This window comes from Vombatus ursinus, unplaced genomic scaffold, assembly GCF_900497805.2.
Source record: "Vombatus ursinus unplaced genomic scaffold, bare-nosed wombat genome assembly UNPS02014825.1, whole genome shotgun sequence".
Lineage (NCBI taxonomy): Eukaryota > Metazoa > Chordata > Mammalia > Diprotodontia > Vombatidae > Vombatus > Vombatus ursinus.
In genome coordinates this window covers 7950069-8020479 of record NW_020954603.1, presented here as the reverse complement: position 1 = coordinate 8020479, position 70411 = coordinate 7950069, and the positions used below count along the sequence as shown (strand labels likewise).

The window sequence follows — 70411 nt, the reverse complement described above, 5'->3', positions numbered from 1 at the left end:
GAAGGGCAGCACTAAAATCGGTTGGATTGGGGGAGGAGAGGGGCTGCCTTGGGCCATGGTGAGCTCCCCCTTGCTGGGGGGCCGGCTCCTGGCGGGGGGAGTCTGCCTGCCTCAGGGGACTGAGGCCTCCTGTGACCGTTCCTCGTCTCCTTTCTTCCGCGCCTCCAGGACCAGTACCAACTGTGTTACCGAGCGGCGCTAGAGTACCTGGGCAGCTTCGATCACTATGCAACGTAACCTCCGCTCGCTCACTCAGTCGTCCTCGTCCTCACCCTCATCCCCATCCTGTCCTGGGGCCCGCAGGGGCATCGGGAACCGCTCTCTGAGCCATAGAGACCATTGCCCTGCCCTCCCGCGTGGCGGCAGCGGCCAGGGCTCAGACCACAGTGTCCCAGGACCTTCCCCCCAAACCCCAGAGCCAAATGTGTCTGGGGGGGGCGGCTGCTGCCCCCACGTTCCTCATGCTGCTTCTCCCTGGGCGGGCGGGCGGAGCCACCTTTTTGTACTCAGTTCAGTAGGGGTAGCTGGGTGGGTTTTGTAACCTCTTTTGACTTCCCTTCTTCGTGGACGGTGAAAGGGTCCACACTCTGTTCTTGGCTGGGGACTTTCTCACTCTCTGATCCTTTTCTTTGTGTTTACTCTTATTGATACAAATAAACAGAAGATGCCTTTCCTCCTGGGGAGTCACCCGCTCCGGGGAGCAACCCCATACCCAGGGCCCGCTGGGGGCGGGCAGGCAGGGGCTGCTACCACTCCGGGAGAACCACCACTAATTCTATTCTGTTTTCTCTTTGGTTTTCCTTAAAGGCCTTTTTTTAGGTGCCACAGCTGTTGGGGGGAGGGGGGGGCAGGAGGGGGACCTGGGGGAGAAGGGAAATAGCTCCAATCATCTATTCCAATGCGTGTTTAAAAATTACAGCCTGGTACTGATGAAGCATCTGGGGAGACCCCGAGAGGGCGTTTCCCATCACCCCCGTGTTTGCAGAGATTAAAAATACCATTCCTCCCTCACAGCAGCCAGAGGCGGCTAGGGCAGGAGCTGGGGCACCTCCTCCTCTCGCTGCCTTCTGCTGCCCTGTGCTCGGCGGGCAGTGGGGCGGGGCCTGGGCAGGGCACTCAGAGAGTGTCCCAAACATACAGGGAAGAGCACAATCCGGAGCCCAGCCCCCACGCTGGGCAGCGCCCCAGGGTTGCCTGGGGAAGCACACTTTCGCCACACAGGACAAGGCAGCGTCTCAGAGACCCCGGCGTCCTGCACCCACCTGTAGCTGTTCTGTAGGAATTCATCATCACAGCCAATGTTCAATTTCAGGGTGTCCTCATGAACCAATGTGGCCAGACTACTGGACTCGGTGTACCTAGTCGCATCCCCCTTCCCCTCCTCCTCCTCACTCAGGGGAGCACCCTGGGCCTGCCCGGCCAGTGGAGGGGGTGGGCAGAGCCCCACCCTCGACCCCGGCACTCAGGGTCACTCTGTCGGAGGAGACCAATGTTCATTTCTGCCTTGTGGGTGTCGTGCTGTTGGGTGGGTGCGCGCTGTACGCCACGCGTCTGTTTTCTACTTGTTATGAGACTGCAGCGTCATTACATAATTCTGGATGTTAATAAATTTGAATAATCGGGTTTCATACACACGAGGCTCCCGACTCTTCTTTCCTGTAGCTATCCTCTAGTTAGCCATGCCCATGTAACAGGACAGAGCAAGACTCACCCCACCGGCTGCCCACCTCAGTGACCCACTAGTGTCTCCACGTCCTCCACACGGACGAGGGGAGTTAGCCCAGTACGTGGTCCACCCCCAGCCCTGAAAATCCTGGGGGGAGAGGGAAGCCTGGGAGCCTGTCTGCATCTCCTCAGACCCCTACTGGGAACTCCTGGATTGCACTTAGCTCTAAGAGTTTCGCACACTCCCACGTGCCCCTCTCAGGGCCAGAAACCAACTCTGCAGCCCAGCTCCCTGCACCGAGAAGGCTCTGAGGAAAAATCCCAGCTCTTCTTGGGAAGACCCAAGTCAGAACTCGGACACAGTCAGAACTTCCCAAGTGTCTTTCCTCATCTGCGAACAGTGATTTTGGAGAGAGATGACGGGGACCCAGAGAATATGCACTAATGGGCAGAAAGGCCAGTTGGATAGGCTTGGAAGCAGATGAATGTTTGGGCCCACAGGGTCATTCGTCTTCTGAAATCGGTGCTGGTTTGGCAGCAAGCCTCATGGAGTGCCCCGGGGATGTGTGTGACCTTGGTTCTTTTAACATGGTCAGTGGCGTGGATAAAAGCATAGGTTTCATGCTCACTTACCAGATGTGCAGATGCCCCAGAGCTGGGAGGGATGGCCAGCACAGTGAATGACAGCCTAGCACAGTGAGCTAAACACAGTAAGATGAAATTCTAGAGGGGCTGAGCTCAAGCCTGCGGCTGCCGGGTCACCGGGGCCCCGGAGTCCTGGCCTCCAGCCGACCAAGTCTAGTCTCTACACGAAATGGGAAGCTCATTTGGTGAGCCCCAGTTCCAGGGGGTAGAGATGTGGGAGGAGGTGGAAACCCAGCTGCCTAAAAGGGCAAAGCCAAGATGGGCCTATGAGGAACAGGTTCTCCTGAAAGTGGGGAGCCCCTCCTCTCTGGAGGCCTTCAAGCACAGGGTGGTGATAGAGGGATCGAGGAGGGGTCAAAAAGAACCGGTGATGCCTCTCCTGACTTGGAGACTCAGGACCTTCCCAACTCTAACCGTAAGGTTTCATTATCCTTGGTGAATGAATTCGAGAACCTCGGCCCCCAGGCTCTGGGGGTAGGGAGTCAGGGAGAGGAGGTGTCAGGATCAGGCTCAGCCGTTGGGATGGCACCAGGGACAGTGTCCCATTTAAGACAACAGGCATTTATTAAGCACCTCCTGTGTGGCCCAGAGAACCCAAGTGCTCAGTTTAATGGGGGGGAGGGGGTGGGAACCACATACAAATGGCTGATCAGAGACAGACTGGGATGAGTGAGACAGATGGAGAGGCCCAGGCACAAGGCGGCTCTGGTGTTATTCCTCCCACACAACGTTGCAACTCCTTACTCCAGTCATCTTCTCTGGCTGTGCCCCTGCCCGGCATGCCTTCCCTCCTCATCTCTGCCTTCTGGCTTCCTGGCTTCCTTCAGGTCCCAGCTCAAATCCCTCCTTATACAGGAAGGATTCCCTCTATTGCTTATGTCCTTGTTTATCCTGTCTGTGGCTTGTTCAGACATAGTTGTTAGCATGCTGCCCCCCATTAGGCCGTGAGCTCCTTGACGGCAGACTGCCCCTCTCCTTTCTTTGTATCCCCAGCGCTTAGCACAGGGCCTGGTACATAGTAGGTGCTTAATAAATGTTTGTTTTGGGGGCAGCTAGGTGGGTGCAGTTCATACAGCACCGGCCCTGAAGTCAGGAGGACCTGAGTTTAAATCTAGCCTAAATGAAATAAAATTAAAAATAAATGTTTGTTGTTGTTGACAAAGTCATAGCTTCAAATCCCATCTCAGATAATCACTACGTGTGTGACCCCAAAAAGTAATGTGCCTCAGTTTCCTCATATGTAAAGTAGGGATTCAATTCAACAAGCATTTATCAAGTACCTGCTGTGTTCTTGGCCCCGGGGAAACAAATACAAGTGAGACATTCCCTGCCCTCAAGGATCTTACATTATACTGTAGGGAAACCATGTGTACACAAATGAGTGTATGCACACGTACACACACGCGGCTGGAACTACCAACTTGAAGGGCAATATCTCGGCATCAACCACCAGGTGGCGCTCCAACCCTAAGCTGCATCTCAGTCCCTTTTTGCAGGTGTGAACTGCGTTACCTGGGGTTACCCGACTCCAAGCTTTCCCTTTAGTTCTCCCTAAAGTTTCCCTTTAGCTCACTTCTCTGCCCAGGGTATAAAACTTCCCCCAAATGCCATGATTTCTTGAAATCCCTCCTCTCCCCCACCTTGTGGGATGCCTCCTTCTTTCCCAACTTTACATGACCCAAAAGAATGACACACTCACGTTATTCCTTAGCACTCACAGAATACAAGCCAAAGTAAAAAAATATCCCCCCCCCCCCCAAGCGGCTGAGCCTAGCCTCTCCTAGGAAGGTCTGAAACCTCAGCTTCTCCATGAGAGGTGCTCTATGTTCCGATGCCACTTTCACCCAGCAAACGGGTACCCAGGGGCCATTTTTAGAAGCCTTTCTAGAACCCTTCCAGTCCCAAAGGCAGAAAGGCACATGAGGGAAATGTCTCAGCGTGAGGTGGGAGTGACTCCCCAGCCCCACTCTTGGGGAGACAGCCTTCGCTTCCCAGTTGATCCCCAAATAAAAGTTCTGTGCTTCTGATGATTCTCTACACCCTCTAGTCATCCCTTTATGTCTGAGCAATTTGACTCCCCAACCAACCTACATTTCTGCATTTCTCTGGCACCTAGAGAGCAGGAAAAAGAAGAGGGGAAACACTGAGCACCTATGGCTTCCAAAGAATCGAAATACTCTGGATGAGAAAATTCACATGTGACACAGGTACATGGTCCAGGTTACTCTTGGGTTGCTGCTGTAGTATAAGCACCCTGCATTGGCAGCTGTACTGCTGTTAAGCCTATAGAATCACAAAAAAAAAAAATCTTTAAGGGCAGCTAGGTGGCGCAGTGGATAGAGCACCGGCCCTGGAATCAGGAGGACCTTAGCTCAAATCAGGTCTCAGACCAGACACTTGACACTTACTAGCTGTGTGACCCTGGGCAAGTCACTTAACCCTAATTGTCTCACAAAAAAAAAAAAGCCTACAGGAGGATATGGGATGACTGTTAATTATGGGTGGGGGGCTCCCAAGATAGAGAGAAGGATGTGTGTTCAGGGTCCCAGCTCTGGATTTTGGGGCTAATCCAGAAGGAGGGCAGGTTAGAGATGGTCTCTAGGCTTTGTGATGAATGAATGAAGCATACATTAAGTGCTTATGTGCACTGTCCTAAGGGCTAGAGAAACAAATAGGAAAGACAGTTCTGCTTTCAAGTTCATAGGCTAATAGGGGGAAACAACACATATAGGAAAGTAATCATCTCTGGTTCTCTAAATTGCCTTTCTAAATCAAGCATTAAGTAAGTATCTATTACATGCCAGACAAAAACATTTGGTCTCTGCTTTCATTCCTGGGCTAGCCCCTTCTGCCATGTTGATCCTAGCACTGGCCCAGATCACAGCAGGTAGAAGCAACTTTTTAAACACCAAATGGGAGTTTCTATTTTGCCCAATGATACTAGAGAGTCAGTTGGCATTTCAAGCTGAGTGGTCTGGCCAGCCTGTATTGGCATCACCACTGCCACCTATAGGTTGGTCTCAGCTCTTCTGAGACCACTACCAGTCCCAGCCGACTGAGGTATAGTGGAAACCACCCTCCAAAAGCCAGCTGCCTTGGTGTGGCAGGGAGGCTCAGAATCACCGCATTGAGTCTGTCCCCTGCCCCTAAATGGTTGATTTCTCTCAGGACTGGCCAGGCTCTATTCTTCCCCCTGGAATCTCCACCCTGCCCTGGCACACCATCTCTGCCTTCTCTGCCTTAGCTCCGAAGGTCTTGTCAGTGTCAGCCCCAGTGACACTCAGGTATCCTATATGACAGATCATGACCTGGGAAAATGTTTTTTCTTCCCATGTTCCTTCTTTTGAGCTGAATTTTAAGTTTTACTGTTTCTGGATTTTTTTCCCCTTTCCGATTCTAATTGTACCCCTATTAGTTCTGGGAATCCACATATCAACTCCTACTTTTCCAGATGAGGTAAGTCCCCAAGCAGGACTAAACCTCCTCATTAGAGTTCTAGAATTTACCTGATGTCATCAGCTCAAGCCCCTATTTTGGTGTGTTCTTCCTAATAGCAATCACTTGAAATTAGTGACTCAGTATCACTTAACCAATTAACATCAATTACCTTCTACAAACGGACATTTACTGAGAAGATACGGTAAGAGCAAAAATGCAAAACACATCCCCCAAACTGGGGACATACTCTGACCTCAAGCCCTGGAGAGTGGGCTCAAATTTAAACAAGAGCTATGAAGCATTTGCCTCCATCAAGTTCATTTTCTTTTAATTAATTGTATTTTTTTTCAATTAACAAGCATTTATTTTCTGTTTATACACACACACACCAATTGAACAAAAAGAAAAAGAAAATTCATATAACAAATATGTGTGTGTGCATTTGAATAAAGCAAATTCCCCCATTGGCTGTGTTCAAAATATATATCTTATTCTGTGGGGGGTTGTTGGGGGGAGGGTTGCCTATTTTATTTTCAGTCCTCCAGAATCAGGGGTTTGTCTTTGCATTGACCAGAGATCTAAAGTCAGTCACGGTTTCTCTTTATAGTGTTGCTGTCATTTAAATTGTTCTCTGGTTCTGTTCAGATTCATTTTTGCATCAGTTCATAGAAGTCTTTCCAGTTTCCTCTGAAACTGCCCATTTTTTCATTTCTTATGATACAATAATATTCCATCATATTCATATACCATAATTTGTTTGGCCATTCCCCAATAGATGGGTACCTCCTGAGTTTCCATTTTCTTGCTATTACCAAAAACAAAAAAAACTATAAATATTTTTGTACATATACAACTTGTTCCTCCTCTTTTGATCTCTTGGAGAGATTATACCTAGTGGTGGTATTTCTGGGTCAACAAGTAAAGCATATTTCAGTGACTTCAGGGGCATAGTTCCAAAACATTTTCCAGAATGACTGGACCGGTTCACAGCTCCGTGAACAGTTCACTAGCATGCCTGTTTTCCCACAGCTTCACCAACGCTTGTCATTTTCTCTTTATAATCTTTGCCAGTATGATGGGTGCGAAGTTGAACCTCAGCATTGCCTTAATTAGTATTTCTTTTATTATTAGTGATCTAGAGCATTTTTTATGTGGTTGTGGTTAGCTTGGATTTTTTCCCTTGAAAAATGTCTGCTCCTATCTTTTGACCATTTGTCTATTAGAGAATGGCTCTCGTTTCCCTAAGCTTGAATCATTCCCTTCAAGTTCATTTCCAAATGTGACCTAGATGATGGACAGAGGTGTTCCCTCTGCCATGGACTCTCTTCTGGGACTCTGGTGATTCTCCCATGGTCTAGTTTATTCCACCTTCAATGCTCCTCCAGGGGAAATGAAGGCAGAAAATGGACACAATGGGGACAGCAATAATAATGGGACATTATGCTTGTCATTTCATGTCAACCCGTAAATTCGTGTCGACTCAAGTGGGAAGAATAAGCTGCTGCTGCTGCTTCTCCTCTCTCTCTCTCTCTCTCCCCCCCTTCCCCCTCCCCCTCTCTCCCCTTCCTCCTTTCTGTCTCCCTCCCCCATCCCTTTCTATCTGTCTCCTTCCTCTCTCCCTCCTTCTCTTCCCCCTGTCTCCCTCCTCCCTCTCTCTCTTTCTCTGTCGCTATTTCTGTCTGTCTCTCCCCCCGCCCTGCCGTGTTTGCTTTTGCATTATTGACTTGTTCGATACAATGTTAACTAAAACTGGAACAAACCGGAAGACAAAATTTTAGAGAAGTTTTACGTAGCAATAGATCCAGAAACTCAAAAATGCTTTTGACCCTGAGCTGTAGACTCTGAATGTTAAAAAATAAAGTCATCATAAAACCAGTGAAAAGAGACACACGAAAGCTTTGGGCAAGTGGTCAGTGACAAGTTCAAACAGGGAGAGTGCCACCTGGTGGACGAATCAGATATTGCCCTGAAAGGAGGAGGAAGAGGATGGCAAGGGTGATGATAAGTGTGGTGGTGGCAGTGGTGATGATGATGATGATGATGATGATGGTGGTGGTGGTGGTGGTGGTGGTGGTGATGAAGACGAGGAGGAGGATGGTGATTAGCACATATGCCACTTTAAGGTTTATAAAGTGCTTTATATGTGTTTTCTCACTTGACCCTAACAACAACACTATGAGGCAGATGTTATTACTATACCCATTTTACAGATGAGGAAACTGAAACTGGGAGTCCTTAAGTGACTTGCTTGGGGTCACAAGTCTAGGAAGTGTCTGACCCAGGATTCAAACTCAGATCTTCCTGACTCTCCACCCAGCATTCTATCTACTGCCTTAATGAATTAGTGCAGTGACACTCACTGCCTTTCTGTGAGCTTCAGGAAAGCAGCATGCTGGCCAACTTGGCCAAAGTATGGCCCACAGTTCATGGGTATCACACAGGGGATGCTTTGTCCAGAGCGTTCTGATGGATTTTTTGGGCAGGTTGACCTCAGAAATATCCTGGCATCACATAATTAGGGATGCTTGCCACTGAACTGGGTTGAGGTGGAATGTTTCTGAATTTTGAGCTGAATTATATTTTGAAGGATTTTTTGTGGCAGGAGGGGATGGGGAGGGATTCTTTTTCTTCCCTTTCCAAATCAAATTTTGAACTATTTTCTTCCTTCTTTCAAGAATTTTCTTTGCAGTCCAAATTTGGATGCATTTTTAAATGACTTTTTCCCTTTATTTTCTCTCCCATTACTAGATGCTTTTCTCTCAAGATTGACCAATGCTATGTCACAGGATTCCAAAATGCCTTGCTCTTGTGGATGCTGGTGGGTCATGTGAGCATGGGAAGTCATCTGCTCCAATCCCCTTATGGCTTTTTCAAATTTTTTTGATGTGAACTTGAACTTGAACAAGTTTCAACAAACAAATGGGCTCACTTCCATATATGAAGAAGAACAGAAAAAAGGGAAATGCATAGCCAACTATGAATCTCAATTATGAACAGCTTTTTTTAAAAAAAAAAATGTATAAATATACTGACTATGGTCATTCCAAGACAGTACTAATTGTGTCTCCTTCTGACCATCTTCTGCTTTCTTTTGCACACTTTAGATATGTGAGGAATAATGGATAACAACTACGTTGTGATCCTGGGTGACTCAGAGCTTAGCGGTGCCCTTAACAGTAATAGGGAAGTTTGGAAGTGGGAAGCATTTGGGAGATAAATAATAAGTTCAGTTCTGGACATGATGAGTTTAAGACATCTATGGAATATCTACTTTGGGATGTCCAACAGGCAGTTGGAGATTCCAGACTGGAAGTCAGCAGAAAGGTTAGAGGAAGACAAGTAGATGGGTGAATCATTGGACATAGAAATAATACTCAAAGCCTTAGGAGCTGATGAGATCACCAAATGAAGTAGTATGGAAGCAGAAGAGAAGAAAGCCCAGGACAGAGCCCTGTGGGATACCCACAGCAAATGGATGTGACTCAGATGAAGATCCAGCAAAGGAAGATGAGAAGGAGCAGCCAGATCAGTAGGAAGAGAACCATGAGAAAAAGATGTCACTAAGGGACAGCTAGGTGGCACAGTGGATAGAGCACCGGCCATGGAGTCAGGAACCTGAGTTCAAATCCGGCCTCAGACACACAGCTGTGTGACCCTAAGCAAGTCACTCAACCCCATTGCCTAGCCAAAATAAATAAAGAAAAATTAAAAAAAGAAAAAGAAAAAGATGTCACCAAAAACTAGAAGGAAGAGAATATTAGAGAGAAGAGAGTGATCAACAGTGTCAAAGGCAGCAGAAAGTTCCAGAAGGATGAGGATTGAGAAAAGGCCATTAGATTTGGCAACTAAGGGATTGTTAGTAACTTTGAGTAGCGTACTCTCAGTTGAATGATGAGGTTAAACACCAAACTGTAGAAAGATAACAGAATTCGAGGAAAGGAAGTAGAGGAACCCATTATAGACAGCCTTCTCAAAGAGTTTAGCCACAAAAGGGAAGAGAGAGATGGGATGACAGTAGGGATGCATGGATCAAATGAGGGTTTTTTGTTGTTTTTTAAGGATGAAGAAGACACAGGTATGTTTATACATGTTAGGAAAGCAGCCATAGCCTGAGAGAGATTGGCAATAAGTGAGAGAGTGGGGATGACAGAGAGGATGTAATGGGATCACTTGGGCATATAGAGGGATTTGCCTTGGCAAGGAGAAGGAACACCTCATTATGTGAGACATGGGTGAAGGAAGAGATGGTGGCAGAAGGCATCTGGGTGATGTGAGATGAGAAGGGAGGAAGAGGGAAAGGCAAATGGCACTGATTTTTCCAGAGAAGTAGGAGGCACGGATCTCAGCTAAAAAGGGGGAAGGAGAGCCATGGAAGGTTTGATGAGGAATGAAAAGCTTTGGGAGAGCTGCTGTGGGGGAATAGTGACTCAACTAGGGAGGCGTACAAGGATGCAGACTCAGTCATCCTGATTTTATGATTTTCTCTACCTTCATTCAGCAGCACATGAATAGGAGAAAAAGCAGTGGGTAGCAGGAATAATCCAAGGCTGAGGCTTGGCTAGGCAAGATCTTCGATAAGATAAAGGGGGAAGGGGCTGGAGAAAAGAGAACAGTGTAGAGATTCACAAGATGAGAAAGGGAAGAGAGTGTAGCCAGGACAGGGATGATGGCCAGGGAAAAGACTGAGGAGTGTCATGTCATGCAATAAAAATTATGTTCAGTAAAGATCGCTTAAAGAATTGAGAAGCAGTTGGAGACTAATTAACATAATTCTAAAGAACTAGTGTGTCAAAAAACTAATTATAGAAACAAAAGAAAATTTTAACAAAGAAAATGACTATAATGAGACAACACACTAAAACTTATAAGTTACAGCCAAAGCAGTTCTGAGGAGAAAAATTACATCTCTAAATGCTTTCATCAACAAAAGAGTCGTTAATGAGACAACTAAACCTAACTCCAAACAAATAAATAAATTGAGCATGCAATTAAAAAAAAACTTGGAACAACAAATCAAAAATCCCCGATTAAATAACAAAGTAGAAATTATGAAAATTAAATAGATTAAGACCTTTGAATTGATAAATAAAAGTAGAATCATGTTTTTATGAAAAAATAATAAAATAGCAAACTATTTAAAAAAAGAGTAAAGCCAAATTGACAAAATCTAACATTTATTTCTATTAAAAATTCTAGAAACCATTGGAATAAAAAGATCTTTCCATAATATATTAAATATTATTTACCTAAATCCAAGAGAAAATATTATATGTAATAGAGAAAAGTTAGAGGCCTTACCATATAAGATCAGAGGTAAAGTAAGGGTGCTCATCATCACTACTACTATTTAACACAGTGCTAGAAATGCTACCTATAAAAAGACAAAAAAGAAATTGAGGGAATAATCATGGGCAAAGATAATTTTTTTTCACAAATGATATAATGGTGTAAATATAGAGAAACTACAGAGAATCAAAAAATAAAACTAATTTAAGTAATTAATGCCTTTCACAAAGTTATAGGATATAGGATAAATCCAAATAAACCATCAGCATTCCTTTATAGAACCAACAAAATAAAGCAAGAAAAATCTAGAAAGAAAAAATTCATTCAAAATCACTACAGAAGCTACAAAATATTTGAGAGTACAACCCTAGGATTTGCTCAGAGTCTACAAGAACCTTTAACTATAAAACACTCTTAGCAGAAATAAAAACAACTCTAAATAATTGGAGAAGCATGAATTGTGGCTCATTAAATTGGCTGAACCAATTTAATAAAATGTTAATACCACTTTGGGGTGGCTAGGTGGCACCATGGTGCATAGAGCACCAGGCCTGGAGTCAGGAAGAGTCATCTTCTTGAGTTCAAATCTGGCCTCAGACACTATTTTGTGTGACCCTGGGAAAGTCCCTCAACCCTGTTTGCCTCAGTTTCCTCATCTGTAAAATAAGATGGAGAAGGAAATGGCAAACCACTCCATTATCTTTGCCAAGAAAACCCTAAATGGGGTAACAAAAAGTCAGACATAACTAAAAAAAAAACCTCAGAAAAATCCAATACTGCCTAAATCAATTTACTTGTGTTGTACCAAACTCCCAAAAGAATATCTTATAGCCCTAGAAAAATAAAATAAAATTTATATGGAGGAATGAAAAGTCAAGAATTTCAAGGATAATTAAATTTTAAAGAGTGAAAAGAAGAGGGCTTAGGAGTACCAGGTATTAAACTATACTACAAAGTGGTAATTATTAAAATTATTTAGTACTGGCAGAAAAAAAAGAGGTAAACCGGTAGAACAGATTAGATACAAAGTATACAGAAGCAAACAAACACGTAGTATACTGTTTCATAAAACCTTTACTGGGGGAAGGATTCATTGTTTGTCAAAAATTACTAGGAAAATTAGACAGCAGTCTGGCAGAAATTAGGTATAGACCAACATCTCACACTATACACCAAGAGCTCCAAATGTATATATGACAAAGATATAATCACGTTATAAATAAATTAGTCTTCTAGGGGCAACTGGCGCTTGGGGGAGTGGGAGAGCATGGACCCAGGGAGGAGATTTGGAAGAAAGGGGGAAAAAAGGTAATCAGGGGAGGTGGCGGGGGAGGGGCTCCACCATGGGGCAGGGTCCTCCCTAACACCTGCAATAATTGGCATTTGTGGGGCATCTAGGTGGCACAATGGATAGAACACTGGCCTTGGAGTCAGGAGGACTTGAGTTCAAATCCGGCCTTAGACACATAACACTTAACTAGCTGTGTGACCCTGCGCAAGTCACTTAACCCCAATTGCCTCACCAAAAAAAATTAAAAAAAAATAATTGGCATTTGTTCTGGGACGAGAAACAGTGCGAAAGAGGAGATCTATGAGGCAAATTCCACAAGGCAGAGGCAAAAACCAACTAGAGTCACGAGCCTAGACTGGATACTTTGTAACCCTTGATAGTATGAGAAATCCAGAGAAAAGAGAAAGACTAGATAATTATGAGGGTCATATGCATCAGAGGATTAGGGTCTAAAGCAGACAGAAAGAAAGGATGGAGAATGAGAGAAATCCTTTTCTGAAAAAGGGTGCAAAAAATGAATTTTTTTTTGAGGCAATTGTGGTTAAGTGACTGCCCAACATCACACAGCTACTAAATGTCTGAAGCCAGATTTTGAACTCACGTCCTCATAACTCCAGGGCCAGTGCTCTCTCCACTAGCCACCTAGCTGTCCCTCAAAAAAAGAAATAAAAAAAAAAACCTAATGAACAGGACTTGTTGAAGAGGAGGAGAGGAAGGCAGAATCTATTTGAGTGAGAGGGGGAAGGGGGGGAAGAATTATATAACCAGATAAAAACAGTGGGGAAAAGGAATCAGTAAGCAAAACCCTAAAGGGAAAGGGTAACAAACGAAAGGAAGAGATCAGGGGAGAGGGAAACACAGCCAATTGGAACAGAGCCACCTTGAAAAAGATTTAAGTAAAGTAACTGAAGTAAAATTAAGTAAAGTAACTGAAGTACTGTGTTTCAGCAAGAGCAGAAAAAAATCACAACTTGAAAAATATTAGAGTTAGATGGAGGAAAACCTAACTTTCATTACTTTAAATATGAATGGGTTAAACAATCCAATAAAATGAAAAAGAGTGACAGATTGTAAACAAACAAAAACCTACAATCTTTTGCTTACAAAAAACACATTTACATAACAAAATAGACCTGAAATAAAATTAAGGGGATGTAAAAATTTTACATCAAATGAATCCAAAAAAGTAGGAGTTGCAATCATGCAATCTGACAAAGCTAAAACAAACATCTAAAAATAAAAAGCAATAAATAAGGAAACTATATTATGCTGAAAAGAACCATAGACAACAAACCAACATCAGTAATAAACTTACATTCTCCAAATGCCTTATCTAAATTTGTAAAGAAAACATCTGGGCTACAAAGAGGACTAAAATAGTAACACAATAGTGATAGGAGACTTCAATATCCCTCTCTCTGTTTTGGATAAGTCCAGCGGAAAGATAAACAAAAGGGAAAATAGAAAACCAAACAAATTGCTGGAAAAGCTAGAGTTTTAAGAGTCTTATGGCATCTTCTAAATGGGGCAAGCCTCAAACCTGTCAGTGAGTTAGGAAGATCTCTACCCCAAACGTATGAAGACTTCCCCTGGCAGAATGAATGGATGAGAAGAATTTGTTTCAATGGCGATGAAGGCAGAGAAAGCAGGTGCTGTGGAGTGCTTAGAGCTTGGTCAGACATCTAAGGTAGTACCAAGGTCATCCACTGCATCCCGGGCCATTGCCAGTCATTTTGACTGGACCTCTGCCATTGGACTTTGATGACTCTGGAAGAGAGAATAAGGCTGATGACTTTGTGCAATTCTGCCTCACTTAAACCCAATTCATGTTTGAGTCAAGACATCACCCCATGATGCCATTGGTCCTCTTCAAAATGAAGGATGAATAACAAATGGAATAGTAAAAGAATGTACATGTTTCTTAGCACCACGTAGAACTTTTACAAAAATTGACCATGTACTACAGCACAGAGATATTGTTGGTTGGTTGGTTATTGGTTATTGTTCTTCGTTCTTGAAGAGGACCAAAATGACATCATTATGCTAGAGTCAAGTTTCAGGGTGTCCAACTGTGGCTGATCAGATCAATACAAGCTTGGAGCCTGGAATGCTCTACCACAGGTCAGGCACTATAAAAAGTGTAAAAAGGCAGAAAGAGTTAATGCATCCTTTGTAAGACTATAACACAATGCTTCATCTGCTCAAATCTACGCTTCAGCTCACCCAGCCTCTCTGTCCTCCTCAGCTGTGCATAATGCACATTTGGTAATGGAGCCAGCTGTACACATCCAAGGGATGGAGCCTGTAACTGTATCTATGCTGGCCTCAGCCTCACCCCAGGAACAGAAGCAGATGCTTGGTATGTGCACAGCTCTTGCCTGATAGTGTTGGGAGTAATTCCAGCCTGGGTCTGAGTCTGAGTGGGAAACTTGCCTTGATATTAGTATAAAAACATTTGGTTTCTAGACTCAAATTAGCACCATGGGATTTAGAAACCAAATACTTGGATTTGTTACTTATTACCTAGACAACCCTGGGCAGCTTCCTTCTCTAGACTTCAGATTCCTCAATTATAAAACAAAGGAGTTGAATTATATTATCTCTAGAGTCCCTTCTAGCTGAAACCTCCTGGACCTCCTGCACTGTCCCACTTGTATTTTGAGCAGCAGTATTTTAGTTATTATAGTGGTAGATTCTTCTCCTTTTAGCCTGTCACTATCTCAGCTAATTTAGAGGCAGTTTAGTGTAGTAGGAAGGACATTGGGCATTGTGTGATGCTAGGCAGATCGCTCTTCTCAGTTTTCCCATCTGTAAGAGGAGATACTGTTGATACTGGTGGGTCTGCCTGTCACAATTCTGTCCCTAATCTAATCTATCCTCCATTCAGTTCCAAATGATTTTCCTAAAGCTCAGGTCTGACCATGTCACCCCATGGCCCCCAATCAGTAACCTCCAGCTATTCCCTATCACCTCTAGGATCAAAAACAAACTCCTCTATTTGGCATTCAAAGCCCTTCATAATCTATCTCCCACCTTCCTACTCCTAGCCTGCCTTCAGTCTTCTTACACCTTACTCCCCTACATGTACAATATGGTCATACTCTTCCATCCAGCGATGCTGGCCTCTTCGCTGTTCTATGAACAAGACAGTCCATATCTAGGTGCTGGGCATTTTCTCTGGCTGTCCCCCTTGCCTAGAACACTCTCCCTATTTGTCTCCACCTCCCTGAGGGCAGGGATTGTCTTTTGCTTTTTTTTTTTAATTCCCAGCACTTAGTACAGTGCCTGGCACATAGAACATGCTTAATAAATGGTTTTTTGGGGGGGGGATCAACAGAATTTCTATACAACAATATTTGGGGATCAACCTACCAAAACACACAAAAGACTTATATGGATGGGGCAGCTAGGTGGCACAGTGGATAGAGCTCTGGCTTTGGAGTCAGGAGTTCAAATCCAGCCTCAGACACTTGACACTTACTAACTGTATGTCCCTGGGCAAGTCACTTAACCCCAAATGCCTCACAAAAAAAAAAAAAAGACTTACAGGAATCCAATTACAAAATGCTCCTTAAAGATATAAAGAACAACTCAAATAGCTGAAGGAATATTCAGTGTTCATGGCTAGGCTGTGACAATATAAAATTAATTTACATTACTGGGCTTATGCCCCAAAGAAGTCACCAATAAGAAGGCAGTCCCTATATAAACCAAAATATTTATAGCAGCACTTTATGTGACAACTAAAAATTAGAAACAAAGTAAAATGCCCATCAACTGGGGAGTTGATAAGCAAATAATAATATACAAATGTAATGGAATATTACTGAATAAATGGTAAAGATGGTTTTAAACCAAAAAATCAAAAGTAAATGTAGCAAAATTATAAAGATCCAGCAGGACTCAAATGAAGAGATATAAGAAGACATTCCTAATCTACTCCTTTGTGAGCTCCACAGTTATCACACATTGCACATGTTTTTGGACTTTTTCAATGCATTGATCAGTTGTGCTGAATTTTTTCCTCTCTAAAATGTACTACTTATTGTATGGGATGGCCCTCTGGGGTGGGGAGAGGGAGGGATAGTTGGGATAACTATGATGATGTAAGAAACAGAAGATCTCAATAAAAATTTATTTTAAAAAATAAAATAAATAAATTAGAGGAGAAAGGAAGAAATTACTTTTCAAATACATGGACAGGAGAAGAGTCTACAACTACAAAAGTGATTAAGAGGATCACACAAGCTAAAAATGGACAGTTTTGATGATATAAAAATTAGAAGGGAAGCGCTATAAGCTTGTAGACCCCTGACATATCCCTGGGTTAACGAAATAACACAACACTCAATACATCAAGAAAGCAGCAGCACAAGTAGCCCAGATGTTCCCTCCAAAAGAGCTTGAAATATATGATATTCAGAAGGCAATAAATATAGGCTTACAGCCAAGGATAAATTATCCAGCAAAACTGAGGAGAAAATGGAATTTTAATGAAATAGAGGGCTTCCAAGCATTCCTGATGAAAAGACCAGAGCTGTGGAGAAACTCTGAAATGCAAACACAGTGGTCAAACTTAAGAAGCAATAACACATGTGTCTCCTCTGAACCCTATTATCATTAGGGATCGTGGAGTCTAATTAGACAGCAGGCCCAGGAGCGATTCTGTTATATTCTGATGATCTTAAAGTAAGAATGGAAAGAGAAGGAAAAGAGAAATACACTGTGGGGGTGAAGAAAGAGGAAGGTTAGGGAAAACTATCTCACATTATTAGCATAGGCAAATCTATACAAACAAGGAGGAGAAGATTGGATTGAGTGACACATGAATGTCACTCTCATCTGAGCTGGTCAAAGGAGGGGATACACACACACACACAGAGTTGGGTACAAAAATACATTTCACTCAATAGGGAAATAGGAGGGAAAAGGAAGAAGAAGAAGAGGAATAAGAGGGAGAATAGACTAAAGAAGGGATTAGTCCTAAGCAAAACAAAATTCCAAGGATGTACAAAAATATTTTATAGCTGTTCTATTTCTGGTGACAAAGAATTAGAAACTGAGGGGGTGCCCATCAGTTGGGGAATGGCTGATTAAGTTATGGTATAGAAACATATAAACATTAAGTTATGGTATATAAACAATATATATGGAATGTGTGCTGTAAGAAATGGTGAAAGGGACGGTTTTGGAGAAATCTGGGAAGACTTGCATGAACTGATACAGAGCAAATGAACAGAACCAGAAGAATTTATACAGTGACAACAATATGGTAAAGACAAGCAACTTTGAAAGACTTAGAAACTCTGACCAGCGTAACGATTCCAGATGATTCATGATGAAATATGCTGTCCACAGCGAGAGAAAAAAGTGAATGACTCAAAAAGCAGAATTTTACATATTTATGTGTGTGTGTATATATATATAATACATATGTGTATATACACACACAGATGTATAAGATACATGTGTACATTATAAACACATATGCATATGAACAAACATACATATGTTCAATGCAAAATTTATTTTGTTTGACTATACATGTTTGTAGCACAGATTCTTTTTTTCCTCAGTGGGGGTAATGGGAGAGAGAGAGGGTAAAAAATTAAAATTTAATTAAAAAAAAAAAAGAACTGATTCAAATGTATAAGACTAAGAGCCATTCCCCAACTGGTAAATGGTCAAAAGAGATAAAAAGGCAGTTTTCAAAGGAAGAAATCTAGTCTATAAACAATCATATGAAAAAAATGTTCTAAATTACTAATAATTAGAGAAAAACAAATTAAAACCTCAGAGCTCTCAGATTGACAGAGATAACAAAATAGGAAAAACTATCTCGTCAACCTATTTTCTAGATTGCTAGAAGATACATTGCCTTGACAGGGCAAAGGCTTTTCTCCACTGCGCTTGCTTAATAAGCTTATTAAATATTAACTGACACACCCTGAGGGTGGAGATAGCCGCCATTTTTGAACATGGGACCCATGAAGTGGGAGGAGTTAATAGAACATGGAAGAACATGCGATGGACTGTCCAGGAAGAGTGCAACTCAGATGAACTAGACCAATCCTAACCCTGGTGGGTGGATCTTACTAACTATTTAAAAGTTGATTCTACCACTGAAGCAGTGCCCTTAATAAAGGCTTTCCTTCACTCACTCCTGTAGTAGATTTTTGTTTCAGATTTTTCTAACAACCCCAAATGGGGTCACCAAGAGTCAGATAACTGGAAAAAAAAAACCTCAATAACAACATCTTGTTGGTGGCACTTTTTAGGTTCCTTCTGGCAGGACCATTTGTGGCCCTGGGAAGTCACCCCCAAGGGGGCAATTGCCATCAACTTTGATAAGTGTCTGTTATCTGTTTGATAGGAGGTTCTCAGTTAGTTATTTTTGTTATGTCCAAGAATCGTGGCCCTGGGCAAACAGACTTCCCAAATTGTCGCTATCTCAGTGCCTCAGGGAAAGGAAGCACCTAGTACTGCCGTACTAGGTTCTTTCCTCCCTGGGCCTTTTCCTGGATAGCTGGCTGCTGCCTCAAGGCCCAATTGCTCCCTGGAGGCCCTCCCCACCCAAGCTGTTGCCTCCAAGATGAGCTTTGAAGCTCTCCTTATACGACTGCCCTTTTTTTCTTCCCTCTCTCCTCTATCTAAGGTTTTTCCTGACCAGGGTCTGTAGCTCCTCTCTTCCACCTTAGATCTTTTTTTTTTTTCCTCCTGGAAGCTTCACTTTCAGTTTCCCGTGGGGACACTCCATTCCCCTCCCCACCCCGATCCAAACAACCTGATGAACTGGTGGGAGATCAGTTCATTGTAGTCTGGAATAAAGACAGTGTCCACTCATCGTTGGCAGAAATACAGATGGTTGGGGAGCATGCACTTGACACAAGTAAGTTATTATATAATGTCCCTTACTCTCCATAATAACTGAGATTAAAAAACAAACCTAACTGTAGGCATTTACACCTCAACTCTAAGCACCCAACATTTAAACTTTTCTAACCAGGTATTCCTTCTCAGGACCCTGACCCTACCATCTAGCTTACTTTTCTTAGTCTCAGCAACTCCAGGCCATACTCCTTTCCTTTCAGTCTTCCAGCAACCCTTCTCTATTGGTTTCACCAATTTACTCCGTCCATCCTCATTTACCCTTTAATTGTTCCATTTACCTGTTCCTAATCATGTTGCCAAGTAACTTCTTCAGCATAGCTAACAGTCAAAAGGTCTTTTCACTGGCTATTGTTAGTTATTATTTAGTCATTTTCAGTCATGTCCAACTCTTTGTGACCCCCTTTTTGGGGTTCTCTTGGGGAAGATACTGGAGTAGTTTGCTATTTCCTTCTCTAAATCATTTTATAGATGAGGCAAACAGTGTTTAGTGACTTGCCCAGAGTTACATAGCTAGTAAGTATCTGAGGCTTGATTTGAACTCAAGTCTTTTCTATGAAAACAGATATATTAATCTCAGGGGTACTTCCACATATCTGAGGTCACATTTGAACTCAGGAAAAAGAGGAGTCTCCCTGACTTCAGGCACAGCACTCTAGGCACTATGGCACCACCTAGCGCCCATTTGAAGTAAATATCCTTTTGGAAAAACCACAGGCCAATTATCAATGAACATGAATTCAAAAATTTCAAACAAAATCTTGTCAAACAAACGACAGTTTATCCAGGAAATCATTCATTCATTATGACCAACTGGGATTTATACCAGAGATGTAAGGATGGTTCAACATTAGGAAAATAATCAACATAATTAATCACATTAAAAACCAAAACACCCTAAAGTAGTTCAATGGAAATGGGGGAAGGGATGTCCTAGTGGCCAGCCCCCTAACAATGGGGGAACACAGTGGTGTAGAGCTCAAAAGGTGACGGCAATAGTAAACAGATGCCCACTAAGGAGGGGCACCTCAAGGTGCCCTAAGAGCTTGCTTGGCCAAGGGCCTGCAGACTTGTACTACATTAATCTCTATTTCTTGCAAAGTGAGAAGCCACATTTTCCTTCATCTTCATTCTCTCAACCCCTCAGGGTATAAAAGCCTCTACAAGCCCAATAGAGGAAGGCTGTTTTCTTACAGGAGTCTCCCAAGGCCCTATGCACATGTATGTATATGTTAGTGTCTTCTCTGTTTTGGCCTGGTTCAACATTAAAAGAAATGGGTTTTCTTCCCATGACAGGGGAAGAAATTTTCTTCACATGACCTCCAAGTGCCTTCCAACTCTATATCTATACTTCCATGATATCTCTTTCAAATATTAAACCAGTTAATAAAGAAGTAATGTTTCAGTTTGTTAGGTAATTAATTTGTGTATTTCCCTGTTAGCTGCCACAAGGAGAACTCAGAAAGTCAGCAAACATCTGACTTACTGATCAACTGAGGTAACACATAAAGTGTATTGCAAACTTTGAATACTATTTAATGCTAGCTATTATTATTGTTACTTGCCAACTAAAGAATTCCAGTGCCTTCCTTCTGTTAATTATTGCCTATTTATCCTGTACACAGCTTGTTTTGTATATATTTGTTTACATGCTGTCTTCCCCATTAGAGTGTAAGCTCCAGATTTACCACAGACTGCCAAAGGCAACATCAGGTTAGAACAGAAACTTCTTTGCAAAATCTTAGGGAAAAGGATGTTGGACGTGAGCACTCCTGGGCTACTTTCTTGGGGGGCGGTTACTACTCAGTAAATTCCAATGGCTCCCTATTACCTCTAGGATCATAAATAAAATCTTCTGTTTGCCATTTAAAGCACTTCACCACTGGCCCCTTCCTATCTTTCCAGTTACCCTCCACACAATCTTCCATCTGGTAACACTGGCCTCCTTCCCCCGACAAGATGCTCCATCTCTAATCTCCATGCCTTTAAACTGTTGTCCTCCTTGACAGGAGTGTTCTCCCTCCTAGCCTTCACCTCTTAGCTTCCCAGGCTTCCTTCAAGACTCAATTCAAATTCCACTTTCTCAGGAGGTCTTTGGCAGTCCCATCTCCCCCAGTGCCTTCCCTCTAAGATTACTTTCTATCTACTCTGTATATATCTTATATGTATGTAGTTGGTTGGATTTAATTACCATCTCTATGTGATGATTTTATAAGCTCCCTGAAGGCAGAGACTGTCTTTTGTCTTTTTGTATCTCTAGAACTTCGGCAGCTAGGTGTAGGTAGAACGCTGGGCCCAGAGTCAGGAGGACCTTACTTTAAATCTGTTCTCAGATACTTACTAACTGTGTGACATTGGGCAAGTTCCTTAACCCTGTTTGCCTCAGTTTCCTCATCTGTAAAATGAGCTAGAGAAGGAAATGACAAGCTGCTCCAGGCTTTGCCAAGAAAATCCCAAATGGGGTCACAAAGAAGCAGACAGAACTGAAAACACAACTCTAGCACTTAGCATAGTGCCAGGCACATAGCTCTTAATAAATGTCAACTGATTGACTGAATTGTTTGCTTGTTATCTCCCCCATTGGAATGTGAGCCCCTTGAGGGCTGAGACCTTGCTTTTGTTTTCTTTGTATCTTAGCACTTAGCACTGGTCTGGCACATAGTAAGTGTTTAATAAATGCTTGAGACTGATTGACTACTCCAGGTTCTGGGGTAGTCAGGAATTCTTCAAACTATAGCTCATTGGCTGAAACCAACTTTTAATAGTCAAGAAGTAGACACAATTTAACTCAAAGTAAGGGTTTTTGCTAAGAACAGCTAAGGCATTCAGTAGCCACAAAACATCCACTTCCCCCATAAAGTCTCCCTGGGGAAAAGTCTCTCTTAAATACTCACTGCATCAGGGGAAAGAGTTGCTAGAGTGAGGCCCATACGCCATGGGACTGTAGGGTCCCTGCTACTCCTCAGGGAGCCCTCACACTATTCTCCTCCCTTTCTTCCCCATGCGTCCCCCCTGCCGGTCCCATTGCTCACCTGGGCCTACTCCTCTCCATAATAATAGCTAATGATAATAATAATAATAATAATAGCTAACATTTATATAAAGCTATAAGGTTTGTAAAGCACTTCAGAAATGTTATATCTTGTCCTTATCACCAGAACCCTGGGAGGGAGGAGCTATGATTATCCTCATTTTACAGTTGAGGAAATTGAGGCAGACAGAGGTTAAGTTACTTGTCCAGGGTCACAGAGCTAGGAAAGTGTCTGAGTCTGGATTTGAACTCAGGGATTTCTGACTCGAGGCCCAGCTCTCTCTCCACTGTGGCAGCCTCTGTAGCTGGCTTCTTTCAAGAGCTGTTTTTAGGTTTCGGGGTTTTTTTGTTTGTTGGTTTTCTTGTGCTTGACAAGCATGATCAACAGGATCACTTCCATACAGAAGAATTGAAAAAGAGGACTGTGCATGAGACCATGAATCTCTGTTACTTACAGTTGGCATTTAAAAAAACACATAGTAAGTTCAATAGGTGGGTTTCAAAGCGGCCCTGCCTGGCTGTGTCTCCCAATTTCCTTCTTTTCTCTTCTGTGCATTTAGAAAAAATGCTCCAATAACACTTCTGCTTCTCTCTTTTGGGATCCCTTCTAAGCATTCCTTCCCCCCAAATTAAAAATAACAACAACATTACACCACAAAACCTCTCTCCTAACAAATAAGCAGAGTGAGGCAGAGCCCGTGGGCCATGTCTGAAAATGGCTATTTCAATCCACCTCTGCGGTCTCATGCCTTTCTGATAGGAAGGGGGGAGCACATTTCATCATCATTTAAGGAGAGATCTCAGCTCAGACATCTCATTTCTCATCTGGCAGCACTACTTACTTGGGGACTCCTCTGACTAATTTCTCCACCATGCCCAGGACACTCATTATTGAGATAACCCCATTATTCCAAAAGTATTCCACCTGATCTCTACCCACCCTCTGTCTCTGATTGGAGGGTGGGGTCAAGAACTCCAAACTACCACTTTAGTGGACAGCCCAGCCTTCTCTGGCTACACTATTCTGGGATTTCTCTGACTGACTTATCCACCATGACTCCTTCCTCCCTTTTCAGCTTCCTTTTGTGTGGTGTTGCTTTTGTTGTTCTGTGGTTTCAGTTGAGTCTGACTCTTTGTGACCCCATTTGGGGTTTTCTTGGCAAAGATACTGGAATGGTTTCCCATTTCCTTCTCCAGTTCATTTTACAGATGAGGAAACTGAGGCAAGCAAGATTAAGTGACTTGTCCAGGATCACACAGCTAGTAAGTGAGGCTTGATTTGAACTCAAGTCTTCCTGACCCTGGCCTGACGCTCTGCACACTATGGTGCCACCCAGCTACCCCTTTTATATATTATCTTCTCTCATTAGATTATAAACTAATTTAGGGCAGGCAGTACTTAGAAAGCCTAGCACATAATAGGTTTACATGTAGTAATTGTTTGTTGACTATCATCAGAGGTCTGGTAAAGTGATGACAGGTCAATTTATTAATCAGAGTTCTTAGGTTTTTCCAAGTTGTTTTTCTTCACAACATTGTATTTATCATATAAATTATTCTCTTGATTCTGCTCACTTCACTCTGTATCAGTTCATATGAGTCTTCCTGGTTTCTCTGAATCCATCCCTTTCATCATTATGGCACAATGATACATTCCATTACGTTCATACAGTTAGTCAGTCAACAAGCATTTATTAAGCACTTAATATATGCCAGGTACTATGCTTAGAAACAGGGATACTAGGCAAAAACCAAACCAAACCAGCTTTGGCCTTCAAGGAGAATACATGCTAATGGGGGGGCAACATACATAATTAGATCTATATAAGCGGTATTCAGAGTGAGTGGAAAGTAATCTGAGAAGAGGAGGCATTAGCAGCTGGGTTATATGCCATCAATGGTTCAGTCATTCCTCAACTGATGGACACCCCATCCTTGACTTCCAATTCTTTTCTATAACAAAAAGTGCTGCTAAAAATATCTTCATATACCTTGAACCTTTCTCTCTGTCTTTGATCTCTTTGGGGTACAGACCTAGCAGGACGAATTCTCTCTTCAATCCATGGTTAGATCTCTTCCCTGACACCACAGGTCTCATTTCTTGTTTGTTTGTTTTTTAATTTTTTTTTATTTTTAGGCAACTGGGGTTAAGTGACTTGCCCAGGGTCACACAGCTAGAGAGTATTGTGAGTTTGGTCTGAGGCTGATTTGAACTCAGGTCCTCTTGACTTCAGGGCCGGGGCTCTATCCACTGCGCCACCTAGCTGCCCCTACAGGTCTCATTTCTTGAAGTGGTTTCCTGCCTGGCATGCTGCTACTCTCTCTGCAATGTGAGTGTGTAATTTCTGTTTTCTGCTGGATGTGTCTTGACCTTACCTTGGACTAATAAATTCTCAGGACTGATGAATTCTAACCCCAACGTCAACCAGTTGGATTACACCAATAAGGGCAGGGGTGGGTATTGATGCATACATATACACTCCTACACCCATTTACAGGTGATTATGAATAGTATCCTCTCATAATGAAGACAGAAGCCACAAAAGGTAGGATCTTGGGAAAACATTAAACTAAGCAAAGTGACCCCAAGAACATTTAGGGGTAAAAATGGAAGCAGAATAATAAAAAACGAAAGATGGAAAAGATTTGAAAAATTACTTGTAAAGTGTGTTAGAGCTGGGAGGGACTTTAGAACATGAAATGTTAGAGCTGGAAAAGCCTGTAGAACATAAACAAGAGAGCATGAGAGCTGGAGACCACCCTAGAAAAACCAAGCAGTGGTACCCCTGGGAGTTCTGAGAGACAATACTCTTGAAAGACCATATTGAGGGACAGCTGGGTGGCATGGTGGATAGAGCACTGGCCCAGGAGTCAGGAGGTCTTGAGTTCAAATCTGGCCTCAGACACTTACTAGCTGTGTGACCTTGGGCAAGTCACTTAACCTTGATTTGCCTCAAAAAGAAAGAAAAAAAAGACCACATTGGACCTAGAAAGAAACACAGACATCACGGAAAGCATTACTGTGCCAAGGGGCATGACTGGGAGCATTGGCCTCACCTGCCTGCATCAGGGGCCCTGCTTCCATCTATTAATTCCCTACCAAACTAATTTTCCAGTGGTTGACAAGCTTCCACTCCCTCACCACCCGCATGCAAGCGACACTGAACCCGAGTGCCTAAAAGTAAACCCCACTGCTCACCTAGCCCCACTTTCTTTCCTCTCTTATCTCTAGATACCTCAATTCTACCTCTTCACTCTTTCCCTCTAGACCTACCTTCTCTTTCCACTGCATCCTTTGGAGCTCCCTTTCCATAATTCACAAACTTCCTTCATTTTAGTCAGTTAAGTAGCATTCATGAAGCACCTTCTATGTACAGGCACTGTGCTAAGTGCTGAGGATGCAAAAAAAGGCAAAAAACAGTCCCGAGGAACCCACAGGCCAACGAAGGAGACAGAATGCAAACAACTCTGCTCACACAAGCTGCATGCATGATAAATTGGAGGTAATCAACAGAGATTTGGCCTCTTCCTCCATTGTTCAATGACACTGCATCCTTGGTCATTCTTCCTAATGCTGGTCACCCCTTCTTTCATCCTTTTCAACTCACTAGTTCCAGAGGGAGGAGTCTGAACTGAATATTTTTTTTTCTTTTTGATTAATTAATTTTTAGTTTTTAGCATTCACTTTTATGAAATTTATAAAATTTATAAAATTTTTCTCCCTCTCTCCCATCCCCCCTTTCCAAGACAACAAGCAATCTGTTATAGGCTATACATGTAAAATCATATTAAATGTATTTCCACATTAGTCATGTTGTGAAAGAAGAATCAGAACAAAAGGGAAAAATTACAAGAAAGAAAAAAAAAGATAGAGAGAAAAAAAATAGTATGCTTCGATCCGTATTCAGACTCTACAATTCTTTCTCTGCATGTGGATAGCATTTTCCATCATGAATCTTTTGGAATTGTCTTAGATCATTGCATTGCTGAGAAGAATTAAGTCTACCAAAGTTGATCATGGCACAATGTTGCTGTTACATGTTGCATGTTCTCCTGGTTCTGCTCACTTCACTCAGCATCAATTCATGCAAGTCTTTCCAGGTTTTTCTGAAATCTGCCTGGTCATCATTTCTTATAGCACTATAGTATTCCATTACATTCGTATACCACAACTTGTTTAATCATTCCCCAGTTGATGGGCAGCCCCTCAATTTCCAATTCTTTGCCACCACAAAAAGAGCTGCTATGAATATTTTTGTACATGTGGGTCCTTTTCCCTTTTTTATGATCTTTTTGGGATACAGACCTAGTAGTGGAATTGCTGGATCAAAGCGTATGCACAGTTTTATAGCCCTTTGGGCATAGTTTCAAATTGTTTTCCAGAATGGTTGGATCAGTTCACAACTCCACCAACAATGCATTAGTTGAACTGAATACTTCTTGTTCCCCATTATTACTTCCGGAACCTTCTGCTTACATAGCTCACTGAGCTCTTTTCTTTTGAGGGTCAGGTAAATAAGATTTTTTCATCCAAAAGAGATCATGGTGGTTATTCTCTACCATCCCCCTAAACATTCTTCCTCCTTTCTCAAGGAGTTCAGTGCCTGGGTCACAGTCTCCCAACCTACCCCAGCTTCATAGATACACTTATGTTCCTTCCAACACCCTAATCACTGAGTTCCTTAATCTACTACTCAGCAACCAGGATTCCTCAGGCACCTATGATCCCTCTCAGGCATGGCCATACCCCTGATTTTAGTATCACCCCTAAATGTCCCACATCAAGCCCTCAGAAATTCCCTTCTCCAATTACAACCTCCTGCTGTTACAGCTCTCCCTACGTCAAACTCCTCCCAAGCCCATTCTTTATTCTTGACTCCTTCAACCAGACTGAACCAACCTCTAATCTGTGGGGGGACTGAGCCAAACAGAGCAGGCTAGAGACAGGAGAGTCAGGAATCAAACAGAAGTTTAATTTCAAAGTGAGGGAAATGGCTTGCAAGCAAGGAGGGGACCTAGACACATGTGCCGGGGCCCTGAGTCAGTGTGGTGAGATCTCAATACTTATACCTATGGCTGCGCAGTGAGCTGGAGCCCTGACATTGAGGGGTAACAGCAACTATGAGACAAGTTTGATTCATAGCAGGACTTCATGACCGGAACACGGGTACTTGTCTAGTGCTTGTCCAAGCTCGAAAAACACCTGGTGCTGGTTAAAGGAACACAATAATTATGTGATCTTGCCAGAGGGCAAGATCATCCAGAGGGTGAGTGCAAAGGATTGTTGTTATGCCAAGCTCAGGGCACAGCTTGCCTGCTGGGCCTTAGCTCTGGAAAACAGGGTGTCTCCTAATATCTTGACACTCCCTTGTCCTTCTGTCCAATTGCTGAGCTTTCATTACCAAGATCCGAACCTGGATTACTCCTGTCATCTGTGTCTTTTGTCCCTACTCTGGTGCTGCTGAACAAAGCTGGAAACTGTCCCCAAACTTCTTCCTGGATCCTCTACAAATGCCTGTTCTCTAATCTCAGCTGGACGTTGCAATCTTCCCCCTGCCCCTTTGGATTTCTGTTTGTTTTATTAATGGAGACTGTTACAATAAAAGAAAAAATTCTTCATCCAATTCTGTTTGGACATTTCAGTCGTGTCCAACTCTTCACAACCCCATTTGGGATTTTCTTGGCAGAGATACTGGAGCGGTTTGCCGTTTCCTTCTCCAGCTCATTTTACAGACGAGGAAACCGAGGCAAACAGGGTTAAGTGACTTGCCCAGCATCACAGAGCTCATAAGTGTTTGAGGCCAGATTTGAACTCAGGAAGACATGTCTTTCTGACTCAAGGCCCAGGGCTCTGTGCACTATGGCGCCACCTAGCTGCCACAACCAGTTTCAGGTAAATCAATTTTAGAGTGTTCATCTACAACCAGTCTTGTCACAAAACCATTGCTGTTAATGGCCAACACTCACCCCAAAAGAATACTGTTGCTAGGTGGCTAGTACAAAGGTAACATATAAAATGTTTTTGTTCTTGAGACTGGCAGAAGGAAAACAACACAGCAATGTTTCTACTCCTCTTTCATGGATCCCCTATCCCCATCACCCCAGCTGCTGTTCCAAATGTTCTTGATGCCTCCACGCCTTCTAGACTACTCAAAAATCTATTCTCCTGTTTGTGAGCTAGACACTCTAACCAAGGCTGTACAGAAATATTTATAGCAGCTCTTTTTGAGGTGACAAAGAATGAGAATCTGAGAGGATGCCCATCCATCGGGGAATGGTTGAACACGTGCTACATAAATGAGATAGAATATTATCGTGTTGTCAAATAATGACAGACAGTTTCAGAGAAACCTGGGAAAACTTTATGAACTAATAATGCAAGGCAAAGCGAAAAGAACCCGGAGAACATTTTATACAATGACAATATGGTAAAGACAAACAACCTTGAAAGACCTAGGAACTCTGATCAGCATAACAACCAACCACGATTCCAGGGGACTAATGATGAAACATCCTACCCCTCTGTAGCGTATAGAGACGTGAGGGAGTTGGAGGGCAGAATGAGACACACACACACACAGAGATATGTGTGTGTGTGTATATAGGTGTGTGTGTGTGTATGCATTTAATAAATATTATGTATGTGTGTGTGTCTGTGTGTGTGTGTGTGTGTGTCTGTGTGTGTGTGTCTTACAGGGAATATGGCCAATGAAGAAATTTATTTTCCTTGACTAAACATGTTTGTAATTGGGGTTTGTTTTGTGTTTCTTTAGTTCTCAATTGGGGTGTGGGGAGAACAGTGAAAGGGAGAGAAGGCTGATTTTTGTTGATTAAATACATATATATATATATATACATATATATGAATTTTAAAAAACAGAAATAGCTACAAATTTTCCAGCAGTTTGATAAATCCTATCTTTTTCCTTTCTTTATATTTCTGTTAGACTTTCCCATCTCTGAGAAACACTCACGTCTCCTGCTATTATTCTATCACTATTTTGTCTTTTTGCAATTTGGTGAATTTTGTTCCAACTCCACATTTTAATACTGTGTGTATCTTTGCTTTTTAGATGGGTTATCTTGTAAACAATAGATTATGGGATTTGGTTTCTTATCCATTTTTCTATGCTCTCACTTTATTGGATTATTTAGTCAATTCATGTTTAAAATTATGACAGTTAAGTTCATGTTTTCCTTCATTTGTTTTTTTAGCATTTAAAACAAATTTTTTTTTATTCCTTTTAAGTCAATACTTTGTTTATGGGTCCAGGTTGGGGGGAGGGAACAGGCTGGTGTAATTTCACACATGGAAGAAGGTGGGGAGTCTGATTCCAGAAATGCACGGCATGCAATGGAATCGTCTTGGAGAAGACATTCTGCAGCTGCTTCTGCTTCTGGTTGTGGTCGGCCAGCCCTGTGATGAAGAGGAGTCTTTGTTATTGGCGGCACGGATGGAAGTGAGATGAGGGAGAAGGAGAAGTCAAGGGTGACTCTGACCCTGGAAAGCCAATGACTGGAAGGATATTGATTAAGAAGGACATTATTCAGGGAGGGCAATCAGGATGAGGAATGGCTTTCAGTCCATGTCCTTTGAGGACAAGGTTCAAGGAACAGAGAACTTAGCCTGGAGAACAAAAGACTTAGGGGGAACATGGATGCAGTTTACAAGTATCTGAAGCGGTGATCAGCCTCATTCTGCTTGACCCCCTAGGGTAGAACCAGGAGCAGTGGGAGTGAGGGAGGGTCAGGAAAGGCTTCCCTATAATAACCTGAGCTCTCCAGGAGTGGGCTGGGTTGCCTGGGAGCCCCCTTCCCACACACTCCAGCTCTTCCCACAGAGGTTGGGCGTCCACTTTTGCCAGATGTTGCAGGTTTGGGGGAGCTTTCTGTCCCACTCTGAGGTTGCTGGAGCCCCTTCCCTCCGTCTTCTCTCTGCGCTGCCATCCCTACTGGCCACTTCCCTGCCTAGAAGATGTATTCCAAGTTCTGCTTTCCTGGGTCTCTTCATCTCCCAGGGGCATGGGACCAGCAGCCATTCCCACTCTTGTGATTTGGCCTGAGAATGTCCCAGCCTGAGTGCTTGTCTGGGTCCTTGTGGAGATCCAGCCCAGGGCCACTGGCACTGGCCACTTGGAAGAGAGAAGGCTAAGGGACCACGGGTGCTAGCATGGTGAGGGAGGTGAAGGGAAGGGGCACTTTCCCTCAAGGCCTAGGGGCCTCTGCTGACAGCCCAGCTCTCAAGTGATCTGGGCTCTGAGGGAACACTGTCCCAGACCCACTCTCCCTCTGGCTCTGCCTTCTTAAGCCATGTCCACACTGTCCACTGGGCCCTAACAAGCCCTGAAGTCTCAACACATAGGACCTTTGCTCAGACAGACCGAGAGCAAGAAAATTCACTCTGGACTCTCTCCTGCCCCTGCCGCGTTACTGAGTCCGGTGCTGCTGAAACTGTGCCTGGCCCAGCACGAAGCCTCAAGGATCCCAGAAAAGACCAGAACATTTCCATGGGACCTGACAAATAATTGAGTAATAACGTTAACAGACAACACTTAGATACAGCTCTCACTGGATCTTCCCAAAAACCCTGAGAAGGAAGTGATATTATTATTTTTCCCATTTTGTAGGTGAGGAAATTGAGGAAGACAGAGGTCAAATGACTCGCTCAGAGTTACACAGCTAGGATGTATCTGAGGCAGGATTGGAACTCAGGTCTTCTTGACTCCAAGTCTACTGCTCTATCCACTTCAACACCTATCTGCATGGGCAAACATGGAAACTGTCTTGGGACTTCATCTCTTAATCTCCATCCCACCCTGGATGGCCTCTATGGCCAAACATGTGCAAGACAGGGGTGAACACAGGAATGTATGTGTGTGTGTGTATGTGTGTGTGTGTGTGTGTGTGTGTGTGTGTGAGAGAGAGAGAGAGAGAGAGAGAGAGAGAAAGCTCCATTCATAGGGGTGAAGAGTTCTCTCTCTGTTCGCCTCTCCCATTTTCAGTTCTTCTTTGCCTAGCCAAGAATGGCTTGTTCTCTATAAGTAAACAATTGAGAATACCCCACAAGTGTCTCATTGAAGATCTCTGAGAGTCACAGTCTTTAGGTTGTCACTGGCCTAATGAAGGAGATAGCTCTGAACTATGCCCCCTACCCCCGGGCCCTCTTCCTCTTCCTCCTGGAACACAGAATTGTACCCTTGGAATTGTGGGCTCTGACCACCATTGTACTACTTGCCCATCTCCAAATCAGGCAACTAGGCCCTTACTCTCCCCCGGTTTCCAAGTCTAGCTTCCCGAAGTGAATTGTTTCCCGTTATTAGAAAATAAATTCCTTGAGAGCTGGGGCCTTCTTTCTTTTTGGTTGCATTTATTCCTAGCACTTTGCACGGGGTCAGGCTCATTTTAAAGGCTTAATACATGTCTTTTCATTCATCCATCCATCCATCCATTCATTCATTCATTCAAAGCCCACCTCAGAAACTTGCTCGCTGGGTGACCCAGGGCAAGGTATTAAACCCCCTGAGCCTCAGGTCCCTCACCTGTAAAATGGTGATCACAATACCTATATTACCTACCTCACCGAGTTGATGTGAAGCTCAGATGACAACATTCCATTTCAATTCTTCTATTTACGCTGTAGTCATCACTGTGCATATTGCTTCTCTCTTCAACCTCTTGTCAAATCTGTCCATGCTTGTCTCTTTCTATCTCAGCTATCGTCACTTCTTAGATGACAGTAAGATTCCATTACATTTGTGTACCATAATTGGCTTAACCTTTTCTAATGGACAGACACTTTTGTTTTTAGCTGTCCCTAAGAAAGACCTTTCTAAAGCAGAGGTTCAGCTTTTCTCTATCTCTCCAGCTTTTTATGCCCCTAAATCCAGAGTTCTGGGGAAACTCTCTTAAACAAAAAGTGGGTTTGGCTCACCTAGCCCTTGGTCATTGAATAGGGGCTGCCTTGGACAGACTGAGGTCTGAGAAAGACGTTAATCTGGACCAGTCATCCACTGCATCCTAGGCCATCACCAGTCATCTTGATTTGTCTTATCTCTGGTCTTCTGATGACTTTGCCCAACTCTGCCTCACTTAAATCCAGTTTATGAGCAAGTCAAGACATCGTCCTTGTGATGTCATTGGTCCTCTTCTAGAACTAAGGATGAACAACATCTCCCCAAAAGGGGAGACCTATCTAGAAAAAATATATTTAATATATGAAGTAGATATCAGATATAGGACAGCTATTTATTTTCTCCACTTTCTCTACTTAAAACATGACACATACATGACATTAACAAATACTTAAAACATAAAACAATAACCCATCTCTATCATGATACTCTCCCAATAGGCAAAGGCACTTTGGGGGACTGTTGAATAGACATTTCACTTTCATCTCAGTCTTGCTTTGAATGAGCGTCTTACAAGGTCCAGAACTGCAAACCAAACACCACAGGGCTTATAAAATTTTTTTTCCCTTTCAGGTGCAACCTCCTCTTGTCAGTGGTTGGAAATGACAGAAACCTGAGGGAGAAGGGCTCTTTCCCTTCTGGAAAGTCGAGTGTGTCCTGGCATGCACAATGGGTTTTGGAAGAGTAGATTTCAAAGAGGTCAGACGAAGGATAGATAGAATGTTATTTGCTAGAGTTCTGCAGGAGAAGTCAGCTCGGGAGACTGAAGAAGGAAAGTCTGAAGGCACAATGGAAACAATTTCAATGAGAAGGAAAAAGGGGATTTGTATGAAGAGACTGATGTGGATACACAGGTAGCTCCCTAGCCAAGGCAGATTTTTAAAAGCAAAGCACAGAAGATGGAAACCAGGCCAGGTAGCAGGGTGAAGACAGGAGCCTGGCACAGTTGTGTAAGAACAGTCAGGAAGGGCTATACCTCAGGATGAACTGAGGCTGTCAAGGGCAATGAAGGATAACCAATGTATCTTTTTATTTTTTAAAGGACACTGGAGACAGAGGTGTGAGGACAGAAGGAGGGAATAAGACCAAGGCTTAGAATGGAAGGAAGCATTGATGGTAACCAATGCCAAGACAGATAAGGCAGAACACTTCCACTCTTAGCTGCTATTTTTTCTGCCACGGAGAAAGATCTTTGGTAGAGCAAGAAAAGAACAAAAATGACTAGGAAGATGTTGAAGCTCAAGATGAGTAGGGACAGACTAAGTAGTCACCTCACTATGCTGGACAAGTTCAAGGCACCTGACTCTGACTTGAGTCCCTGAGATCCTAAGAGGTTCGTTGGCCACTTCCAGATGGATGTCTCTCTCTTTCTCTGTCTCTTCATGGTCCTATGACCAATCACACCTTGCCAACCCTACCTGTGGAAGACTCCCATCATCCACACATATTGTGCTTACTCATCTCCTATTTAACAGAGCTGGAAAAAGTCACCCAACAATAGAAACTGGATTCTCTATGTTTTGTTTCATGTTGTCAAATCTCACTTGCCTTCTCTACCTCCCTAATTGATTCTCTACCACATTCCCCCAGATGGCTGATCCAAACCTTCTTTTCTCTCTTCCAGTCTCCCACACCACCTTCCTCCACTCAGCTAAGGACCTCACCTTCTACTCTACCGGAAAAAGAGAGGCCACTGACTGTGGGTTCTGTCTTCTCTACCTCTCCAATCTTTTGGCATCATTTCCCACCTTCTCCTCCTTTTCTAAACTTCAGAGATGTCATATCTCCTTAATAATGATGATAATAATAATAATTGCTAGCGTTCATAAAGTGATATAAAATCTGCAAAGCACTTTACAACGATTACCCCATTTTATTTTCATAACAACTCTGGAAGGAAAATGCTATTATTACCCCCATTTCAGAGATGAAGAAACTGAGGTTGACATAAGTTATATAACTTTCCTAGGGTCACCCAGCTAGGAAGTGTCAGAGGTCAGATTTTAATTCAGGTCTTTCTGACTCCAAGTCCACTGCTCTACCCACTGTGCCGCAAGCCCTCCATGGGTAACCTTGATCTCATCCTTCCTTTCTCCTCAGGAAGACTGTCTCCATATTCATCCTCTCTCTCTCTCTCTCCTCTTCAGTCTTTCCCCATCTACTAGCTCCTTCCTTGTTTCCTTCAAAAATACACAGTTCTCTCTCATCCCTAAAAAAAAAAAATACTTACTAGCTCATGTCATCTCCACTACCATCCTCCTCTATCTCTCCCCCTTTTCTCTGCCAAACTCCTAGACAAATCTGTATCCAGAGTGACCAGGGAAATCTCCAACATCCTGGACTAGGGTACCTATACCCATGGCTGTGCTCTCTGGTCCCCTCATTGAGAGACTTGTACTTTGATGAGAAGGTGCAGCAATCCCTGACTGGTTTTTATGATGGGGAGCAGCTAGCTGGACTTGGGAGTCAGGAAAACTCGACTTTGAAACCTTTTCCCAAAACAAATTGCTTGCTGTGTGACTCTAGTCGAATTGCTTCACCCATCTAACTTAGTTTCCTCAACTGTAAAATGGGGTTAATAATACCTATTTCACAGGGCTGTCATGGGAATCAAATGAGTTATCTGTACAGTGCTTGGATCAGTGTCTGGCCCAAAGAAGGTGCTATGTAAATATATATTCTTTACCCTTTCCTTTCCCCTTTCCCCCTAGACCCCACTCCACTTCAAAGTTCTCTATTAATGTCGAGGACACCACCATCCTCCCAGTTTCCCCAAGCTGGCAAGCTAGGTGCCACCCTTAGCTCCTTGCTGTCTCTCACTCACATATCCAATTTGCTGCTAAAGACACTGAGTCAGACTGTGGTTAAGTGACTCAACCAGGGTTACATAGCTAGGAGGTGTCCACAGTCCTATTTGAACCCCTAGAGTCTTTCTGACTCCAGGCCCAGCCCTCCCTCTCCCTCTATCTAGTCACTTAATTGTCTCAACTGCCTCACAATGCTTAGCATATAGTAGGTGCTTACTAAGTGTTTCCTTCCTTCTTCCCTCTCTTCCTTTCTCCCTTCCTTCCTCTCTTACTTCTTTCCTTTCTTCCTCCCTCTCTTCTTTCTTTCCTTCCTTTCTTCCATGAACCCCAACTCAGATCCTGGGAGAGTCACTTGTCTTGTGTCAACCTGAATTCCGGAGAAAACAGCCAACATAACAAAATTGCGGTCTTTAATTAGGGCAAGTGAATTGCACCTTGGGGTACCACACAGCAAGTGGTGCAGTTACCCAGGAGGGGTCTGGGAACAGGGCTTATACAGGGCACTAAGGCAGAGGGACTGGCTGCAGGTGGGAGGGGTCAGGTAGAGAGATTGGCCAGACTGCAGGTGGGAGGGGTTAGGGACTAACCTAGGTTTCACTAGGTAAGTTGTTTTGCATAACAAGCGAAAGTCCACAGAGAAAGCTTGGGAATCTCTCAGTCAAGAGAGTTTTGGGACATTTACAAAATAGTCGGAGGCTGGTAGTGATAACCTCTGGTCATGTCAGACAATTCATGGGTCTAGGAATGGGGACAAGGTCAGATTTGGTCCTCTGAGCTTGACACTTCTCAGGGCCTCAGTTTCCCCATCTGTAAAATGGGGGGAGAGTTGGACCCAAAGATCTTCAAGGTCACTTGCAGTCCTAAATCTAGGATCCTATAAACCTTGCCTAGGACCTGACTAGACCTGCTACCCTGTGCCTCAGTTTCCCCATCTGTAAAACTGAGGCAGGTACAGATCAATGGACTCATGGGTCCCATACACTCTTTCACTTATTTTCAATCTCTCCCTGACTACTGGCTCATTTCCTACTGCCTACAAGCATGCCTACGTCTCCCTCATCCTGAAAAAACCTTAACTTGATCCTTCCATCCCTGCCGTCATGCCTTATCTCTTCTGCCTTTGTGGCCAAACTCCTCGAAAAGGTATCTACAGTGGGTGCCTCCACTTACTCTCCTCTTAACCCTTACAATATGGTTCTGACCTCCTCGTTCCACCAAACCTGCCCTCTCCAAAGTTACCAACGATCTCTTAGTTGCCAAGTCCAGTGACCCTTTCTCCTTCCTCATTCTCCTTGACCCGTCTGCAGCCTTAGACGTCGTTGACCACTCTCTCCTCCCTGACACCCCTTCTCTCTCTTGGTTCTCCTCCCACCCATCTGACCGCTCCTTCCCCAGTCTCCTTGGTCGGATCATGCCCTCTCACCTTGGGTGTCCCTCAGGGCTTGGTCCTGGCCCCTCGTCCCTTCTCCCCCTTCTCCCTCTATGCCACTTGGTGATCCCATCAACTCCCGCAGACCTAACCACCATCTTTATGCGGATGAGTCTCAAATCTGCCTTTCCTGCCCCAACCTCTCCGCTGACCTCCACTCTCCAATTGACTTTCAGACATCTCCGAACGGATGTCCAGTAGACGTCTTCAGCTCAACGTGTCCAATACAGAACTCATTATCTTTTTCCCTAATTGCACTCTTGGATTCAGTGGTTCTGGCTTCCTGGATGTTCCTCGGTCTCTCGGATCTGCACTTTATCTCTGGCTCTTCCTTCCCCATGCCTGGAATACTCTCCCTCTTCTGCTCTGACCTTCCCAAATAAAATCCAACCTTCCCCAGCCCCTCCTAATGTGTCTTCCCTTTGTTAATTATTTCCAGTTTATCCGGAGTATACACTCGCTGGGTACGTAGCACTTTGCGAGTGGTCCCTCCAGTTAGACTCTAAGCTCCTTGAGGCCAGGGATTGTCTTATCTCTTTTTGTATGCCCAGTTTAACAGCATTAATAAATGTTTGTTGATTGGGCGATTGGTTCATGTCCAGACCTAAAATTCTACGAGCTTAGTCTCAGTCGCTGCTCGGGTTTGTGACAAGAGTCGAATCTCATACTTTCCCTCGAGCATCCCAAGCGCGCTCCCGCGACGCCACGTGCGCGCCCACCCCCCGCGGCGCCGTCACTATTGTCAAGATCCCCGGGGCCCCGCCCTCCGGGAACATCCCATAATAACCCTGTCCGGCCCCTCCTCTCAGCTTTTTTCAGCCCTTCCAGTTCGGCTGACACCGCCCCTCCCTGGGGCTGATTGGCCCTCGTCGGGCAGATTCGCACTGCTGATTGGTCGTCTCCGGAAGTTTCCGAGTCATTCAGTGGCTCCAGGTCCTTTAGGGCCGGCGTTTCCTCCTGGCAACAGACACAGCCATCGTGGATTGGCCAGCGGGGGAGAAGCCCCGCCCCTGAGCCGGTCCTAACTGGCGCTTATTGGCTGGTCCCAGGAAAGTTGCTGGAAGCCGATTGGCTGCGGAGCGGGGATCTGTGCGGCTGCGCGAGCAGGCGGGAGGCGGAGCTCATTGAGTCCCTGGTCGGAGGTGGTCGCGGTGGAGGCGGTGGGTCGCGTTCCGCGGTGCCCGAGGCGGCGCTAGCGCCAGGCTCGAGGTCCGCGGCGGAGCGGCGGCCACGTGCGGGTGAGCTTCGGGATGCTGTGGGCCCGGGTGGAACCTCCGGCCTGCGCTTGGAGCTGACCATTCCCGGGTGGGGGAGGGGCGGCGGGGGCCCCGCGTACGGACTGGCAGCTCCTCGGGCCAATGGGAGGTGGCGCTGCGGCCCCTCGGCTTTTCATTGATCCGTGCCGGATGCTCTCGGCCAATGAGCGCCAGGGGGCCGTATCTAGGCTTCTTCCTGCTGCTCCTGCTGCTGCTGCCGCCGCCGCCGCCGCCGCCGCCGCTGCTGCTACTGCGGGTCTGGCCTGCGGGAGCCATGGGGGGCTTCGGGGCCGGGTTGGGCTCCTACCCTCTGGCAGTAAGCGGCCGCGGTCCCGCCGCCTCTGAGCCTGGCGTCCGCGGCTTGGGGGGTGCAATTGGCGGCCCGCCGGGCAGCTGGGCCCTCCCACAATTGAACACTTTTCATCCAGTCCATAGCTTGTTTGTATATGGTTGTTTGCAATTTGTCTCCGTGAGACTGAGATTTTCGAGTGCAGGGACTGTCTTTTGCCTTTATTTTTACCCCCAGTGCGTGGCATATACAGTAGGAGCTTAATAAATGTTTATTGACAGTCTGAGTGCGTCTGGGTCGTTGAGGGTGCCTTAATGTGGCAGCTGGCCCGAATCCACTCAAAGGCCCTGTTCTAGGGAACCAGATTCTTACCTAGAACAAGGCAGCAAACATTCATGAAGTTTGCCAGGGTCCTTAAACCCTTGGGAATACTTGTTCAGTTGTTTCAGTCTCATCTGACCTTGTGATCTCGTTTGGAGTTTTCTTGGCCGAGATACTGGAGTGGTTTGTCATTTCCTTCTCCAACTTATTTTATAGGTGAGGAAACTGAGGCAAATAGGGTGAAATGACTTACCGGGGGTCACCCAGCCAAGTGTCTGAGGCTGGATTTGAACTCAGGTCTTCATTACTCCAGGCCTGGTACTCTATCCACTGTAACACCTAGTTGCCCTTGGGAATTACACAGAAAGGCAAAAGCCATAGTCAACCCCTGTCCTCAAGGAGCTCCAAGTCTAATGGTGGATACAACATGCAAACAAGTGGAGTCCAGCCAACCAGCATTTATTAAGCATTTGCTGTGTGCAGAGCTCCGGGGATACAAAGAAAGGCAAAGAATTCTGAAGTCCTTGCGCTCATGGAGTTCACAGTCCAGTGGTGGAGACCAAGAGAACTCAACTTTTTCTTCCTTCCTTCAGATTCCTTGACACAGATAGAGCTAAGAAGAGAAGGCATCATGGCTTCTGAGTCAGAGAGTTTGAATCCCAGTGCCCGCATCATGACCTTCTACCCCACCATGGAGGAGTTTCGGACCTTCAGCCGCTACATTGCTTACATTGAGTCCCAAGGAGCTCATCGGGCGGGGCTGGCCAAGGTCAGTGTGTTGGGGCTACCCAGCTGTGTCATTTTGCTTGGGGTGGGGAGAGGGTTAGGGAGGGCCAGGAAAACCCAGGTCACCTTCCTGCAAGATCTCAAGAAGGAACAGGGTTCATTGCTGAGAGGCTTCCCTAGGAAGAGGATGGCCCCCACTTTGAGCTGCTGGCCTCCTCGGTCTAGTCATAATGATAACAACAACAACAATAATAGTCCGTATTTATATAGCACCTACTATGTGCCAGGCACTGTGCTGAGAGAGGTACAAATACTACCTCATTAGATTCTCGAAGCAATCCTGGGGTGTAGTACTATGATTATCCTCATTTCACAGATGAGGAAACTGAGGTGGGCAGAGGTTAAGTGACTTGCCCAGGGTCACACAGCTAGTGAGTATCTGAGATGGGGTTTGAGCTGAGGTCTTCTTGATTCCAGGCCCAGTGTTCTAACCACTCACCTCCTGGCTGAGGAAACAGACATCGGGACCCTCCTTGGCTTTGTTACCCACCCTGCGGCCTCCTTTCAGATGATGCTCAGGCAGCTTTGACATGAGTGGCCCACGGCTGCCTTTCTTGGTCTTGGGTGGGGTGGTCACAAAGCCAGAGTGAGAAGACTCAGGTCTGTCCTTGCAGGTGGTTCCTCCAAAGGAATGGAAGCCACGGTCAACCTATGACGACATCGATGACTTGGTCATCCCGGCCCCCATCCAGCAGGTGGTGACTGGGCAGTCTGGCCTCTTTACCCAATACAACATCCAGAAGAAAGCGATGACTGTTCGGGAGTTTCGAAGGATAGCCAACAGTGATAAGTAAGGAGCACACAGAGCGTCCCTACTGCTATCCCTTGCTGTCCTGACGGTGCTGCCATCCTGTTGTGTGCCTGGGCAGCATCTACTGTTTCCCCTTCTCCTCCCACCCCAGCCCCAAGCAGGGTGCTCCAAGGAGTGACATGTGTGACAGCCCCACCAAGCTGAGCCCTCCCAAGGCCCGTCTCTTCCGAGCAGCCCTTTCCTCCTCTCTTAGCCAAGGAGGGGCTGGAATGGAAGCGAGCCCCTGGGGCCTCACCAATTTCTGTGATGGGGCCTCCTCTGACTCTGATGCAACTGTTCTCTCTTCGTTCTCTTCCCTCCCTTAGGGTGTGGCACCTGAGCCTTTCTCATTTTCTTTTCCCAGGTGTCTGTTTTGGGCTCCTTTTGCTTGATGGCTGGTAGGGTCCAAGGACTGAGGCTTTGGAGAGCCCTGCTCAAGCTCACATTTTCAGATGAGGAAACTGTCCAAGGGTACTTAGTCTGTCCGGTCTAGCCTCCTTATATTTGAAGATAAGGAGTCGAGGCCCAGAGAAGTCAGGTGACTTTCTCAGGCTGTCACAGGGAGAAGTGGCAGAGCCAGTATTTGAACCCAAGACCCTTGGTTCCCAATGGAGCCCCTGGCCCCGTCTCACGCTGCCTCTTGGGTGACCTGCAGATCACCACTGCTTTGGGGTGTCAGAGCCATCACCCAAAAGCCTCTAGCTCCTAACAACCTTTTTCTCATCGTGCCTGTCCCCATCTTCACCTCCTGCTCACCAGCTCTTGGTCATTCCTGTGCTTCTATTTGTTTCTCTAAATCCTTCCTCAAGACCTAATTCCACTCCAGAGCCCATGAGCTGGACTCCAAGCTCTTTTCTGTCACCCGGAATCCTGACTTTTCTCATTTTTCATTGTTTCACCGAAGCTTGTGCTTCCATTCAAACAGATTCCTCCACCAACAGCCCCTCCTTCCTCCCCTGGGCCCTGCCTTCGTAGTTTGGACTTGGGGGCAATGCGTTGTGAGACTCCTTAGCTCTCCCCTTTGGTGCCCTCCAGCATCTGACCATGCTTCTGCCTTGGACTTGTCTGCCTTGCCCCTCACCTCCTGGCCTGTGGCTCCAACCTCCTCTCTAGGATGCAGTATGCATCTAAATTGGGAAGCTGCCTTGGGGACGGGGGGCAGCCTGGCTGAAGGATGCAGTCACTCTTCAGCTTCAGCTGGGTCCTCCCTGCTGTCCTTCCCTCTCAGGATGTGACCTCACCAACCTGACCTTCCTTGAGCCTTTTCTTCTTGCCTCCCCTTGCACTGACCCAGACTAACCCTGGTGCCCACTTTGCTCTGTCCATGCCGTGACCTTAAAGGTTCCATCAAACAGTCCCTCTCTTCTTAGGGAGTTCCTGGTTCCCATTTGGCCACCTCCTTCTGGTTCTACACTTCCAGGATCCAGCCACCCCTCCAGGCCAAGGTTCGTGTGGTTATAAAGAGTTAGTGTAGCCAGCCTGGGCATAAGCTCCTCGGAGCTTGGCTGAGTAAGACCAGGTTGTCAGGCTTGGAGCACCCAGGCCCCTGAGCTCTTGCCCTTGGCCATCCCTCTGGGCCATGCTGTCTGCTCCCTCCTGTGGCTGTCAGGGTTCTAGCAAGGAAGCTGCCTTTGGTCAGGTCCTGGGTATTCATTCCTCAGGCCTCTGTCTCTTCTGCTCCACTGAGGCAGCCTTTCCTGGCTTCCTCGCCGTCCTGGCAGCGTCTGATCACCACTGTTCACTTGCCCTCTGGACAGAGGCTCCTTTGGGCGTTTTTTGGTTGGCCCTTCACTGACTTCCCTGCATTGGTCCCCCAGGATCCTGCTTTGGGCCTTCCCTTCCCTCTCTGTATTGGCTTGGTGATCTCATGTCTTCAGTGATGACCTTTCTCCATTTTCTGGATGGACAGCTCAGCGCTTTTGGCCTTGGAACCTCCAGTGCAGCCATGTTTGCCAGGGATAGGCTCCTGGGCAAAAGCTGCCATCCCTCAGGCTGAGTCCTTGGAGTCCCCATCACCTGTCTATTCTTCCTCCCCAGATGCTGGTCAGCCGCCCAGCCATATTGAGGTTTGCTCTGCAATGTCTCTCACAATTCTACTGCAGTTGCCAAGGTCAAGGCCTCATCATTTCTTGTTTACACTCTTGGAATAGCTTTTTAATAGATTGTCTTCCTGCCTTACCTTCTTCCCCTCTCTAGTTGACCCTTTGCTATGTCTGCTTCCTTTTCTAGGTGTTCATTGACCATCCCTTTAATAATACATTCTCAAATTTTGTGTGTGCTCAGTGATCGTGGAGCAGGCCCATCCATCTCTGAAGGAAGTAGACTGGCTGGGGGCCTTTCAAAGCAGCCCCTTTGAGGACCCTCTTTGTGATTGGCAGAAGAGCTCCTGATGTGTGGCCTGCTTCCCCCAGTTCTTGTGCTGGCACAGATGTCCTTGCCGTGAGGCACGTGCCAGGCCAGGCCAGTGCAGACGCCTGGACTCCTCCTGAGTCCGGCAGGGCCAGGGGCAGGCAGCCTCTGGGTGTTTGGATAGAGGCAGGAGGCAGGTTTTCCTCTGCTGCCCTCACGCAGGAGGCTGTGCTGATGCTGTCTTGTTCTCCTAATGGGGAATGATTGAGCAGTTGTGTCCATTTGTTTTTTCGAAGGTACTGTACCCCACGCTACAATGAATTTGAAGAACTTGAGCGAAAATACTGGAAAAATCTAACGTTCAACCCCCCCATCTATGGTGCTGATGTGAATGGGACACTGTATGAAAAGGTGAGGAGGGGCACTGGGGAGGCGGGGAGGCCTAGTGGGTAGAGGATAGCCTTGGAGACCTGGTTTCAAATCCTGCCCCAGACATAACTTTTGGAGACTGTCTTTTGGGTCATATGGGCCAAAGAGAATGGATGGAGTTGTTTGTAAGTGGCTGCCACGAGCGTGGTAGCTCTTGGCATAGCCTTCTCCCGAGGGGTGTGGGGGGCCTCCGTGTGGTACCTCCAGATTCTGGGCAGGCTTTTCTTGTCTTTGGAGCAGTGGTTCTTGTGTTAAGTAGGACATTTTTGTCTTCCTTTGTTGGCATGGAGCCTGGCTGTTTCTGGCATGGCTGGATGAGGCCCAGTCGTGGTTCAGTTGCCCACTCTGGGCAGAATGGCTCCTGGGGTCTTTCTGGTGAGGATGACTAAGAATTTTGCTGGACATTGGTCCTCTTGTCTTGCAGTGGTGCTCAGGAACATGAGCAAAAGGGAAGCCAAGGTCACTTAGTTCTTTCTAGCTGTCCCCTGCTCTTTCAGGCTGATGGCCCTGTCTAGAAAAGAATCTCGTAGTTGCTGATTAATTGCCAGCTCTCTGGGAGGTGGTAAAGTGAGTCTGGTGAGATTGGCACAGCCAGGTGGACTGGCATGGGATGGCTGCTGCCTTTTGTAGGTGCTCATGGACTGTCCTTTTCACAAAATATTCTCAAATATTGCCAGAAACTGAAGTCAATCTCACCAGCTTATTGTTGGCAGACTCCACTTTTGTCTTGCTTTTGAAAATTGATTCAGTGACCCCCTTCTAACTTCACCTCCCCCCAGTTTTTCAGGGCTTCCTGGCATGCTTTCCTCCCCAGTTAGAGCTGCTGGTTCTTTTGGTGCTTTGGGGTTCCATTCTCCAGGATCTGTGACTTGGACTTATACAGTACACTAGGTGACTTCTTACTCTGTCTCTTAAGATGTAGAATTTAAAAAACAATGAAATTGGGAAGAGTGATTGGATCAGACCAGTATAGAAGTAAGAATTTGTGCCAAAGACAGTGTGGCTGAAGTTCCCTCAGAAATGGGAAAGTTAGTGCACATTTGTTAGGCACCAACTCTGTGCCCCGGGTGCTACGCTGAGGCTACAAGAAAGAGGCAGACAATAGCCTCTGCCCTCGTGGAGCTCACAGTCTAATCTAGGGTCAACAAACAAATAAGTATGTATAAGCCAGCTATGTGCAGGATAAGTCGGAAATAACTAGCAGAGGAAAGGCACTAGAATTAAAGGAGTTTGGTAAAAGTTTCCTTGTGAAAGATGGAGTTTTAGTTGGGACTTGATGGAAGCCTGGGGAGGGAGGGCATCCCAGACCAGAGATGGAGGGTCTTTGATCCTGGAACAGCCAGAAGGCCGGTGTCCCTGGATGGAAGTGTAGTGGGATCACGTGGCAGCAGTGAGAGCCCAGTTGGTGTCGTGTGACATATGTTTGTAATAGACCCTGTCAGCGTGCTGTGGTTTCTCCTCTGTAGTTCAGCAGCACACATTTAGGGTACGGGCAGCAGATGGTGGGAGCGATGGTAGGCTGAGCCTTGGCCAGGTGCCATTGGTGACATGACAGGGGTGCCAGGGATTCGGGAGAAGAGAACAGTGCAGAGTTGGACTGATTCGTTGATGGGTCAAGATGAGCAGAGGAGGCCTGGGAGAAAACTGAGGGCTCAGTGGTTTGGGAATGAGAGGTCACAGTGTGGACCAAGAGTGCAGAGGAATGGGAAGAAGGTCTGTCTGCTCACGTGTGAGCTGTGGCCCGTTGCCAAAGCTCTGAGCTCATTCCAGGGGCAGATTCATGCATCAGCGTCTCTCGGGTCAGGGTCCTGTGTCTAAGCCAGAATCAAAAAAGGGACAGGGCTCTCAGCTTCTGTATAAGCCCTGTGAGCTGGACTCAAAGACTAGACCACTTACTAGCTGTGCAATCCTGGCACATCCCTTCATCGCCTTGCGCCTCAGTTTCCTCATCTCAAAAATGGGGATGATGATAATGGCATTTAGCTGCTAGAGTTGTTGTGAGGAGTGTATGACATAATATCTGTTAGGTGCTTGACACAGCGCCTGGCACATAGATGCTAAATAAATGCTTGTTCCCTACCCTTACCCCTAAGAAGATACCGTTAGATTTCAGGCTTTTTTTTTTTTTTTTAAACCTCATTATCAGCTCCAGGGCCCCAGGCCTGCACTGTAAAACACCAGTCTTTCCCTTTCTGGGAGGCTGCTACCTATCTTGAAAGTTGAGATGGTCCTCCAGCCTTTTAGAACTCCAGTGGGTAGGCCTGCTTGCAAGGGGAAAACCTCAGACTTGCTCGAGACTCACTCTTCCCTCTCTGTGCGGAGTCCCTGTCACTCCAGACAAACAGCTCTCTTGTGAGATCCCCAAGTAGGAGAGAGCAGGAGGTCGCCAGGAGGTCGGCCTCTCCCTTTAGGCGTGCCTGCGCACCGTAGCTCAGACCCCGGGCAGGCCCAGGCCTGATTCTTCCTCATCGTGGCAGTGACCTCTTGGGGATTCTAGTCCCCTGGCTAGAAGGACCTAAGACCTGTGTTGCTTCAGGACTGCCCTGTAGCCTCAGCTCCTGGCCCCCCAAAGGACTACAACCTTTAAAGTCCTCCTGCCCCCTCCCAGTAGTCCTTCTCTTTCTCATTTCTGGCTTTCTTGCCAAAGCCCCCCCATGTCCCTTCTCCCTCATCTTTTCAGAATCTCTGCTTGATGCAAGCTTTCCTGAGAGCTGTGGTCCAGCATTTTTCCTCCCCTTCTCATCTGTGTTCTTTGAAAAAGCCATTTTTTTGTTTGTTTGTTTGTAGGCAGTTGGGGTTAAGTGACTTGCCCAGGGTCACACAGCTAGTAAGTGTCAGGTGTTTGGTCTGAGGCAGAATTTGAACTCAGGTCCTCCTGATTCCAGGGCCAGTGCTCTATCCACAGTGCCGCCTAGCTGCCCCCCAATAGTCTCTTAATTATCAAATCTAACAGCCTCATTCTGTGACCTTTGACACTGTTGCTCACTTGTAGTTCCTGGCATATAGTAGGCACTTAATGCATGTTGAGTTGTTGGATATTATCTCCTCTAGGTTCCTGACATTGTTCTGGGCACCCTTCCCTCTTCAGTTTCCTTTTTATCTGCATCATACCCATTAATTGGGTGTCCCCTGGGTTCAGTCCAGGAGCCTCTTTCTCTCTGCCCTTTCTTCCTTGATGATTTCAGCCACTTCTACTGGGGGGATGGGGGGTGGTGGTATACAAATGGTTCCCAGATCTCTTCTATAACATAGCCCTAATCCCTCTCCTGAGATTCAGCCCCAGATGTCCCTGAGGCATCTCAAACTCGGCACTCCCAAAACAGAATTTGTTTTCCATCCCCTTCCTGACTTCATACTGTCCCCGGGTACCACCTACTCTCAGTCCTGAACATCCCGTTCATCAGCGTCCTCCTGGCTAAGTCCCCATTAAGCCATGAGCTCCAGGTGTTTGATCCAGCCTTCAGGTCTCCCTGGGCACAGTGCTCCACTGATGGTGGGTCCTTTCTCAGTGTAGGTGATTGAATGTTGAAATGGATGTGTCACAGGCAAGAAGTTGCCCTCTCCCCTTCCTCCACTTGAGTGGGCAGTTGGGCTTAGCGGCCAGCCTGCAGCTGCCTACGTGTCTCTGTTTGTGCTCCCGCTTCATCTAGCCTGACCAGGGGACTTGGTGGTCTGCCCATGTGCCCTCTCTCCTGCCGGAAGCAGTCCTACTGCTGCTACCACTCACAACCACCTGGAAATCCCATCCCAGAGTCTGTGGGGTAGGGAGAGGAGGTACCTTCTGAGCCCCCTCTCCCACTCCTGACCTGGCTTGTGGCTTGCAGCATGTAGACGAGTGGAACATTGGGCGCTTGAACACCATCCTGGATGTGGTGGAGAACGAGAGCGGCATCACCATTGAGGGCGTCAACACTCCCTACCTCTACTTTGGCATGTGGAAAACCTCCTTTGCCTGGCACACAGAGGACATGGACCTGTATAGCATCAACTACCTGCACTTTGGCGAGCCCAAGTCCTGGTGAGTCTGGCCGGCCCACCTGTCTGACGTCAGGTACCGGGGAAACACAGGAGAGTGAGCATTGGTAGCGGTCTGGGTCGAGGAGGGTGTGTCCTGAAGGGTCTGCACCTGGCTTAGTTTCTCTGGAGCTTAGGGCGGTGAAGGGACTGGAATGGGAAGAAAGGCTGGGAGAGGGTGTGGCCAGAATGCCATTGGCCACTGTTTGTTCTGGTGTGTGTCTTGGATTCTGGGCCCCCAAAGATTCTGGACTAAGTGTTGGATGACCTAGTTGGACCTCGACATGAATAAAATGGTTTTGGCAGCACCATGGATGGTGGGCTAGTGAGGGGTGTGTGAGAGACTAGAGAGTCCAGGTCAGAGCTGCCCCATAGAGAGCAGGGGGTGTGTACAGGAGAGGTGATGGAGCGTAAGACGGGGAATCTGCCTCCCCCTGAGATGTGGGGGTGGCCCAGGGAAAGAGGCAATGTTCTGATGAGCATTTCTGCAGGTGTATCCACCTGTGCCCTGCGTACTGGCGGGGTGGGGAAGAGGTGGGCAATGGTTTGTCCAGAGAAGTAGGGCAGCTGGGCAGAAGAGGGGCAGGTTTTTGGGGAAAGGCTAGGGCAACGCCTAGAGCTATTGAGTAAGGAAACAAAATCTGGGGGGATAAGAAAGAGTTGGATGGGGTGGGCACAGAGGCACCCTTGAAGCCAGGGTCATGGCCAAGGTCACCAAGAGCCTTGGGGGGCAGGAGGGGGCAGGTGACCCAGCTGTTAAGCCAAGAACAGAAGTGGGCAGGTGGCTCCTGAAAGCTGAGGGTCAGTCGGCCTTGGGAGGAGGCTAAGGTCTGCTTGGGGCTGGTCGGATGACTGAGGGGAGGCTGCATTGGTCCTTCTTGAGGATCAGGTGAGATAATGGGAGTCGAGCCCCATTCAAACCTCCGGGCACTCGATGCCATTGTGATTGAAGCCTGCCTTAGCAGCTTTCTTTTCTTTGAGATATTTGAGGGTAGACTGACCCCTCCTGGCTCAGGTTCCTCTTGGGGCTGCTGAAGGTGACAGGTCTGTCAGCAGCCAGATGTCAGGGGAGCTTTAGATGGCCAGAGTCATGGCTTTGCTAAGTCATTGTCTTCCTGTGGAGTGTTGCCCGCAGGCCCCTGGGGTGGGAGCCTTTACTGCATGTTCCTGGGACCTCGTCACCTTGTTGCACCTGTCCCGGGCTTTGGGGTTGCAAGAGGCAGTGCCATCTGTGGGGGTGAGGAGACAGGACCTGGCAGGGGATGAGATGCGTCCATGTCCCCTGCCCCGTCTGTGATACTCCTGTGTGCTTGCAGGTACTCCATTCCCCCAGAGCACGGCAAACGTCTGGAGCGGCTGGCCAAAGGTAATGTTTCTCTGCCCTGACTTCCTTAGCTACAGGAATCCCCACTGAGACCCCCAGCCCCACTTCCCTTCAGGAGAAGGCAGGCTGTCCAGAGAACTGAGGCCACAAAGGCATGCCTTTGTCCTTTGGGTGTTTGATTCTTGGTTTGCATTGATTTATTTTCTACCAGAATAAGTAGATGGGGACTTTCACATATGGCCGAAGCTGTATGCTGATGGGGGGTGGGAGGGTTGCTTGTCCAGGCAGGTGGCAGGGGCTGGAGCCCACAGGAGGAGGTGTGACCGATGCTTTCCTCTTCCTCCTCATTCCAGGATCGTATAAGCTGAGGCTGGAGATGTGCTTGGGAGAGTCCCTGATAGCGCAGGGGCTGGGCTGGCTCCCCGCTGCTGGGGTCCCTCCTGCCCCTCCTGGGAGACTCAGGGTAGTGAGCTGGCCCTAACCCTCTCTTCCTCTCTTACGTAGGTTTCTTCCCAGGAAGTGCCCAAAGCTGTGAGGCTTTTCTCCGCCATAAAATGACCTTGATTTCCCCTTCAATCCTGAAGAAGTATGGCATCCCTTTTGATAAGGTGGGTTCCCTGTTTGCTGGCTGAGGAGCATGGGCATTTGGAGAGAGGAGCAGGGTGCTCTTCTTGGGGCTTGGAGCTGGCGGTTCTGCTGGATAGCCAGCTGTACTTTGTGTGTTTGATCAGTGTGGCTGGTTTTGTTTTTTTAATTCTATTTATTTCCCAGTTACATGTAAAAAAATTGTAAGTCATTTTTAAAAATTTTGGGTTCCATATTGTCTCTCCCTCTCAGCTCTGCCCCCTCCTTGAAGGTAAGAATTTGATGTTGACTATTCTTGTGAAGTCATGCAGAGCAGAAAGTTAGCCATGTTACAAAAGAAAGCAGACAGGATAAAACAGTAAAAATTGAGTTAAAAAAAAGTCTGCTTCAGTCTGCACTCAGTTCATCAGTTCTCTCGGGGGCCAGATGGCGTTTTTCATCACGGCTCCTTTAGAATTGTCTTGGGTCCTCATCTTCATCAGAGTAGCTGAGTCACTCACACTTGATCACCCTTACAGAATTGCTGTTCCTGGGTACAATATTCTCCTGGTTCTGCTCACTTCACTTTGCATGAGCTTGTATAAATCTTGCCAGGTTTTTCTGAGAGCATCCTGCTTTTCATTTCTTCTAGCCCGATAGTATTCCATCCCAATCGTATACCATAACTTGTTCAGCCATTCCCCAATTAATGAGCATCCCTTCAATTTCCAGTTCTTTGGTGTGTGGTTGCCGTAGGCCTTCCCTTTACAGACTTGGGCTTCCTCTGGGCTGGGAAGGGCTCAGGATGTCCAAAGGACAGAGGGAGTGTGGCCAGGGTGAGGGAGCTCCAAAAGGGCCACAGCGACTGAACACGCATGTCTCACTCTGATCTGGAGGTAGAAATGGGGGATGGGGAAGAGTTAATTGGTGAGTCCTGAGGTGGCCTGGGAAGCTGGAAAGGGGCCTTAGAGATTCACTCATGGAATCCCCCAGCTGTGCAGATGATGGCCTCCCTCCACTGAGTTGTACTTCTCCAACTGGGCCTCTCCCTCTTGGTTTCAGGTGACTCAGGAGGCTGGAGAGTTTATGATCACCTTTCCGTATGGCTACCATGCTGGCTTCAACCATGGGTTCAATTGTGCCGAGTCTACTAACTTTGCCACCCTTCGTTGGATCGAGTATGGCAAGCAGTCTGTTCTGGTAAGGACCTGGAGGAGCCTGTGCCTGCTGGCCAGGGCTGGGGGTGAGGAACCTCCCTGTCCGTACTGCTGAGCACATCCCTGGAGTACTTGGGCCAGTTCTGGGTATCCGGCACGGCTTTGGGAGGGTGGTGTCCAGGTCCCACGAAGAGTGGAAACACTTAGTCTGGTGAAGGGAGGCTCAGGGGACGTCCTGTGTGGTAGTGAACTGGGGGAGGAAGCTCAGGCTTGCTCTTCTTGATCCCTGAGAGGCTGAACCCTATGCCGTGCAGGGATGTTTCTTAGGGCCACTTTGAGACCTGGTGTGAGGGAGAGCTTGGCTTAGCCCCTGGGTGGGGCAGGGGAGCTCTGGAGGATTGGCCAAGCAGGCACCTGCAGATAGAAGAGATTTTTACTCTAGGCAGGTTGGATTAGTGTCTTCTGGGGTCAATTCCAGCTCTGAGACTTTGGGATTCAGTCACTAAGTGCATCATTTTATGTAATACACAGCCACGCCTTGGGCCAAAAGCCCAAGATCTTCACCATACAAGAACCTTTCATGGGCTTTGGGCTTCTTGGCCCTTCTCTCTTGAGGCTTTTGAAGTTGAAGATACAGTTTCTGCCTTCAAGCCCACCTCAGACATTAAAACAGAGTGGGAAAGGGTCTGGCTCTTCTTACAGCGTAGGCCTTTTCCCCAGCACAAGAGAGCTTGACCTGGGTAGGAGACCTCACCTTGCCCCGACCCTCTGGTGTCTGGGGTGCAGCCCTGAGTAGCCCCTGACACAGTGAAGGTACACAGGGGGGCAGTCGTTCAGGCATCCTTAGGGTAGGCCACGTTGGGGAGCCCTGGCCACTGCAGCAAGGCAGGCCTGGCAGCACCGTCCTGGGGGTGTGGAAGCACAGGGGCAGGAGCCCCACCTCTTCTCAGCAGTCGTTGGGTTTTCAGAAAAACCAGTGCCCAGAGATTTAGAGACTAACTAGACCCCCAGATATATGCAGGTGTATGGGGTCAAGGTTCTGTACCTTGGCCTAAGCCAGGAAGTGCCCCCTTCCCACTCTGTGGTGGATCTGAGACAGACCATGGCTTTTTCTTTGCCAAACAGACCAGCCTTGAAAGCCAGCAGAATCCCAGCTTGTAACTTTTGAGCACAAAAGGCTCCTCTCCTTGGGGAAGGCTGCTTTGACTCCATCTTATGTCTGGCTTCTTGACAGTCCCAGTTAGTCCTTATTAGTGTCTGTGGAGTGAAGAGGATCCCACCCAGGACTAGACTTTGCTTTCTTTCACGTGGCCCCTCCCTGGCCCCAATACACTCTGGGGGTTAAGGCCTTGAGCCCCTAGAGAAAGGAGCACCCTATATGGCGGGCCCCTCAGTTCTTCCTGAGATCCCATTCTAAATCACTGGGGGATATTGTTGATAGAAGGCAGATTATTAACTCATCAGTGATTCATGTTGGGTTCTTAAGCTCATCACATTAGAAAAATGTTCCCGTGCCTCCCGGGGGTGCCCCTAGGCCTCAGTGAGTGAGAGTGAACTTCTGTGGGCTCTGTGGGCGGGCGAAGCTAGGGCCTGCTGTGGGTTCTTAGCAGCAGCCTTGTTTCTCTGTGGCTCAGTGCTCTTGCCGGAAGGATATGGTGAAGATATCCATGGATGTGTTTGTGCGCAAGTTCCAGCCTGAGCGGTACAAGCTGTGGAAGGCTGGCAAAGATGCCCCTGTCATTGACCACACGCTGCCCACCCCAGAGGCAGCAGAGTTCCACAAGGGGGAGCAGCAGGACTGCCCAGAGGAAGCCCTGGACAGCAGTGGGGACCCAGGCAGTGAGGCTGCCCGGAGAAGGTAACCAGGACCTGCTGCTGAGGGTCACAGAGCTTTTGTGTCAAGGACACAAACACCGGTGGGCGTTGTCTTCCTTGGGAGACCTGGACAGACTCCTGGGACGGCCTCTGGGGAGAAGAAGGGGGCTCCCTCGGCCAACATACCCTTTCCTGGCCTGCCAGGATCAGGGTCCCACTGGTGTGGGACATTGGCAGGGAGTGAGGCCAGCTCAGGAGGGTGTGAAGCTTGGCTTGAGAATGCTGAAGGTGGAGGCTTGGACAGGAGGGTCTTCTGGGAATGAACAAATATGGAACAGATGTCGTGGGAGATTATTGGTTGTAGAGCAAGAAGAAGCATTCTGGAGACCCAGTGTGACTCCCTCATTGCTGCAGAGAGGTGGTGATTTGCCTAAGGAGCACTAGGATTGGGAATGACCTTTAGGATTGGGAATGCCCTTCTACTGTACCTTTGCTTAGAGTGTGAGGTTCCTGAGGCCGGGGACTTTGCGCATTTGCATCTCGAATGTGCTGCTTGCTGACAGGACAGACTGGCCCTTCCAGGGAGCCAGGGTTCCCCTAAGAAGGTGTGTGTTTCTCTGACAGCCCCACCAGGCATCGGATTGGAGCCAAGAGGCACCGGGTGTGTCTTGAGGTGCCTCAGGAGGTGAGTGAGAGCGAGGCTTTTGCCCAGAGAGAACCCTATGAGATGGATGGGGAGCAGACAGCCGTTGTTCCTGGGAAAGCTGTCCCAGACTTGGTGTCACCACTGCGAGCTGAGAACGGCACCCTTCTTTCGCCAGGTTAGTCTCTTCTTTTTGCCCCCCAAGCCAGGCGTGGCTCAAACCCGCAAGCTTAGGCAGGCAGCCTTCGACTCCCTTTGTGGCCTCAGAGCAGAGCCCTGGAGGGTTGCTCAGAGTTGGTGACTTATCAGCTTTGTGTAGCTCCCGGTCCTCTCTGGTGGTAAAAAAAGAGACACAGACATCCTCTGGGCTACAGAGTAGAGGGTTAGGTGCGGCCCATGAGACGGGGAGGGGGCCCCAGGAAGGGCTTGGGTGTGTCTCTTCAGAGTGTTTGGACCCTGTGACTGGGCAGGACCCTGCTCCAGATATCTGTCTAACTACCTGTTAGCCTGGTGACTGCTGCCCTCCAGCCTCACCAAGAACGTCTGACTGGCCCTAATTGTCCTTTGGGGCTCACTGCACTCTTCCTTTCAGATTATCCGGACTGTGCTGAGGTCAGATTTGAAGAGCTCAAGAATGTTAAATTGGAAGATGAGGACGAGGACGAGGAAGAGGAGGAAGCAGCAGCCTTGGACCTCTCTCTGTCCAGCACTACAAACCAAGCCTCTAAAAAGAGCCGAGCTCGCAGTTCTGAGGCCCGGTCTCATCGAGCCCGCCAAGCACTGACTGCCCATAGCTGTGCCCAGGATGATGATTCAGAACAAGAGCTTTCTGAGGTGCTAGCCGTGGCAGGGCTGGGGTGGGGGCAGGGAGGCCAGGCCAGATTCAGGGGCTTTGGGAGGGCCTGCTCCAAGGCAGAAGCCTTTGGTTGGCCAAGGGTGGGGAACCTGTGGCCTTCTAGGTCCTTGGGTGCGGCCTTTTGGCTGAGTCCAAGTTTTACAGAACAAATTCTTTTATTAAAGGGATTTGTTTCGTGAAGTTTGAATTTAGTCAAGGGGCCTGCAGTTGAAGACCTAGAGGGACACATGTGACCTCGAGGTCACAGCTTCCCCACCTTTGGTTTTGGCCTGTTGAGGGCCTGGTAGTATTGTGGAGAGAGTGCTGGGTGTGGAGTTCTAATCCTGCCTCAGACACTTGCTGGGGTGTGCCTGGGCAATTCATTTAACCTCTGTTTGCCTCAGTTTCCTTAACTATAAAATGGGTACCTACCTCACAGGATCATTATGAAGATCAAATGAAATAACATTTATAAAGTGCTTAGCACAGTGCCTGGCACATAGTAGGCTCTTAATAAATTCTTCCTCTCTCCCTCCCTCTTTTCCTTCCTCCCTTCCTTCCCCCCCACCCCCACAAATGGTTCTGCCTAGTAGTTCTGGTATTGGCCATGGTCTCCCTTGATATATCATGTTAAAATAACTCCGTTTTTGAGACACTGTCCACACCATGGTGCTTTTGCTAAACTGAGAAGGTTTTTAAGGCTCACTCAGGTAGGAAGATTAAGCTTAGCAAGCATTGCTGGGTGTCTGCTGAACAGCCTCCAGCACAGTGGGTGGCATGTACACAGAGGGCCAAGGGCTCCTGCCCTGTGTGGCACTGTGCTTGGGGCTAGTCTGGGGTCTGGGTCAGCTCAAGGCCTCCCTTTCCCAGGCACCCTGGGGGACTCGGGTTTCTGCCACGGGCAAGCAGATCTTGCTGGTGAGCTGTGTGCTTGGGCTGGCAGGTGCCCCTTCTCTTCCTGAAGTGCTCCCAGGCCTGGGGCAGAGAGATTGTGGGTGGTCAAGGGGGAGGTGACAGAGGGGCCAGTGATGAAAAGATTGGCCACCCTTAAAAACCTCAGAAGCTAATGAGTCAGTCAGCAAGCGTTGACTGAGCTCCTTCATATGCCTGGCACGTTCCTCCTGGGCTCTGCGCATCCAGATGCACAACTGAGACCATCCGTTTCAGTTGGTGGGATGCTAGAAATGCCAATCAGGGAAGGCTCCCTGGAGTTGAGCCTTGAAGGGAGCTAGGGGATATAGACGGGTAAATTGGAGGTAATCTACAGGGAGAAGGCACAGGCATTGAGGGGGATTGGGAAAGGTTTCCTGTGGGAGGTGGGATGTCAGTGGAGGGCTAGAAGGAAGTCGGGGCGGGGGGCATCCCAGGCAGGGGCAACAGCCAGCAACAATGCCAGGAGTCTGGAGATGGTGGGTCTTTGTTTGAGAAACAGCACAGACCAGTGTCACTGGATCCCAGAGAACATGGAGGGTGGAGGAAGGAGTGTAAGGAGAAAGGCCAGCTTATGAAAGGCTTTGAATGCCAAGCCAAGAAGTTTATGTTTGATCTTGGAGGTGGTGGGGAACAGCTGGGATTTGAGCAGGAGTGCCCTGGTGAGACTGCTTTAGGAAGATCCCTTTGACAGCTGAGTGGAGGATGGGCTGCAGGAAACTTGGTGGGAGACCAGCAGGCTATTGCGCTGGTTCAGAGGTGAGGTAACAAGGGCCTGTGCCCCGGGGGCTGCCAGGATCAGAGGAGAAGGGGGATGAGAGAGTGAGGAGTTGTGGGGGGAAGGATGTACCCTCCGCAGTAATGGGGAAGTTGGGAAGAGGGGGAAACATAAGAACTTCTGTTTTGGACGTGCTGAGTTTAAGATGTCTGTGGGACATCTAGTCTGAGATGCCTGAAAGACAGTTCTGAGATGTAAAACTGGAGTTCAGCTGAGAAGTCAGGATGAGTCGATCCAAGAATTGTCAGAGCAATGGTGATAGTTGAATCCGTGGCAGCTGAAGAAATCAAAGATGATAGAGGGAAAAGAGACAGGGCCCCAGGACAGAACCTTGTGGGATGCCCGTAGCTTGTAGGGGTGACCCGGCTGAAGATCCAAGAAAGGACAGTGAGGAGCAGGATGATGGGTGGGAGGAGATCCAGGACAGAGCAGTGGCACGACAGCCCAGAAGGAAGAGAGCTTGCAGAGAGGGCGAGTGAGAGTGTCATGTGTCAGTGAGCTCAGGACAGAGGAGGACGGAGGAGAGGCCTCTAGGTTTGCCAGTTAAGAGATCCTTGGGAACTTGAGAGGTGATTGAATGATGAGGTCAGAAATGGAACTGTGGAGAATTCAAAGGGAGTGAGAGGAGGGGACGTGGAGGCACTGTGTTCACGGCCTTCTGAAGGAGGTTAGCCACGAGCAGGAGGAAAGAGGATAGTAGCGAGTGAGGGGGCTTTGAGCATCAGGGAGACATGAGCATGTTTGTAGGCAGGAGGGCAGCAGTCAGCAGAGGAAAGATTGAAGATCTGTGAGGGTGGGGATAATGGAGGGGTGGGTCTCTTAGATGTTGTGGATCACTTGTGCCGGTAGAGTTTACCTTGGCAAGGAAGAAGGGGCCACCTCTTCATTTGAGCCAAGAGGGGAGATGCTGACAGAAGGTTTCTGGGTGCGTTGACCTTTGTAGGGTTAGAGGTGGAGAGCATTCCGATTGGTCTTCTTGACTCCACATTTCTGCTATGTTCTCACTGACTGAGGCATTGTGGGGTGTTGCAGGCCCATAGCTTCAGGGGGCTTTTAAGAGAGATGATGTGCTCTGTGTGCAGACACTGGGAACGTTAGTGCATCTTTCTACTGGTATTGGAAATGACCATCTTTAGAGAAACTCCCTTTAAAAAACTGGGCCTTTGAGCAGGCTGACACCGAGTAGCAAATAACCTCAGGGACGAGATGGCAGAACAGTCCCAGGGAAGGGAGGGGCCCTTCTGGTGGGGTCTGGTGGTTCTTGTTGGGGTCTTCTCCTGCTGGGCTGGCTTAGAGCTCTGCACTAACCACTCTTGTCACTGGCCTAGAATGAAGAAGAGGAGAGTCAGAAGGCGAAGGGCCGTCGGCAGCCCTTGAGCAAGCTTCCTCGACATCACCCACTCGTGGCCCAAGACTGTGGCAGTGATGATGGTGAGTGCTGCCAGAAGGGGCAGGCAGGTGGACTTGTGCACTGTGCCCAGAGTCAGACCCCAGAGTCCTGTGGATCCTTGTACCCTGGAGCTTGTGACAGGGAGCCTTCCCTTCAGGCCTCCCCTCGGCCCTTCTCTGCTTCTTAAACCCCCTTCTGATAAGCTCCTCGCAGACGCTTTCTGGTCCTCCCTTAGGTTGGGGGCTTGGTCCTGTGGATGGTTCCTTTGGCATGCCTCCCATTAAACTCGGGTGGAGACTAGGAGACTTGAATAGGGTTGGGGATGGGGCCTCTGAAGCAATCCTCTGCCGTGTGGAGCCCAGGCTATTTCCGGCGGGCCCATTGATTTACCCCTTCTTGGCCACTGCACAAACCTTTTGGAGGTGTGCCCTGACTGCTTGCTGAGAGTGTAGCTGGGACCCAGGCAGGCAGGCCGTCCTCGGCCTCCCTCCTGGTCTGCTTGTTCTGCTGACTTCGCTTTGCAAGCTTCTCAGTATTCATTGTTGGTTATTTCTTACAGCACGTGAGATTCCATTGCATTCAGGGACCCCAACTTGTTTATAAGCTGGGCCATAATTTATGGGCATCTCATTGGTTTCTGGTTCTTGCTCGGCTGAAATTGCTGCTATGAATATTTTGGTCAACAGTCAATAATGATAGTAAGCATTTATTAAGTGCCTGCTGTGTGCCAGGCACTGTGCTAAGTGCTGTGGATACAAAGAAAGGGAAAAGACAGTCCCTGCTCTGCTCTCAGGGAGCTTACAGTCTAAGAGGGAGACAACATGCAGACAATGCTATGCAAACCAGCTCCATACAGGATAAATTGGAGATAATCACCAGAGGGAAGGCACCAGCATTAAGGGGGATGGAGAAAGGTCAGATTTAAGTTGGGGCTTGAAGGCCTCAGCCAGGGAAGCCAAACGGGACAACTAAAGCAGAGGCCTGGAGATTGCAGTCTTACTGGGCATTTCTGGGAAGTCTTATTGAAGGAAGAGCCAGAAGGCAGAGTCACTGGCTCACAGATTGTGAGGGGTGGAATTGGGGGGATGTAGATTGGAAAAGTCAGGGTGAGGATAGCTTATGAAGGGCTTTGAGGGCCAGATGGAGGAGCTGGGGAGCCAGTGGAATTTATTAAGTAAGGGGGTGACATGATCAGACCTGCATTTAGGAAAGCCCCTTTTGTCCTGGCTGAGTGGAGGCAGGCAGGACACCCCCCCCCCCCCAACAGCTTGTGCAGTGGTCCAAGTGTGAGGTGATGAGGATGGGCCTGCGGCCTGCATGGGGGAGGGGGGGTGTCCGAGGAGAGATGGGGGCATACTCGAGAGATGGCACTAATTGACAGGCTCTGTATTACAAAATTGTTCTCGAAATTTGAGAAAGCACTGCACCACTCTTAATGAGACATATTGCCTAACTAGATCAAGGAAGGATGAAGCAGAGAAGGAGCATTGTCATTAATGAAAACCCCAGTGCCTGCATCATCTGCAGTAGGGAAGCCCTCCCAGTCAGTGCGTGAGTTAAACCAAGATGCCCCTTTTGTTGTTGTTTGATAGAGTTCTAGAAATTCTTGCAGCCAAATCAAGGCCGAGTTCTCAGGCACCCTCAGCCTGTGGAGGGAGGCTGGAGGTGTGAGAGGAGGAGGCCCCATTGACACTGCCTGCTCTCATTCAAAATTCACTCCAGCACTGAGTGATGGTGGCAGTGAGGGAGCCTGAAGAACTCCCTATACCTTGCCTCCTTTTCTGATAGAGGTTTTTTCCTCTCTGTGTACAAATGTGTATGTCATGTCTTAACTTTTGGGCTTTAAATAAAAGCGACATTTTTGCAGTAAGACTAGAGAAAGAAAATAAAAGCAGTTTTTAAAGGCATCTAAAGTGGAGCAGTGGGTAGAATGTTGGACTTGGGTCAGTAAGATCTGAGTTCAAATGTTGCCTCAGACTCTTCAGTTTCCTCATCAAAAAAATGGAGATAATAATAGAATCCACCTCACAGCTTTGTTGTTGTGAAGATTGAATCAGGTAACATAGGTAAAGTGCTTTGCACTTTGAGCTATAGACTATAAACTTTAAACTATAAAACATTATGTAAGTGCTAGTTGGTACTATCAGTAGTAGTATAAAGCCAGGCAAAGAGAGAAAACTATCTCTGTTTGCAGGGAACATGTAAAGAGGGAAGTCCTGCTCATACTAACTAAAAAATCCACAGAGTGCCTGGGAGTCACCCTCCTCAAGCATGCCCACAAAGTGACTTCTGCACCTTCTTTTCTCTTCTGGCAGCGTCTCCTCTTGAGCATCCCGCTCTGGGCACCGGGGTACCCCAGAGGGGGAAGGCAGCTTGCTGTGCTGTGTCAGGGCTTCCATGACGAGTGGGGATTCTGTAGGTCATGCCTCTGCGACCCTGTCGCTTGGTCCAGGGCCTGGTGCTGCCCAGCAGGCCTGAGCTTCCTCCCTGTGTCCTCACCTTGTGGCTGATCTTGGTTGCAGAGGCTGGTGAGCAGCTGACCCCAGAAGAGGAGGCTGAAGAGACAGAGCCTTGGGCCAAACCCCTGAGTCAGCTCTGGCAGAACCGACCCCTGAACTTCGAGGCTGAAAGGGTGTACAATGAGAGCATGGCCCAACAGCCCCCACACTGTGCAGTCTGTATGATTTTCCAAACCTACCAACAGGTGAGACCTGGGACAAGTCATGCTCCAGTTGTCGTCCCGCCCCCCCCCCCCCCAAGACTGGGTGTGTGCCCTGCCCAGAGGCCTGGGAGGGGGGGGAAGGCTCAGAATAAATGGTGCTCACCTCAGGCCCTGCCTTTATGAATCTTAGTGGGTTGGGCTAGGGGGGTGAAGGCCCAGTAATAGCCCCTCCTGCTAAAGATCCTTAGGATGAGGTTGGGAGGAGCTGGTGGGGGCCCAGGATTCAGGCCTGAATCCTGGAGTCACCACAACGCCCCCTTGGGTTTGGGGTGAATCTGTGGATATCTTTAGTTAGACTCGTGGGCTGCCATGGAGAGGCCTTGGGGGTCGTCTAGCTGAGGCCCCGAATTCCTCCCCATCGACAGGGTGAGGAGCAGGGGGTGATGTCGCAGGCTTCATTTGCAGGGACAGTTGTATCTGATGATGTTTCTGGCAGGAGCATTACTGGGTGCTGCCTGTATGCCCACTGGGGCCTGCTGCCTGTCTGTCTCCTAGGCTGAGGGAGGAGGCCACAACCAGAGTTGGACAGACGCAGACCCAGGGAGACGCAGAACTAAGCCTCTGATTCCCGAGATGTGCTTCACTGCGACGGGGTGTAGCACTGACCTCAGCCTTTCTACGCCCTACTTGGAGGAAGATGGCACTAGCATCCTGATCACCTGCAAGAAATGCTGTGTCTGTGTCCATGCTAGTAAGTCGGTGAGGGGGCTGCCCTGCTCACCTGACATTCAGCAGTCCACTCTGACCAGCATAGCTTGAGTTCCTGCTGCATGCCTGAGGTGCTTGGCCTTTCAGAGCCTAAAGGCCGTAGATCCGTTGCTGCCTGGGCTCTGCTGTCCAGGCTCTCTGGGTACTGTGAAGGTCCTGTTCCTCTGGCGCTCGGTGAGACTGTAGCTTGGTGGAGCCCAGGGGAGAAGACGGGGAGCGTTGTTTCCATGAAAGCCCTTGAAAACCCTGAAGGCGGGCAGGGAGAGGACGGACTGGGTGTCCAGGCCAGTAAAAATGGCAGCTTTAGGCAAGGAAGGTATCTGAGCCACAGCCTCAGTTTCTTCTTGTGCCATATGGGACTAATCCTATTTTTCCACCTCTCATGAGGGTTGTTGAGGCACAAACAGCAAACACCCCCTGGATGTGGCCCTTAATGATTGACAGGACAGCTGGAAGGACACTTAGCAGAGATGTGTGCATGTGTGTGGCCTGAGGGTGGGCAGGGCTTTCCCTGAGGGGCTCTCTTTTGTCTCCTTTAGGCTGTTACGGAGTTTCCCCTGAGCAGGCCTCAGACGACTGGATGTGCTCTAGGTGTTCGGCCAGTGCTCTGGAGGAGGTGAGGAGCAGCTGGGCTGGGCGATGGCAGCTGGGTGGTGGGGGAGGTGACAGGCCTGGGCAGCCCCTCTGAGGGGATGTGGGGATAGTGCTTGGGTTCTTGGCGCCTCAGTGGCCACTGCTAACTCCCCACCCCTAACCCCCAGGGTTGCTGCCTGTGCTCATTGCGAGGAGGGGCCCTGCAGAGAGCTAACGACGATCGGTGAGTACAGGCGGCCCGCCCCCCCACTCCTGACACGGCAGGCGGAGCGTGGGGAGATGAAACGCTAAGGAGAGACGATGGGGAGGAGGGGAGGGGTCAGCCCTGGGAAATGAGGGGGAGGAGGAGGAGAGCACTTTGGAAGTGTCTGGAGGGAGGAAGGGGAGGGCTCACTCGTCGTGCTCCAAGAGACGAGAGCCAGGGTGGACGACCAGTGGATAGCTTTTGGCATTACCAGGCTGTGGGCGTGTGGGTCAGACTGTGGGAAGGGCCAGGATAATATGAGCCCACCGGGCTTGTATCCTGGTGGGTGGCTCTTCTCTGCTGTAGCCATCCACCCTTTGCTGCTGGTCAGCTACAAGCCAAATACGTCCTCCCTGCCTTGTCATACCCATGAGCTTGATTAGGGCCACAGGCTTAAAACCTGGGTGCGATTGAGCCCCACAAGACACAGGCAGTGTCTAAATGGGGCCGGTGAGTTTTGCTGAGTGATCTGTGGGCTAGGGCAGGGCATGATCCCTCCCGTTGGAAGTGGGTGCCAGGCTGGTAGCCTGTGGGCATAGGCTGGGGCAGAAGGTGGCTCTGGACAGCCTTGGCTACAGTTGAGCTCCTTGCCCTGGTGGTAGGTGGGTGCATGTAATGTGTGCCATTGCCGTCCTGGAAGCCAAGTTTGTCAACATTGCTGAGCGCAGCCCAGTGGACCTGAGCAGAATCCCTCTTCTCCGCTTCAAGCTGGTAAGGGAGAGGACCCCTTGCTCTGCTGGGCCGTGCGCACGGAGGGTTTGAGCCTGGGGGACGGCAGCTGTAGCTGGGAGGTCACTCCTGTAACGGGGTCGCCGTCTCTCTGCTCCAGAAATGCGTCTTCTGTAAGAAGCGGAGGAAGAGGGTGGCCGGTTGCTGCGTTCAGTGCTCCCATGGCCGTTGCCCAACCTCTTTCCACGTGAGCTGCGCCCAGGCCGCCGGAGTGATGATGCAGCCGGACGACTGGCCCTTTGTGGTCTTCATCACCTGCTTTCGGCACAAGGTTCCTTCTCAGGCAGAGGTGAGGGAGGGAGGGAGGTGGCCGTTCGGAAGAGGCGGAGGAGACAGGGACTGTCCCTTTCTCACAGCAGCCCCGGGGCCTCAGGGCTGATTCTCACAGCAAGAATTCTGCTGGAAGCCCGGCATCCCAGACAAGGGCTCACTCTGCCTTCCCTGAAGGCCTAGAGGGGAGCCTCCTTGCTCCCTTTTTAGCTGGCCCTGATTGGTTGGCAGTTGGTTTTGACACCTCCCGGATCTCATCCTCAGCAACTGCCGGGACCCACTGGTCCCCTGCAGGCCCTTCAGACACTTGAAGACAGCTAGCCTTCTCTTCTTCAGGTGAAGGGACCCCAAGTCCTCTCCGGTCTCCCCACATCCTGAGGGGTGCTGGTCGGCATTGGCTCAGTGTCGGGTTCCTTCCCATCTTGGACATTCGTCCATGGAGTTGCGTGTCGGGGCTCAGACAGTCTAGAAGTTAGTCCCAGGGCTGTGGGGCCTGCACCTCTGTGCCTGCTGAGGCCTGACCTGGGCTCCCGGTCTCCTTCAGCGTGCCAAGGGCGCCCTCCAGGACCTCTCTGCAGGCCAGACGGTCATCAGCAAGCACAAGAATGGCCGCTTCTACCAGTGCGAGGTGGTCCAGCTCACCACGGAGACCTTCTATGAGGTCAACTTTGACGACGGCTCCTTCAGCGACAATCTCTACCCTGAGGACATTGTGGTAACTAGTGCCTTTCTGGGCAAGAGCAGCCCCCTCCCCTCCCCAAGCAGTCACCGCCTCCTCTCCCCTTGGGGCTGCCGTCTGCAGCCCACCCGTCTCTTTCTGCTTGGCTCCCCCTTCTAGCAAGAAAGAGGCTTGGAAGTTGATCTGACACTATGGAAATTAGAGCAGATTGGTCCTAAGCCTTGAGCCTTCGGGGGAGCCTCTCAATGCAAAAGTTTGGGGAAGAAACCCGGGGATTTGTTTCCTGGGCTCCCCACAGCTCACAGGACCTCTGCCTAGTGGAAGGGGCTTTGCTGGGTGCTCCCTGGAGTGTCCTGGGTTCGAGTCTGGGTCAGAGGCAGTACTGGGTTTCCCTGAGCATGAAGGAGGAAGAAGAGGGCTCCCCAGCTGCCTTACTTTTGGTCATGCTTGCTCTCCTCCCTTCCCTTGGGTCTTTAGAGTCGTGACTGTCTCCAGTTGGGTCCTCCTGCTGGAGGGGAAGTGGTCCAAGTACGATGGACAGATGGACAAGTCTATGGAGCGACATTCGTAGCTTCTCATCCCATCCAGATGTACCAGGTACTGGACAGCTGGCTGGCTGCTGACCTGAGCCCCACGAAGGAGGCTGCCTCCCTCATCCGTCTGCCTGGGGTCCCGAGTGGGGCGTGGGGAGGACTCTGCCTCTCTTGTGTGTCACCAGGCAGCTTCCACTCCCCTACAGTGGGTGCCGGGTCAGCGGGCGGCAAGGCGGGCCCAGGTGAGGGCATGCTCTGGCTGAATAACCGTGCCCCCTTGCAGGTAGAGTTTGAAGATGGCTCCCAGCTCATGGTGAAGAGAGATGATGTTTACACGCTGGATGAGGAGCTCCCCAAGAGAGTCAAGTCCCGGCTGGTGAGTGGCTTGGGGAAGTGTTGGCGGGGGGCCCGGGCCATGGAGGGGTCTTGACCAATACGCCTCCGGTCTCCTCCTAGTCGGTGGCCTCAGACATGCGCTTCACAGAGATCTTCACAGAGAAGGACGTCAGACAGGAGAAGAAGCGGCAGCGAGTGATCAATTCCCGATATCGTGAAGATTATATTGAGCCTGCGCTCTACCGGGCCATCATGGAATAAGGGAGGGGGCACTGCGTGGACCCAGCTTGTGAAGCAGGAGCACTCCAGGGTCCTGAGCCCCCAAACATCCATGGAACTCGAAGTAGTATTTTGGAAACTGAAGTTGTAAAATCCAAATGGACTAGCTCTTCCTCCGGTGCCCCGTTCCCTTCCCTGGTCCTTCTGCCACATGTTGCTGGAGAGAAGGGAGCCTGAGCCCTGAGCCTGGGGCCCTGGACAGTGGTGGTGGGCCTGCGGCTAGCAGGAGCCCCCCTGAAGAGGCCGGGCCCTGCTTGTGGGGATCGGGAGGTGGTGCTATCTGCGCCCCCTGCCCCTGTGGGCGTGCGCAAGCACACATGGGGGAGCGGGAAAGCGTGCCGGCCAAGGGCCGGCTGGCCGGACAGATGGACGGAGCAAGGAACAGGCAGTATTACTGGTGCTTGCCTCCCTTTCTCCTTTTTATATTTATATGTGTGTATGTTGGGTCTCCACCTGGTGCCTGTCTGGCTGTAGCCTCCATGCTGGGGGGAGGCCGGAAGGATCGACCCGATAAAACAAAATGTGAAGAGCTACAGCCCTGTTTAGCCAAGCAGGGGCTGAGCTGGGCACAGGCCCCGGAAGCACCCGGATGGGGGGCTGGGGCCCAGCCCCTGAGGAACCTCCTTACTTGTCTCTGGGCAGTGGGGTATCAAGGTCCCAACCCTTTCTGGACCTGCTCTGGGGCAGGGGGATTGGGGACTTGTGGACCAGGCTTCTCGGTACCCTGAATGGCACAGGGAGGTGGAGAGTGGAGGGTGGGGGGAGGAGTGTGGGGGGAGGGGAAGGGGGCATTTTAAGGATGATGAGTCAGGACCACCTGCAGCAGGGGGAGAGGATGCTGCTGTGGGTGGGTCGCATCTGTCGGTATTAACTGGTGAAGCTGTCAATCATGTAGGGGCTTGGGGGTGGGCTGAGCACTGTGGGATGCCCATGAATTTACTGTGCAGGCCTGGTCTCTGCCAGCCCTGCCTCCCTGTGTGCAGGGGAACCAGGGGTTTGATCCTTTGCCTTTTTGTTACACTCGAACGCTATAAAACCAAATTATTTTGAAAATTGGTGTATGGTGTGGTTGTTAGCAACTGTGCGGCTTCCATGCTCTTATGGGCCCTGGGGGCAGGGGCAGGGGCAGGGCAGGGTCTTCCTGGTCATGCTCCTAGGTCAGCAGGTACCAAGTCCCTGGGAATATGCAGCCTAGCCTTTAGCCTCTTCACCCTTGGAATGTCATCCCAAGTGAGAACCAGGGTCAGGAAGGAGGAGAGTGGAGAGGAGCTGGAGGAGAGCTCCGCCTTGATTTGGGGCCTGCCTGCTCCCCCTTCCTCTCCTGAAAGGCGCAGGACCTTCCCCACATGCTATGGCCTGTGTTTGGTGGGGGAGAACTCAGTCCCTTCGGTCTCCTGAAGAGCTTTTCCTAAGGATGAAAGGAGGTCTGGGTGCAAGGGTAAAACTTCCCTCCTCTCCCCTCCCCTCCTCTATTGGGAGTGGGTGGGTGGTGGAACTAGGGAGGAGGAAATGTCTTACTTAACACTCATGATCCTTCTCTCTGAACTTAGGGAGTCCTCACATCATCTAGTTTAACCCTTTTGTTTCATAGATGAGGCATGGAGAGGCAAGACGAAACATTCATATGATGCTTATTCTGCTAGGCCTTGAGTACACAGCAGTAAGGGCAGGGCAGGCAGGGGCAGGGCTACCTCTAGGCTACAAACAAGTTCGGTGTGGGTGGGGTATACCTGGGCAAGAGGAGGACCACCCCTGTCAGGTGAAGGGAGCAGGGAAGGCACCCTGGAGGAGGGGGCACTGAGCTGACTCTTCAGGGTGCAAGCCATCCTTTTCTGCCATAGAGTGGCCTGTGGGCACTGGAATGTTATTTAGCATGTGCCAAGCTCCTGGCCTAAGGCAGGTCACTGTGCTGGGCCCTGGGGTGATGACAGTGACAGACTGTGGCCTCAGAACATGGACTCCTAGTCTGGGAGAGATGTAGTGGAAGCCTTCGGGCCGGGCCTAAGGAGTTCGTGTGTTGCCAAAGCATAGGAGCTATGCCAGTGATTTGGTGAGCTACATTAGGAAGGCTGTTTTGGCCTTTGACCATTCGGAAAAAAGACAGACTGGATGCCGAGGGACCAATTAGGCAGCTGTAATGATCAACCAGGAGTCATCAGCAAGAAAGACATTGCTGGGGCGCCGCTACCTGTACCCAGCCAAGGGACGGCTGGTGCCAGTGTGCAGGGACCATAGGGAGCCGTCTGCAGCTTCCAGGGAAACCAACTGAACTAGGACTTTGTGGCTAAAAACAGCAATGACAGGAATATTGACTGGGCCTTGTGCGTGGAGGGTCACCCAGAGAAGGGGAGGAGGTCCCTGGGCATGCCAAGTCGGGGATGCTGGGCTGCCAGGACAGGGTCAGAGGAAGAAATGAGCCCCAGACCTGCTCAGTGCCTCAGCTGCTTCCCACATCACCAGCCTAGAGCAGTAGCATCGGTTCTGCAGATGTTCCCGCTTGTCCAGGGCACCTCTGGCCTTGCAGGGATGCATGCTTGGCTCTTCTTTCATCACAGCCGTCCCTGTCTGTCCCCTCTCCACACACTCACACCCCAACTATCTTAGGGCAGGCCCTCTTCTCTCGTATTTCACCTATTAACATAAATGACATTCCAACTTCTGCCACACCAACTTCCTTCAAGGGTTAGCTCAGGCTTCACTCCCTAGAAAAGACCTTTCCTGATCCTTCCCCTCTCCTGAAGCCTCCCCCACCCTGTTGTACGTGCTCAGTCTTTCCTAATAGGACTTGGCATTTCCCTGAATGTATCCAGGGCGCATCCTATCTTTTTTTTTTTCTATTTTTCTTTTGGCTTTGTGTCCCTAGAGCCTGGCAGAGTGGCTTAAGTATACAATGGTAGACTTAATAAACGCTTGCTGAATTTAACGGCCCTTGGGGATCTTTCATGGACTGCAGCGTCAGCCGTTCTAGTCATAAGTAAAAGCTCCATATTCAAGGAGGGAGAAAGCAAGGGAGGTAGCACGTGAAGTCTTGAAAAAAATCAGATTGCACGAGACGGGGGTGGGGATGGGGGAGGGCAGAAGAACATCACGATAAGTCTGGGGTACAAACTACACAGGAGAATGCTCTGCTTGGGAGCCAGCTGGTGGCCCAGTTTGGCAGAAACCATGGCTGTGGATGGAGTCAAAGACCCCTGCTGGGGGGGAAGAAGGGGATAGAGGAGAGAGATGGGTTGGCAGAACTGACGAGAAGGCCGAAGGAAGCGGCCCAGCCCTCACCTTTTTGTCTCCCCACGACTCTGCCCTCAGTGCTTCTCCCTTCTCTACTAAGTGCTTAGGTGCTTGGCAACACCCTCCTCAGCCTTCTCTCATCTTCCGTTAGCTGGACATCTGCTGGCTTGTTTTCTCTCCTTCCCTTCCTTCAGCAGCCAATAACTTCTTGACTTGACTCATGAGGGTTTCATTCATGAAAAGGGGAAGAAACAGATGGGAGGATCTGAGTGCTGGGGTAGAAATGATGAGAACTTTGTGGGGAAGTGACATCTTCATCTCAGATTCTGGGGTAAAGGTTGAGAAAGCCAGGCGTAGTCCACCATGCATTCTGGAAGATGGAGGGAGGCCCGGTCAGGTAATAGGCTGAGCACAAGAACACGACCCTGACCTTGACACCCAGTAGGTGTTTCATAAATGGCTCTCAGCGGAGATGAATAAAGGTGGAAAGCTGCAAAGAAAAGTTAAGGACCATGAAGGGATTTTTTTTTTTCAAAGACCATCATGGAATAAAGAAAAAACACAGGAAACAAGGGCTTGACCCACATCTGGGGCCAAGGGACTGCAAATAGACCTCAAAGAGAAGGCAGAGCTGAAGGCAAACTCTTACTTGGCATCTGCTTTTTTTGCCAAGGAGGATGTTCTTGGAGTGGCAAAGACAGGGCCAAAAAGGGATGATGAGGCCTGGTGTAAGCAAGAGAGAGCAGGAAAGCTAATGGACCATCCAGGGGGACTGAAAGATCTCCACAAGCATCATTAATGAGCCACTGCCCGAGGTGTTTGAAGTATTCTGGAAAATTCAAGAGGTGATGCAGGTCCAGAGAAGGGCAAATGTCACAGGTTTCTGAAAAATGCAAGAGAATGGAGTGGGCATCCCACGGGCCAGTGAGCTTAACTCGACTGCTGGACAAATTCTAGGATTTGAGGGGATGGCTAGTGAATCTCTAGAAAAGGAGGCAGTGGATCACAAGGAACCTGCATGGTTTCACTAAGAGTGGTGCAAGCATAAGCACTTGTCCAGTGCTTTCTTTGTAATGGGTCTGGTTTTGGCATTGCAGATACAAAGACAGAGGTAAGACAGCCCTTGCCCCCACCCCCCTTTTGTGGAAAGAGGGAGAGTGAAGGGTTTTACTGTGATCTAATCAGATTGAGTCAGAGTTGATTAAAAACCAGCCCCAAGTGTGATTTTCATCAGCATCAATGAGTTGCCTTGGCTTGAAGGAAGGTCTCTCGTGGGATGCCACCCAAAGGCAGAGAGGGCAGGCTCATCTCATTTGTGGAGGATACAGATAGAGGAGAGGTAGATGGATGGATAACTTCAGAGATAACAGGCACCTGGTTGAGCTGAATCTAAGATCATTGTAATTATTAGTGACAACACTTTATGCTGGGATTCATAAAATCAACTTTGTGACTACAAATGGGAGCATGGCACAAGGCAGCTGCTTTTCTGAGTGAGATGGGGGAAGGGGGATCAAAGTTGAACAGATAATCTGCACTGTGCAAATAAGGGAGGAATCTGGGATTCATGCTCCTCACTCTAGAGGACACCTACCCACCATTGCAGCCTGTCTCTGGGTTAGGAGAGAGACTTGACCAGGGATACGTGGCTAGGAAGTGTCAGGGCGCCAACCTGCCACCTCTTCCTAACTTCCAGCCCAAGTCTATCCATACACCAGACTGCGGTGTGATAGTATAGCCAAGAACACTATTTTTAAAAATTAATTTATTTTAGGGGCAGCTAGGTGGCGCAGTAGATAGAGCACTGGCCCTGGAGTCAAGAGGACCTGAGTTGAAACCCAGCCTCAGACCAGACACTTGCCACTTACTAGCTGTGTGACTCTGGGCAAGTCACTTAACCCTATTGCCTAGCCCAAACCCCTCCCCCCCCAAAAAAACCCAATTTATTTTTAGTTTTCTACATTCACTTCCATAGGCTTTTGAGTTTTAAATTTTCTCCTCCTCCCCCGTCTCCCCCTTCCCCAAGATGACATGCAATCTGCTATAGGCTCTACATATACATTCCTATTAAACATTTTCACATTAGTCATGTTGTGAGGAAGAATTAGAACCAATGGGAAGAACCATGAGAAAGAAGAAACAAAACAAAACCAAAAAAGAGGGCAAATCGTATGCTTTGATCTGCATTCAGACTCCACAGTTCTTTCTCTGGATGTGGATAGCATTTTCTATCGTGAGTCTTTTGGAATTGTCTGTGGTCATTGCATTGCTGAGAAGAGCCAAGTCTATCAAAGTTAGTAACAACACTAGTTTTAAAGAAAAGCATGGTGCCTTGGGATTGGGGTGTGGGGAGAGAAGTGAGTGCCCATTGGAAGAACTGGGTTCAGGTCTCCATGGCATGGGTTAGGAATTGGGCATCCAGAGGAAGGGAACCAAGGGCCTTGAGTCTGCTGTAGAAGGCCTGATTAACGGACAAGGTCAGTCTGGAGAAAAGAAGGTTCAGGACAGATGGGAGAGAGGCCAGAGCTGGGAGCAATAGTGGGTGAGAGATGAGCTGAAGAGCTTGCCCTACTGTGGCAGCCGGAGCCTTGGGTAGGATGCCTCCTCCCTGGGGGTTTTCAAGCAGAAGTGAGATGACTCCTCTAAGAGAATGCTGAATTAGGATTCTGGGTCTGGCCCAGGTTGAACTTGATGGCTCTGGTGGTTTTATCGATCCACGCTTGCACAGTGGATAGAGCATTGGGTCTGGAGTCAGCAAGCAGCTGTTTTTGTTCGGCCGTTTTCAGTCATGTCTGACACTTTGTGACCTCATTTGAGGTTTTCTTGGCAAAGATACTGGTGTGTTTTGTCATTTCCTTCTCCAGCTCATTTTACAGATGAGGAAATTGAGGCAAACAGAGTGAAGTGACTTACCCAGGGGCACAGGGCTAGTAAGTGTCTGAGGCCAGATTTGAACTCTGGAAGATGAGTCTTCCTGACTCCAGGCCCTTCACTCTATTCACTGGGTCACCTACCTGCCCTCTGGGGTCAGCAAGACCTGAGCTCAAATCCTTGCCTCAGACACTACCTCTGTGACCTTGGGCAAGTCACCCTTATCTGTCTCAGTTTCCTCAACTGTACAATGGGGATAATAATAGCACCTACCTCAAAGGGTTATGAGGACTAAATGAGATAATATCTGCATAGTGCCTGGCTCATAGTAGGTGCTTAATAAGTGCTTTTTCTCTTCCCCTTCCAGCTTAGAGATTCAGAAATTCCCAAGAGCATGTCCATTTCTCGAAGGCATTCATTTTGTTTTTGCATTTCCTGCACATACAGCAGATGCTTAATAAATGTTTATTCGGTTGGGTTAGCTTGGATTCCAGACAAATGGTGAATGAGGGGGTCCGAGTGAGGCCAATAGCCAGGTCGGTGAAGAAAAGGAAGTGGTCGGGGCAGCTAGGTGGCGCAGTGGATAGAGCACCAGCCCTGGATTCAGGAGGACCTCAGTTCAAATCGGGCCTCAGACCAAACACTTGACACTTACTAGCTGTGTGACCCTGGGCAAGTCACTTAACCCCAATTGCCTAAAAAGAACAAAAAGAAAAAAGAAAAAAGAAAAGGAAGTGGTCTCCAGAGGCATTCTGGAGAGAGCTGATACAGCCGAGCACCACCAGAAATAGCAAACCGAAGGATGTGGGGGCCCCGCTTCAGAAAGGGGCATCAGTAGGGACGAGATATGCCATGCTCAGCAAAGGTGAAGTCTCCATGTGATTACTCCTAGTCAGCACTCTGAGGTACCAAATACTTCTCCATTTGGAGAGGACATGGGTTCGAATTCCAGCTCTGTGGCTTCTCAGACTAGGACATGGGCCTGGAATTGCTCTTTCCTGGGTTTCACTTCGTCCGTTGTCGTTGAAGTCTCCTCCAGTTGTCAGGAGCCAGGGGTCAGGAAAGACTCAGAGGAAGAGGAGGGACTGACTGGAGCTGAGTTTGGGGGCTGGACAGGGAGTGGCCATGGAGAGAGAGCTCCCTCCTTCCCTCCGAGG

General features: G+C 48.2%; 2 protein-coding genes across 7 annotated transcripts in view; both read left to right on the top strand.

Annotated features, from left to right (window-relative positions):
- The window catches only part of PTPRF (protein tyrosine phosphatase, receptor type F), a 102014-nt gene extending 101174 nt beyond the window's left edge, over positions 1 to 840 (top strand). For all 5 annotated transcript variants that reach the window (XM_027838100.1, XM_027838101.1, XM_027838099.1 and 2 more), the window contains one exon: positions 169 to 840. In XM_027838100.1, coding sequence (XP_027693901.1) covers positions 169 to 237 — 69 coding nt within the window. In that variant the 3' untranslated portion in view covers positions 238 to 840. The remainder of the gene's footprint in view (positions 1 to 168) is intronic.
- Positions 841 to 37553: 36713 nt separating this feature from the next.
- On the top strand, positions 37554 to 63925 carry KDM4A (lysine demethylase 4A). Of its 2 annotated transcripts, none has more exons than XM_027838037.1 (22): positions 37554 to 37629; positions 38851 to 39026; positions 39658 to 39833; positions 42479 to 42593; positions 46436 to 46629; positions 47942 to 47991; positions 48454 to 48557; positions 49576 to 49713; positions 51305 to 51528; positions 52110 to 52306; positions 52721 to 52962; positions 56000 to 56102; positions 58584 to 58765; positions 59279 to 59474; positions 60031 to 60107; positions 60253 to 60308; positions 60932 to 61040; positions 61159 to 61329; positions 61873 to 62043; positions 62485 to 62604; positions 62824 to 62916; positions 62997 to 63925. In XM_027838037.1, the coding sequence occupies exons 2-22, from the start codon at positions 38889 to 38891 to the stop codon at positions 63135 to 63137; spliced, it is 2997 nt and encodes a 998-aa protein (XP_027693838.1). In that variant the 5' UTR covers positions 37554 to 37629; positions 38851 to 38888; the 3' UTR covers positions 63138 to 63925. The 2 variants fall into 2 exon arrangements, with proteins under 2 accessions (XP_027693838.1, XP_027693837.1); XM_027838036.1 differs by having other exon boundaries at positions 61159 to 61347.
- Positions 63926 to 70411: the final 6486 nt, after the last annotated feature.

Bases quoted from the DNA above. Each gene is read 5' to 3' on its own strand.
- KDM4A (XM_027838036.1), top strand. From the start codon at position 38,889: ATGGCTTCTGAGTCAGAGAGTTTGAATCCCAGTGCCCGCATCATGACC. The intron at 39,834-42,478 runs GTAAGGAGCACA...GTTTTTTCGAAG, and splicing joins AGGATAGCCAACAGTGATAA to GTACTGTACCCCACGCTACA. The intron at 60,108-60,252 runs GTGAGGAGCAGC...CCTAACCCCCAG, and splicing joins CGGCCAGTGCTCTGGAGGAG to GGTTGCTGCCTGTGCTCATT.